This window comes from Diospyros lotus, chromosome 12 (assembly GCF_014633365.1).
Source record: "Diospyros lotus cultivar Yz01 chromosome 12, ASM1463336v1, whole genome shotgun sequence".
NCBI classification, from domain to species: domain Eukaryota; kingdom Viridiplantae; phylum Streptophyta; class Magnoliopsida; order Ericales; family Ebenaceae; genus Diospyros; species Diospyros lotus.
Window position 1 is genome coordinate 20,500,296 of NC_068349.1, and position 72,089 is coordinate 20,572,384.

Genomic DNA, 72,089 nt, shown 5'->3' on the forward strand with positions numbered 1-72,089 from the left:
TTTTCAAAGGAAAGTGTTTTAGAAGAATTTGAATTGAAATCCTCAAATAGTGCACTAAATGAGAAATCTAGTTTAAAAGAGGAGATTACTAATTCATATGATCATGACAAAGGTGTTGAAATCTTTCATAATCTAAGAGCAAAAGTCAAAAGCTCACATTTACACACCTATCATGAAATTAAATGCTTTTATTGTTGCAAATTAGGCCACATTGCATTTTGTTGTCCTTTTAAAAGGAAATCAACTAGTGGTCTTAAAATGAAATGGATTCCTATGGAAACTAAGCCTTCAAATGTTTCTCATGCAAATCCTCAAGAATCCAAGCATGGTTTGATACCTAAAAATTCTCATTTTAAGAGGAATGTGCATAAGGATAAGAAGCAAACAATTTTCACAAAAAGGAAACAAAAATCTTTTGCTTCACATCCTAGCTATTTGTATCATTTTAGAAACAAAGGTTTTGTAAGAAATAACCCACATAAGCTTAAACAAATTTGGGTTCCTAAAGAAGAGCTCTATGCTAACAATGGTGAACCCAAAGTGGTTTGGGCACCAAAAGCTTGTGGATGAGTTATTTTTGCAGGTTGCTTGACATCCAAATGAAATTTAAAGTGAAATCTTTGTGGATGAATCAAGCATAAAAAAAGGGGGGACGAAAAAGAAATTCAACCCCAAATGATGTATTGCCAACCAAGTATAAAAAAGATTTTATTAATTAAAATCTTGGTGGTATCTTTCTTTTCCTAAACTCTCTGTATTTATAAGTTTTGATGATTTTGAATCAAGTATTGCCTTTATGATTTTACTTAAGAATGTATATCCAAATTTTCAATCATATTAGTTTCTAAAATTAAGGGGGAGTTATAGTGATTGAAATGATTCTCAATTTTTATGCTTTGATCAAGGGGGAGAATAAATCTTTTTGATATGTGTTATTAAGGGGGAGTTTGTAAAAATTTATTTTTTCTCAAATGTACTCTTACCCCATTAATGTTTTTGCCCAATTCCTTCCTAATCTTGTGTTAAAATTCTTTGAAATATATTCTTTTTTATTTATGACAAAAAGGGGGAGACTTTTGGGTATTTCATAAAATGTTTTGTCATCATCAAAAAGGAGGAGATTGATGTTTTGCCTTTGATATGTTTTTGATGATGAAATAAAGTTAAGAGAGTTTAATGTTAAAGAATTTTATGATTCAAATATTCTTTTTCATGTTATCATTTATATGTTCAATTTTTATAAGGGGAATAGTCGACTATGTGTTTTAATGCTGTCGACTATGTTTGTCAATAGTCTATGTGTCTGAGGATAGTCGACTATGTATGGCTTATGTCAACTATTTTTCATTTTGTCGACTATCATGTAAGGATAGTCAATTATGGTATTTCTTCTGTCGACTATATTTGTATATGATTTTCAAAATCTTCTTCATATTTTTGTATCTGTCGACTATGTGAATGTATTTGTCGACTATGGGTAATTTGTGTTAGAAGATAGTTGACTATATTTTCTTGTCTGTCGACTATGGCTAGTTTTATTTGAAGAAATAGTCGACTAACCTATTTTGTCTGTCGACTGTTTGTTTCTCAGAAATCAATAATGGCTATTTTTTCAATCTCCAATGGCTAGTTTTTCAAATCCCAAATGTCACAAACGGCTACATTTCTCTTCAATCTTTTGGGATGCTTATATATACATATCAAGGAGATCAAGAGAAGGCCAATGGACGAGAATGAAATAATTTGAGCTTACTATTACTCTCATTTGTATTTACAGTGATTGTGCTTCATTTTTTTTCTCTCTTCAAGGCTTTGATTTTAACTTGTATTAATTCATTCAAGCCTTGTTTTCATTGTGAGAGAACTTGTAACTAAGAGTGTTAACTCTTAGCTTCTCTCTTTCATTTGTATCGTTGTTATTTTTCTAGCTTGTGTAGCTAGAGGGCCCATTTGAGTGAGAGGTTGTAATTCCTAGTCTCGGACTAGAGGACCTACTTGGTTTAAGTAGGGGGTTTTAGTGGATGGTTTGAAAAATCCTTAATGAGGAGTTAAGGTAATGGATTAGGGTTGGGTTAAACTGAACTACTATAAATCCTTTGTGTTCTTCTCTTGTGCTTGTGTTATTTAGTTTGTTTATCATTACTAGCATTTCCATCAAAAGTATTTCAAAATTCTATCAAGTTTTTAAAATAACCAATTCACCCCCCTCTTGGTGTGTGCCATAGCTCCTCCCAGTCCAACATACTTGAGTAGGCTTAAAGGATAGTCGATTAAGCTCAAGCATTATTTGGTTATATGATTTACTTAGTCGATTAATAATTCTTTTTTTAGAGACCCACTCTCTGTCTAATAAATCTTACTCGACTAAGTTACTTAGTTACTCAATTACATAATACATTACTTGAGTACAAAATATATCATAATCAATTAACATTTTTACAATAGATTAGTTACTCAATTAAGCACTTTGATATTCGATTAAAATGTCATTACTCGAGTACGAGATAACTCTTAGTCGATTAACAAATCAGATACACAGACTTACACTACATTCAGTAGATTATACTCGACTAAGACATTTCATTTACTTGTCTAGGATAAGAGTTACTCGATTAAGCCTAACATCTTAGTCGATTAATTGTTAGTACAAAAACTTGACATTTTTCATTTAAATTATTACTCTAGTAAGTTATTTGATTACTCAACTAAAAAATAAGTTACTCAATTATAATTTTCTTTTAGTCGATTAATGACACAAGTACAAAGACTTGTCATTTTGGATTTATTTCTTACTTGATCAATAAGTATGATTACTCGACTAATTTTGACACTGAACTGATTATCATTCACATCACTTGATTAAACCTTTTTATCACAACACTCATATACATCAACCTTATAATCAATTAATTCTTTGAGTGTTCATGTCTTACTCGCTTAAACTGATGAGTTAGTTGAGTATAATTGCTTGTTACTCAACTAATCATTTCTTCACTCGATTAATCTTAAACCCATAAATTGTTTTACTCGATCAATAATATTGGTTATTTAAGTAATGTTTTGAAAGTTGGTTAAAACTAACTTTACCAAACATAGATACTCAATTAACAATGGTCTTTACTCAAGTAGGTGATGTGCTACTCAATTGACACTAGGTTTTACTCAATTAACAATTTATCATTAAAGTTATTAAAATTTTGCATAGATTTCATCATATTTCATCATCAAAACATAACTCAACAATATCAATCCACTACTACTTAGATGATTTATTTTTAAATAATATTATTATTGTTAAAAACTCACCTTTTTGGATGGGAATATTTTACTTATTTGATATACACAGAGATAGGATTAGAGGTTTTTAAATATCAATCCCAATAGAAAAATCAAATCAGACCATAATAAAGTAGCCAATCTAGTCCAAGATTGAGCATACCTAGATCTAGTCTTCAATCCCAAGCATAGTTGTTAAAATCCCAATTCAGTAGAATCCCGAGTTGGACAACAATTTTATCGCTTTCAGTTTTCACGCACAAAAAGGTTGGAGAGACGATTTTTTATTTGGTTCTAACCGGTATAGTATTAATTCTAATTCGAGGGATGTTCTCTACCTCTGCAAACCCTTACCTCTCTCAAACATCTTTGTCACAGCGTTTTGTCGTTCCCCCTTGTCGCACGGTTGCTCGGTGCTCAATGTCGCCATTGATTCACAAGTTTGATTGCTTAGTGCCACTGTTGAATCACAAACACAAACTGCTAACTAAACCACCGTGGATTCATAAACACAAATTAACGTTCTCGTGCTCGCCTGCTTAGTGTCGCGATTTCCATGCAACATAAATCGATTCACAGCTCCGTTTGCTCGGTGCTACCATCAATTCAGCTTAAAGGGGTATACAACTTCATTTGTTTCTTCTTTTTCAATTTCTTTGTTTGATTTGGTGATTCTTGTTTGCCATAGCTCATCCATTTCTTCTTTGTCTGCCTTCATCAATTTGATTATTGTTAGTTTCCTTAATTTGAAATTGAATTATTGTTATTTTCTTAAAGAATTGAATGTTTATTGAAACTTTTATTATAATTATTGCTTGTAATGTAGAAGTTTACCAATGTGTGTTGTTTTTATAATAGGACTAGATCGGATTAAATAGGATCAAACTAATCCAATCTTGTCCTTATTTAGTTTGATCTTCAATTTGAATTTTTTTTTTTGTCAATTTTTCAATTTCATTCCAATCTGGTTCAAACTAATTGAACACACTTTGATAGAGAACCATACAGAGAACACTTCATAGCTGACCCGTGGGTATTACAGTTTAGCATGGAGTTGTCCTCACTTAAACAAAAGAATAAAATTTTATTTATTTATTTACGGGTATTTACATTATGGATGATTTTTTTTTTTTTAATTTTTAGAATTTTTTGTAGTTATTATATATGCTTCGATAAAAATACATTACCCTCTCACCTCTGATTTGATAACTGATTCAATTTTTAAAAACTAATTAATGTTCTTAATGTTGTGAATAATATTTGTTTTATGGCCATGACAAATTGAGTACACTCTCCAGTATGATATTTATAAATATGATTATAATTTGATTTGTTATGGATTGTATTTAAAATAATATTCTAATACCATTTAAAAAATACTATTAATATACTATGAGATATATAATGTAGTTAAAACATCTAAAATACCCCTCATCTAAAGTGATGAAATAAGACAGTGAGGTGCGAAAGGTATTTTTATCATTTATAATACATTGTGTAGCCCATAATATAGTCCATGAAGTACAAATAACATAATCCATATCATTTTAATTATACTAATACATGTACAGATACGAATACGAGTACGGGTACAACACCACATATCATATTCACATGACTCATCTCCAATTCTTGCAAGTGAAGTGTGGCAGAAGAAGATTGTCTCCTCCGTAAGAATGGACAGTTCTCCCGGGCAATCGTTGTTCAACAAGAAAAGGGTGTCTCCTTTCATTTGGAGAGACAAGACTTAGAGGGCTTGAAATAGGCAGACTTGACAGCAAGTGGAGGAACCAACAACTTTGAATAACTAAATATTGTATTGCAATTGATGCATTCGATATTATAACTAACGAGGGGTGCACCCACACAGGTGGTGGAAACTAAAAGGAATTCCTTTCTTCAAATAATAACAATTATAATAAAGTAGAACTTGAACAATTCAAGCAAGAAGTCAGCATGAACAAAAGGGAAAGGATGTTCGGAAGTTCAAGAAGACATCAAGTTGCAGAGATCATCAAATAGTGTCAAGAACATCTTTCCATGAAAAACCCACCTAAGGCACATGCCAAGTTTTTATTTATTTATATCTTTTATGGGATTCAAGCAATAAGTGTTCTTTTGTAAGTGCAATTAGGTCAAATAGTTAGAGACATAGGAAATTATGTTTAATCCCAAAACATACAAAACCTTCCATTTAATACGAAGAAAAAGATAAAAAGAAAGGAAAATATAGCTTCGATCGTTGGCAGCCTGAGCCTAACACAGAGCCCTTGGCAACATTAAAATAATTTCTTCAGCATAATCCCAACAATATTTGCTCCCTGCTAAGCCATCTTGGAGCTGCAGCCTATATGCTAGGACAATAGTAGGGAAACCATCGCATCGGCAGATTCTGGCCCATCATTATTTACACTTGGTATAATCTTTTCTGGAGATATAAATTTGACAAACTCTTTCAACTCACTAAAACTGCAATGCTCACTGTAGGGAACTTCATACCTGGATTCATAAATTATTAATTACATATGGAGAAAAAATAGTTGATGAAAAGTAATAAACTGCCAGTGAACAGTGAAAATGAATCCTAGTTTTTTAGAAATGTAAACTACTATGAAATTCAGAAAATAACTGCATGCTGTTGACCTGCAGCTCTGCAAGGATAATGCTTTTTTATATAGCAAGCAAGTATTCGGGCTTGGAGCCCTGTTGATTGTGAAGGGTTGAAAAGTCCTTACTGATTAACACTTACCTTCTTTCTCTTTTGTGCAGAACCTCTACCTTTCTTCACAATAGATTGACCAATCTACTGTTTTGCCACAAGTGACCCTTTAGTGAACTATTCACCCGTCTACTTTACATGTGCATGTTTCAGTATACAACCAACTTATACAAGAGGAATAAGATGGGACAACTCCAAATATGAACAACGCATAACTTCATCATCATTTTGTATCATATGTTCAACTAGATACATCAATAATTAAACATCTAGATAAGGTGACATGTTTCAAAAGTACTTATGTAGTATTGTCCAAATCTTCCTCATTTATCCCTTGGCCTGATCATCCTCCCTATACTTTGTATGGTCCAGAATGTAAAAGTGCAATGCATGAGAAGATAATATCAATAAGGCAACCTGGCAATGCAATCACACATTTGATGAAGGCAGCCCTCACCCTAACGTTTTGTCATTCATTGGGTGCACCATCTCCCAGGTTCAAGGCTCAATTTTCTTTGTCATCAGTATCATATTATCTGGTCCAAGACGGCCATAGGCTCCATTAGTCAACATCCTCTACCATTGCAGAAGGGACATTACAATACATTCATATAATCGAACCTTCTTTACCAACCCTGTTAGACTTGACACTTTCATGCAACATGGCCACATTATGCACACATATCATGCATATGATGTCACATTGCACAAGAAGTAGCCATAAATTTATTCTGTGCATCTTTGCCCTATGTTAATAACCATAACAACCATGCAGTTCACAACTTCTCTAGCCATACAGCAGAATTTTTCCGCTTTCCTCAGCTTTCCTGCAATATTCCTTCTTTTCTAGCAATTTCTTAGTGTTAACTCTCTAGCCATTCAGGATTCAACAAACCATTATCCAGCGAAGAAATCTAAGCAACAGCTCTTGGCTCATGTTAGGATTACAAAATTTTAGGGATTTGATTATTTTCTTTAATTTTAAATTACAAATCCTAGTTGATTATGATAAAGTTCCTTTATTTTAGGGATTAGATTAGATTAGGTACTCAATTGTTTCCTTTTTTATAGAGATCTTAGTTAATTAAGGAATACAAATCCTAATTAAGGGAAGTCTATATATGTGTCATTGCCTTGGCTTATTTTTCAAGCAATCAAATACAATTCAAAACCTTAGCTAATTTGGAGGTCAATCCCCTCGAAGAGATCCAAATCCATTTCTCTTTTCAATTTTCCCCATAAAACCCTAGGGTTTTATCATTCACCAACCATTGAGCAACCATCCAAGAACAACCTGCAGCAACAAAAGATCAACCATCACAGCATTCATATCAACCATGTCTTCAACCCACCATTGTGATGCTCAGAAAAAAACGAAAAAATGAGCACCACTGGAAGTCTGGAAGCCACCAGCAAAAACAGGAGCCCTTGACCATCGTAAATACACCAGAACAGCTAAGAACCCTTCAGAACCATCTCTGGTATTGATCAACCACCAGCAAACACAGAACTTGAGACCTTTTTCTTTTCCAAGGGGAGAATGATGAAAATTAGAATTATTAAATTTTAATGTTTGATAGTAATATTTAAGTTTTATTTGAAGAATGAAATTTAGATTTAAGATTTTTATGACTTTTACTTATTTTGTTAGGATAATTATAGCTAGGGTAATTATCTTTTAATTAGGATGTCAGCTTATAAATAGGATGATGTAATTAGAGATAAACCTTTTGATTGCTACTGAATTCATATTGGTTATTCTCTCCCTAAAATATCTCTCTCCTCTCCTCTCTCTCAGGCCTTCTCTTCTCAAACTTCTTCTTTATCTTCTTTTCTCCCCCTAGTTATTCTCTTCTTCAATCTTTCAAAATTTTCGGCTGTCCCACATCAGGGTACCTCTACCAACAATTGTTTGAGCAACCAGTTAAAATAAAGTCAAGCTTTAGTTACCTAAAAAAGAGGAACAGCAAATAACTGGACCTATTGACACACGAGAACCAGTGGATTTACTTCAAGCACTCAAAATCATTGCTCAAAGATCAAGATGATACAATCTACAGGAGCAGACAGTGTACAAGCCAAATTAACCAAATATGCCTGTGTTACAAATTCACATGAACATTAGCACCAAAAGTTATTTGATGGTTGTTGCACCATATGCACTAAGGTAATTAAGAAACTAAATATATTTCGTAGCTTAAAAAGTAAAAGAAAAGAATAAGTCTTCACCAGTCGCATCAATAAACAAAAAGGAGCTTCAGCATTCCAATTGATTGGGGAAAGCCAAGTATTTAATTAATTCACCAGTGAGGAAATTAATTTGTATTCTGAATGATGCTGCAAGGATAAGACTGCAGTTTTGACTGTTTTAAGTAATACCGATTTGATGGGTAAGCAAGTAGTATTCATTCATATGATCATATTCACTGCAACCTAAAGCTATTTGTTTCAAATAAACTGGCCAAAGATAAGGGTTTCTGAAGAAATTTAGTCAAGTCTTGGAGAGCCAAAATATCACCTTACTATGGTACCCTGCTGCCATCTCCTTCCTGAAGGCTTCTTTCCTTTACCAAATGTCCAGCCAGTAGGTGAGAAAGCAACTATAAGACTGAACCGATGCTGACAAGAAGGCCACATATCAATTAGTGCAACAGAAGAAAAGAAGGAAAAATAAGCTGAAGTTGATACAAACACGGGGGTATTTCACACACACTTGAAAGTCATTCTAATCCTTCTGCAGACTTTTTTTTTTTTTGCCAAGTAAACTTCCAATCCTACTGCTGACTAATTCCTATCAAAATTGCTCAAATCACCCAGAGGACATCTATAGAACTTTCCAAATTGTTATATATTGTCTACGTCACTGGATCATATACTGTTCAGCTACTTATTACCCATGCCATAATAGGAAGGCGAGAAGTTTTAGCTTCTTGCAACTTGCAAGGAAACCAGTTCAACATAAGTATGTGCGCTCAAGGAAAATAAGAAGGACAAGAGAGCATATAGAAAATGATTTAAAAAAAATGTAATATGGCAGTAATAACAGCAATAAAAATATGGAATCTCTATTAGATCACAGGCATTAGATTAGGTGTGAAAAAGTCTCGAGAATTCTAGGCTTCCACTGCCTTGCCAAGACAGCACAAACATTGAGATGCCTAATACAATGAGCTGCTGACTCATAACCCCCCCAAAAGTTATCAAATCTCATCATATCCTTAAGGTTGAGTTCACAGTCTTGAGAATTCTCAATTTGCATATAGAACTTCACTGCTGGTGTCCCATTTTTTACCCCATCTTGAAATTTATAGTTTTGGCTCTAGCTCAATATTTTATCTTCCAGGGCCAGATTATTATTTTTATTTTTGGAGATTTTTGCAGTCAACTAGTTTCCCAACTCTTTTCAACTATCAAAGATATATTAGCAGACCACTAACACAATGTATTAAATTTGTTTATTACATGTTGATAAACATCTAATAAAATGCTTTCCATCTTGACTACGAGAATTAAACGACAAAAAGAAGCCACCAGTGCTAGGAAATGTCTTTGGTTATTCTTAGAGAAATTAGATTATCTACCCAATTTTCTACTAGAGTTAGATACATAATGACGAAAGACAACGATTTGGATTATTGAACCTTAATTAAATTTAGGATTGTTTTGAAAGGAAAGGAAAAGAGAAATCATTTCAAATTCAAATTAAGGAAACCAATCATGTTTTCTTCTTCTTTTTTTGCTTAGCAACCAATCATATCTTGTTGCCTCCCAAGGCAACTCTCGTAAATCTCCATCCAAATCACTAAATTAAAATTATGGATGCCTACAACACCATCACTATGTAATGTTTCCTTTTCATCTAACCACTTCTTAAACCAATCTTGAAAAACAATATTCCAAATCCACATCCTTCAAAGGACCAGTACATATCTAAGCCTTGTTAGCATGGTTCCCTTGTGGTTCAACTTGTGGACTTATTTGATACCTTCTCATATGAGGAAAAATGATAACCTGTTAGTTCCCGTGATTTATGAAAGAGGAATGGCACGTGTGTGTGAGATTAGAAGCTTCCAAATATGGTTTAGGATATTTGCCTAAATCAAACTTAAGAAACTTTCCTAAAAGATGTACATACGTATCTTTCCTTTTGTGTGTGATTGGTGTTTCCTACATTATATTTTTCCTCCTCTATAAGAGGACTCATCGTGTACATATCATAATAAGAAGGATTTATTCAGTTTTAGTTTCTAACATGGTATTAGAGTCTACAATGCCTTCCTAAGTCCCTAAACCCTAGCATGCCTTCATTATACGATCCTATTCCTTCTCCGCCTATTCTTGTTGACCAAGCCTTCATTCCTACCTTGTTTCTAACCCAATTGCAAAGGTGATCATGCCTGAGATTTCAGAAGTCACCCCATGCAAGACAACTAGAGAATCAACCCCAGTTGATCAGCCAACCAGAGCCGAAGTTGGAGAGCTACCTGGAATCCATCAATCCTATCGTCTAGACAATAGGAACTACTTGCAATGGGCCCAACTGGTAAGGACCTTCCTCAAAGGCCGTGGGAAGATTAGTCATTTGACTGCTCCTCCTAAAGCCGTTAATTCTACCTTCCTGATGTGGGATATTGAAGATTCTCAAATTATGTCATGGTTGTGGAATGCCATGCAACTCGAGGTGAGTAAGAATTATATGTTTTTGGCTTCAGCAAAAGAGATTTGGGAAACTGTAAAACATACTTGCTCTGAGATCCAAGATGCCTTGGTAATTTTTGAAGTTAAAACAAAAATCAGTAGCACTAAACAAGGAGGGTTGAATGTCATAGAATACTATAACCGAATGAATGGTTTGTGGCTAGAGTTAGATCATTATCAAAACATAAAAAATGGTATGCAATGAGGATCCTGCCACTCCTAGCCGAATATTTGAAAGGGATAGGGTTATGGAATTCCTAGCAGGTCTCAACTTAGAGTTTGACCAAGTAAGAGTGCAAATCCTTGGTAAAGAAAGACTCCCTTCCCTTAATGAGATTTAATGAGGTTTTTGCTATGGTTAGAAGTGAAGAGAATCAGAGGGTAGCCATGCTTAGTGAATCCAACTCAAAAGGGTCTACTATGGTGTCAAATAAAGGAAAAGGAGCAAGGCTTAGAGTTGGGAAAGCAAAGGTTCAAACTAGGACCTCCAATAGAGAAGGACTATGGTGTACTTACTGCAAGAAGCTTAGGCACACCCGAGATACTTGTTTTAAGCTTCATGGGAAGGAGGTTGTTCTAAGTCGAATTAGAGGCTTCAAAAACCTAGCAACAAAGAACCAAGCTTATCTATCTAATAAGGGACAAGAGGAAGTAGGACTAGTTGATAAGACATAATCCATCTAAGGTTCTAATCTTACTCAATTGAATTATGACGAAATCAACAAACTCAAGTCTTTCTTAAAGACAATTCAGGATGGGGCCTGCTCAGTTGTTCATCAAGGTAATCCAGGTAGTTGTCTACACTCTACATCCTTTTCTACCTCAAAAACTAATAAGAATGACATTTGGATCCTAGATTCAAGAGCAACCCACCATATGACCCCTAATCCTCATGTTTTTGACACTTATAAACCTCTAAGCAAATCACAATAGCTAATGCAACCTCAGTTCCTATCACCGGACAAGGCAAGGTCATCCTTAGCCCAAATTTTCCTATTAAATAGGTACTTCATGTACCCAATTTGTCAGCTAATCTTGTGTATGTCCAATGTCCATCACCTAACCAAAAAGTTGAATTGACATGCTATTTTCTCCTCTCATATGTGTGAATTTTAGGCCATGAAGACAAGAAAGATGATTGGTGTTGCTAGAGAACAAAATGGGTTGTACTATTTGATGAGGGAGGGACATTATCCTAAAGGAGACCAACTGCAGGTTGCTTGCATCTCAGGCTACCTCAAATCATAGGGATATTTGGCTAAATCACTACCATCTTGGTCATCTTCCTTTTACTCTCTTAAAGAATATGTTCTTACTTAGTTTAGTACCATAGATCCAAGTAGATTTCAATGTGATGTATGTGTTATATCTAAACAACATCGTGTTTCCTATACAATTGTCATGTACCGCATGATATAAGGGGTAGTATAGCAATTAAATGTAATGGAGGAGCTAAATGTAATAAGAAAGGAATCTAGGTGTGAGTTAGTTAGCGGCTGTAGGGGATGGTACAAAATTTGTTGCTATTGTGGCAGCTTGTACATTGCCCAATGATTTAAACGGTTATAGCACGTGAGGGGCTAGTATCCCAGCTATATATGGGTACTCTCTCTCTCTCGGAATTATCCAAGCAATATTACAACTTAATTCTCTGGAATCCTCTCATTTCTCTCTTTCTCCCTCATTTCTCTCTGATTTCCCTCTCCCAACTCAGTCTCGATCAGCTTGTTGACCAAGAATTCCTTAGTCAGATCCTCCGGACCTAACACCAATTAGCAATAAAATATCTTCTAAACCTTTTGCCTTAATTCACTCTAATGTGTGGGGACCCTCTAAAATTCCTAATTGTTCTGGGGCTCGTTGGTTTATCTCATTCATTGACGATTATACTTGAATGACTTGGGTTTTCTTGTTAAAAGATAAAGCTGCTATTGGAACTATTCTACCAATTTTTAGCAAAATGATTTCAACCCAATTTAGTTTCCCTATAAAGAAATTGAGAACTGAAGAGACTATTTCAATCATCACTTGCATCAGTTCTTTCAACAAAAAGGAATTGTCCATGAATTCTCCTATATAGATACTTCACAACAAAATGGAATAGTTGAAAGGAAGATGAGACATCTCCTACATGTTGCTAGATCCCTCCTACATCATCACAATGTCCCTAAAAGGCAAAGCTGTCCTTACAGCATCTTACCTAATTAATTGAATTCCCACAGTATCAGAGTCCATTCCAGTGTCTCTCTACTCATTTTCCTAACCTCAGTTTACATACTTCCCTTCCTCTTAAAGTGTTTGGTTGTGTCTCATTTGTTCACATAACTAAGCATCACCACGATAAGCTTGATCCTAGGGCTATCAAGTGTGTTTTCCTAGGTTACTCACCCACTCAAAAGGGGTACAAGTATTATCATCCCCCTACTAGGAAGTTTTATGTGTCTAAAGATGTCACCTTTGTTGAATCTACCCCATTTTTTGGATCCTTTTAGGTTGGTCACCAAGGGGAGATGATTCATGGTGACCAAAGTAATGGTGACATCTTCTTTCCTAACCTAGAGTCATCTCCTCCTACTCCTATTTGCTCAAGTACTGATCAACAACCATGCTCTATTCCATCTCCTCAGGCTCCTATCTACTCTTCAAGCAGTCATGACCAAAATAATGATCAAGCTGCTCTTGAGCAAGCGACCTCACAGAAGCTACCATCTCCAATAAGGTATAAAGGATCTCCTTATGTATTCAAACGAAGGCAGCCTAATCTGAAAGCTCAGCATGCACCAACATCAGTCCCTAGTCAAGGTATGTACTTTATACAGCCTTCAACCTCAGTTCCAACAAATCTTATTCTTGATGATTTAGACCTACCTATTGCCATTAGAAAGGGGGTCAGAAGTTGTACTCAACACCCTTGGCCAATTTCTTATCCTACCATCGTCTCTCCCAAAACCACAAAGGCTTCCTAGCATCTTTAGATTCAATTGTGATTCCTGAATCAGTTAATGAGGCTCTGAGGGATCAGAACTAAAGGCAAGCTACGTTGGAGGAGATGAGAGCATTAAAAAAGAATCATACATGGGATTTAGTATCCAAACCTAAGGGAGTCACACCAGTAGGTTGCTGATATGTTTTCAATGTGAAATATAAGGCTGATGGGACCCTAGAAAGGTATAAAGCCAGGTTAGTAGCTAAGGGCTACACTCAATCCTATGGTATAGACTATCTTGAGACATTTTCCCCCTGTGGCAAAGATGATTACTATGCGAATTCTTCTTTCACTAGCAGCCTATTTTGGATGGAATCTATAGCACTTGGATGTAAAGAATGCATTCCTACATGGAGACTTGGATGAGGAAGTCTCTATGGAATTGCCACCTAGATTTCAAGAAAGGGATGTAGGGAAAGTCTGCAGGCTCAAGAAGGCTCTCTATGGACTCAAGCAATCCCTAGTTTGGAAAATTTTCAAAGGCCATGGGATATAGCCAAAGTAGGGGTGATCACACCCTCTTCAAAAAACACTCAAGGGAAGAGAAGGTTACTACTCTTTTGGTATATGTGGATGACATAATTGTCACCGAAAATGATGAATAAGAGTAGAGGAGTCTCAAGGAGTGTTTAACCAGGGAATTTGAGATTAAAGACACTAGTATTCTCAAGTATTTTTTGGGAATTGAAGTTGCCTACTCTAAGGATGGAATATTTCTCTCTCTGTCATGATCCACGTAGCAAGGAGGGGGAGATAGAGTAATTAAATGTAATAGGAAGGGAGGAATAGCTATTAGCGTATAGGCAGTAGAGTATGTTGTAAGGGGGGTACATGTTTGTTGCTGCTTAGGCAGGTTGTACATTCCCTTAGCTGTAAGCGGTTAACCGCACATGGGCAAGGAATCCAGTTATATATTCAACTGATCCTTGCCACGGATGGGTATGAAATATTCTAACAAAATTCTGACATTCTCTCTCTCATTCTCTCTCTGTTCTCTCTTCCTCCCTAATTTCTCCCCCTATCTTCATTCCTTCTCCTTCGAACAGTCCACTGGACAAAGGAATTCTAAGTAAGATCCTTGGGAGTTGACATTTTGGTATCAGAGCACGACTTGGGAAACGCTCGAAGCTGTAGTTATCCTCGCCATGGAGATGGAACGAGGATGAAACAAATGGAAAACCAACTACAGCAAGTGGCGACATCCATGGCAGACATGCAGACCAGAATGGGTACACTCGAATCCTCAGTAGGAGCGGGGGTGGATAATCGAATTACCCAAGCAATGGAGAGGTGGCGAGAAGAAAACCGAGAGCAAAGTGCTCTGTTGAGGGGGCAACTGATGGAGCAGATGCAACAATTCGTAAGAATGTTCGCATCTCAACACCCAATGAGACTTTCAACGGAATTTCCTCCCAAGGATAGAATGGAACCAATCCTTCCTGGGCTGGGGTGTCGGAATTTGAATTAGAACCGAAGATGATGGAAGAAAGCCTGATGGGAAGAGGACAAGGAGTTCAAGCTCACCGGAATCAGCCGAACTTCCCTGTGCCGAAATTAGACATTCCACTTTTCGATGGAGAGAACCCGAGATGGTGGACCAAGAGGTGTGAATGAATGTTCACACTATACCAAGTTCAAGAACAGCAAAAGGTCATCCTGGCATCTGCTTACTTGAATGAGGCGAGGGACGCCTGGTTCCAAGGATGGCTTGCGACCAAAGAAAGGAGTCCGTGGAATGTGTTTGCAAGAGACCTCTGTACGAGGTTTGGAGACAAGAGTTTGAGGGACATGATCGAGGAATTTAACAAGCTCAAACAAGAAGGAACGATGCAGGCCTATCAGCTCAAATTTGAGGAGCTGAGGTCCTTAATGGTCATGCACCAACCCCACTTGACGGAAGAGTATTTTGTGTCTAGTTTTATTAGTGGGTTAGGAGATGAGGTGAGACCAATGGTTAAAATGATGCAACTAGGGATAGTGGAACAGGTTACTGACAATGCAAGGCTGCAAGAAATGACGATTGAAGCGCTAATGAAAAAACAAAGGAACGAAGTTAAGGGGGTAATCACCAGAGGATGGCAGGCAGGAAATAGAGACACTGGAAGGGATACGGGACATGAAGGCAAAGGGGTCTTGGCTTTGCCTTCAACAGTTTCCAATCCTGCTAATGGGGGAAGATTGATAGAGCAAAGGCGTCAGGCGGGACTTTGTTACAAGTGCAGAGATAAATATTTTTTTGGGCATAAGTGTAAAAGGCAACTATTAATATTAGAAGCAAAGGAGGATGAAGAAGAAGAGGTAGAAGGGACTCCAGAAGCGGATGAAGAAGACAAAGGGGAGATTTCTCTACACGCCCTTAAAGGGTCAATCAGCAGTAAGATAATTAAGGTGGAGGGAAGAGCCCGCAATGCTCCGGTCATGGTACTTATAGACAGTGGGAGCACCCACAGCTTCTTGGATGAAACTATGGCCCGAAAGTTAGAGTGTGAGATCTCCAGCTCACACCCTCTATCAGTAACCGTAGCTAATGGAAATAAGGTTGTGAGTCAGTCCTCCTGTGTGGGGTTTTGCTAGGAAATGAATGGTGAAGAATTTGTGGCAGACTTGAGGCTATTGAAGCTGGGGGGTTGTGATGTGGTGCTCGGTGTAGATTGGATGAAGGGGGTCAGCCTTATCAGTTTCGATTTCAATAAAATGGAGATAACTTTTGAGAAGGATGGGAAGAAAAAGACCCTAACAGGCAGTCAAGAGTCAGGGGTGTGTAAGATGATTTCCGGAAAGAAGCTGCAAAGGATGTTTAAAAACAAACTTTCCCAGGTGGCCCAGCTTTTCTCTATACATGCCATAGAATTCACACAAGAACAAGGAGTGCAGGACGAGGAGTTGACAATGGCTGTGAACAGCAGCTCACATGAACCCTGGAAGGTACAAGAACTCGACTCTCTTAACATGCTCTTAATTGAATTTAGGGACCTTTTCTCTGAGCCAACTGCTTTGCCACCCAAAAGATCACTTAACCACACCATTAACTTAAACCCAAATGTTGAGCCTGTTAACCTAAGGTCATACCGCTACCCACCTAGACAGAAGACTGAAATAGAAAAACTCATCAAGGATATGTTACAAAGATCCATCATACAACCAAGCCATAGCCCATTTGCATCTCCTGTATTACTTATCAAAGAGAAGGATGGTTCATGGCAGTTTTGTATCGATTACCGCCAGCTCAACGCCATGACCATCAAGGACAAGTTTCCCATACCTATAGTGGAAGATTTGCTTGATGAATTAAAAAATGCTTATGTTTTCACCAAACTCGACTTAAGATCCGGCTATCATCAAATTAGAATGAGGCCGGAAGACATTCCTAAAACAGCTTTCAAAACCCACCAAGGGCATTATGAATTCATAGTAATGCCATTTGGCCTCACCAATGCTCCCGCAACCTTCCAAGCCTTAATGAACCAGATTTTTTAACCTTATTTTTGCAAATTCATATTGGTTTTCTTTGATGACATTTTGATCTACAACCCCACTTTTGCCCAGCACTTAACCCACCTTAAAACTACCCTTGAGGTCCTTAGATTCAATAAATTGTATGTTAAAAGTCGAAGTGTACCTTTGCACAAAAGCAGGTGGAATATCTTGGGCATATTATATCAAAAACAGGTGTGAGTACTGACCCTAGCAAGGTGGCAGCAATGGTTGCTTAGCCCAGGCCTCAAAATGTCAAGGGGCTGAGGGGATTTTTGGGTCTAACCGGCTACTACCGACGGTTTGTAAAGGATTACAGTGTAATCAGCCGGCCGCTCACCAATCTGTTGAAAAAGGATGGATTTCAGTGGGATTCCAAGGCGGAAGAAGCTTTCAGAGAGCTTAAGCAAGCTATGAGTCAAGTACCTACTTTAGGCCTGCCAAATTTTAGCAAGACGTTTGTTCTAGAAACGGATGCGAGCGCTAAGGGAATTAGGGCAGTGCTGGTTCAAGAAGGAAAGTCGATAGCATTCCTAAGCCAAGCTCTAGCTCCTAGGCATCTTGGGCTAAGTATCTACGAGAAGGAGCTACTGGCGGTATTATTGGCAGTGGAGAAATGGCGACGTTACCTGGAGGGAGGGAGATTTGTGATTAAAATAGACCGTGAAAGTTTGAAATTTTTGCTACAACAAAAGCTGCACACCCAGCTACAAAGGAAGGAGATGACAAAGCTAATGAGATTGGATTATGTTATCCAATATAGGAAGGGGAAGGAAAACCTAGCAGCAGATGCGCTATCTAGGTGCTTTGAGAAAGGAAGTCTAGCTGCAATCACCACCCTCGTTCTTGATTGGTGCCAAGAGGTAGTTGACAGTTACGAAAAGGCTGGAAGAACCAAGGAACTTCTTCAGCAGCTAGTAGTAAGTCCATCCTCAAGACCAGGTTACACTTTGAGCAATGGAGTAATCAGGTACCAAGGGAAACTGGTGATAGGAGAGGATGAGGAGTTAAGGAAGAAAATAATAGAGGCATTACATGCCTCCCCCATAGGGGGACATCAGGAATTGAAAACACCTATCACAAGGTCAAACAATTATTCCAGTGGCCAGAAATGAAAAGGTATGTCAAGGATTTTGTACTAAGCTATGATACTTGCAGGAGATGCAAATCCGAGAATATAGCCAAACCAGGGCTACTGCAGCCTTTGAATATACTTGAGGGACCATGGGAGAGTATCTCAATGGATTTTGTTGAAGGGCTCCCCAAATCTGAAGGAAAAGACTGCATCATGGTGATAGTAGACCGGTTCACCAAATATGGCCATTTCATCGGGTTAGTTCACCCCTACACTGCTCAAGAGGTAGCAAAGGTGTTTTTGGACTAGGTAATCAAGCTATATGGCGCACCAAAGGCCATAGTATCTGATCGCGACAAGATCTTCACGAGTTTGCTGTGGAAGGAGCTGATGGGGTTGCTGGGAGTTAAGCTACATATGTCAACTGCTTACCACCCTAAATCCGATGGCCAAACCGAAAGGGTGAATCAGTGTTTGGAGATGTATCTAAGGTGTTCTTGCTTCCTACAGCCAAGAACTTGGCACAAGTGGCTTCCCATGGCTCAATGGTGGTACAACTCTAGCCACCACAGCTCTATAAAAAGGTCTCCTTTCGAAGCACTCTATGGCTATAAACCACCACTACTACCATCCTTGGGAGACTCTTCCACAGTGGCAGCTTTGGATGTTTATCTCCAGCAAAGGCAGCAAGCTTTACAGGTGCTAAAAAGGGAATTAGCTACTTCTCAGAACCGGATGAAGCAATTTACAGATAGGAGAAGGAGTGAAAGAGAATTTCAGGCGGGAGAATGGGTGTATTTGAAGCTTAAACTAGGTCACCTAGGGGCATTACTGCAAAACCCCAGCTCCAAGTTGAATCCAAGATACTACGGCCCATTTCCCATCACTGCAAAGGTGGGAAATGTAGCATACCGGTTGTAACTACCAGAAGGCTCCAACATCCACCCGATATTCCATGTGGCACTCTTTAAAAAATTGGTAGGGACTCAACCAACAAGTCCTACCCTACCCGACCTTCCTAGTGCCAATGACACTATTAAAGAATTGGTGGCTGTGCTAGATAGAAGGGTGATCGACAAGCACGGGGCCCCTATTCCTCAAGTACTCATTAGGTGGTCTCATCTCCACTCGGATAGCAACACATGGGAATACCTTCCGGACATGCTTCGCCAATTTCCGAGAGTAGCCAACCTCCTCCACATTTCTTGAGGACAAGAAAATTTTGAAGAGAGGGGTAATTGTCATGATCCACATAGCAAGGAAGGGGAGATAGAGTAATTAAATGTAATAGGAAGGGAGTAATAGCTATTAGCATATAGGCAATAGAGTATGCTATAAGGGGGGTACATGTTTGTTGCTGCTTAGGCAGGTTGTACATTCCCTTAGCTGTAAGCGGTTAACCGCACATGGGCAAGGAATCCAGCTATATATTCAACTAATCCTTGCCACGGATGGGTATGAAATATTCTAACAAAATTCTGACATTCTCTCTCTCATTCTCTCTCTGTTCTCTCTTCCTCCCTAATTTCTCCCCCTATCTTCATTCCTTCTCCTTCAAACAGTCCACTGGACGAAAGAATTCTAAGTCAGATCCTCGGGAGTTGACACTCTCAAAGGAATTATGTATTGGATTTATTGGTTGAAACAAGATTAATAGGTGAAAAAGGGTCCAATATTCCAATTGACCTAACAAAAAGTTATGGGACAACCTTAGCAACTAGCCAATTGACAAGGGGAGATACTAAAGGCTAGGTTGCCGATTGATATCTCTCTCCCACACTAGGCTAGACATTGTCTTTACTGTCAGTCTAGTGAATCAATTTATGCACTACCTAACCGAGGAGCATATGCAAGCAGTAAGGAAGATTCTAAGCTATCTAAAGGCTACTCTGGGTAAGGGAATCTTATTCAAAACAAGGACTGATCTAGACATTAAGGGATTTACAGATGTTGACTATATTGGATCCATTACTGATAGAAGAACAACAAGTGGATATTGTGTGTTCCTAAGTGAAAATCTGGTGTCTTGGAGGAGCAAGAAATAAAGCATTGTAGCAAGATCAAATGAAGAGGCAGAATTTAGAGCAATGGCTCTTGGCCGATGTGAGGTACTATGGCTAAGGCTCGGATTTAAAGATCAAAGTCAAGGGTTCAATTGGGTAGTTTTGTGATAACCAATCAGCCATTAGCATTGCCCACAATCCTGTCCATCATGACAGGACAAAACACATAGAAATAGACTAGCACTTTATAAAGGAGAAATTGGATGCAGGTCTCATTCATTTACCCTATGTTCCATTAGAGGAACAAGTGGTTGAAGTGTTGACTAAAGGGTTGACAGTTAAGAGGTTTGGAGATTTAATATGCAAGTTGGAAATGATAGATATACATTCTCTAATTTGAGGGGGAGTGTTAGTTCCCGTGATTTATGAGAGAGGAATGGCGTGTGTGTGAGATTAGAAGCTTCCAAATCTGGTTTAGGATACTTGCCTAAATCAGACTTAGGAAACTTTCCTAAAAGATGTACATATGTATCTTTCCTTTTGTGTGTGATTGGTATTTCCTATGTTGTATTTTTCCTCCTCTATAAGAGAACTCATCGTGTACATATCATAATAAGAAGGATTTATTCAGTTTCAGTTTCTAACATAACCCAATGGAGGAGTAGCAGCAGCTACGAGCAGCCGTTACCAGCATATGCCAAGAGAAGCAAGAGATTGGGTAAGAAGCCAGCAAGGCTGCTGGACTAAGAAGCTGAGATGGAGGAAGTCCGTTTGTAGAAATGTAGGAGTGGCATAGGGGATAATTTGGAAGGCATGATGGTTGTTTTGTGAGCATGCACATGATGTAATAAGGATAGTTATTGGAGTGCACATGGGTTTTTGTTAGCCGTGCAACCATTAATGATCTGGGATCAGCATCAACTTTATGTTAAGCTCAGTAAGAGTGCATTTTGTTAAGACGCCATTGAATACCAAGGTCACATAGTATCTAGGAAGGGGGTGGAACCTGATTCAAAGAAGACTGAAACCATGGTGCTACCACCTACACCCTCAAGCCTGAAACAATTTTTTTCTTAGGCCTTACAAGATACTGTGAAGCTTAGGAAATAAACCTAGCTTTTAATATGTATAAAACCACTTAATAAAATCCATAGACTATACACCTATATATATATACAAATACAATGGGCCATGGGCTCTATCATAGGATTAACCCTAGACTATAACCATATAACTCAACACTCCCCCTCAAGCTGGAGCATATATATCATATGTGCCAAGCTTGCTACAAATACACTCAATTCGAGGACCCCTGAGAGACTTAGTGAAGACATTTGCTAACTGGTCATTGAAATTGACAAAATATGTGGTAATACAGCCAGATAAAATCTTCTCTCGAATGAAGTAACAATCTATCTCGATATGTTTGGTTCTCTCATGAAAGACTGGATTGGAAGCAATATGTAATGCAGCTTGATTGTCGCAAATTAATCTCATCTGTGATATCTCCCCAAACTTGAGCTCCTAAAGCAATTGTTTTAACCAGATAAATTCACACGTTGCTAAGGCCATAGCACGATATTCTGCTTCGGCACTCGACCTAGCAACAACCTCCCGCTTCTTACTTTTCCAAGATACTAGATTTCCTCCAACCAGAACACAATATCTTGAAGTAGACCGTCTGTCAGAAGGAGAACCTGCCCAATCAGCATCAGAATATCCGACTACTCGAGTATGACCTCTGTCCTCATACAATAGTCCTCTACCTAGAGCTCCCTTAATGTACATGAGAATCCGGACTACCGCATCCCAGTGGCTATCACAAGGAGACTGTAAAAACTGACTGACAACACTGACTGAGAAAGAAATATTTGGGCAAGTGATAGTGAGATAATTAAGTTTTCCGACTAGCCTGCGGTATCTTCCAGGATCAGCAAGAAGCTCCCCCTGTCCTGGTAAGAGCTTTACATTAGGGTCCATAGGAGAATCTATAAGTTTACAATCAAGCATCTCAATTTCTTCCAGAATATCTAACACATACTTCTGTTGAGAGATAACAATACCAGAACTGGACTGAGCAACTTCTATGCCAAGAAAGTATTTAAGTAACCCCAAGTCCTTAGTCTGAAAATGATGGAAAAGATGTTTCTTCAACTGAATAATACCATTCTGATCATCACCGATAATAACAATATCATCCACATAGACAACCAAATATATACACCTCCCATGTGATGTGTGTTTATAAAAAACCGAATGATCAGACTCACTACGAGTCATACCAAAGTCTTGAATGACAGTACTGAAACGACCAAATCAGGCTCAAGGAGACTGCTTCAACCCATATAGTGAGCAACGGAGTTTACAAACCTACCCAGACTCCCCCTGAGCAACAAACCCAGGAGGTTGCTCCATATAAATCTCTTCCTGAAGCTCACCATGTAAGAAGGCATTCTTAATGTCCAGTTGATACAACGGCCAGTGGCGCATAGCTGCTATAGAGAGAAACAAATGCACAAATGACATCTTAGCAACAGGGGAAAAAGTGTCACTATAGTCAAGGCCATAAACCTGAGCATACCCTTTGGCAACCAAACGAGCCTTGAGGCGATCAACCTGCCCATTAGGACCCACCTTGACAGTATAGATCCACTGATAGCCAACAAGAGATTTCCCTGGGGGTAAAGGAACCAAATCCCAAGTACCATTGGAATGCAAAGCAGTCATCTCATCCACCATTGCTTATCGCCACCCCGGATCAGAAAGTGCCTCACTAACAGTCTTAGGTACTGTAACAGAGGATAAGGAAGACACAAAAGCACAAAAAGGAGACGAGAGACAGTGATAGCTAAGAAAATTATAAATGGGGTAGGGATTGCAAGAAGAACGTGTACCTTTCCGAAGGGCAATAGGAAGCAAATCCTCAGAAGGCAAGACTGCGGCAGGTGGAGAGACTGGAGCAGGATGTGAGGCAGCAAGAGTTGCTGAAGTAGTAGGAGATGCGGGACAAGGTGCAGGAGCAACATCTCCACCGGGAAGAGCCCGAGGCTGATGACGCCGATGATAAACCTGCAATGGGGTAGAAGAAGGAACAGGGAGAATAGGAGCAGGAGGACTCGCGGGAAGAGGGATGGCCTCAGAAATGGGTTGACACTCGGAATGAGGCAAAGAGTAGAAAGGAGACGACTCAAAAAAGGTAACATCTGCCGAAAGAAAATGGAGGCGAGTGTCAGGAGAATAACACCGATAACCTTTCTGAAGGCGAGAATAACCAAGAAAAATGCACTTGATGAACCAAGCAGACAATTTATCATGACTGGGAGACAGATTATGGACAAAACAAATGCAACCAAAGACACGTGGAGGAAGAATATATAATGGTTGATCAAGAAACAAGAGAGAGTGAGGAATCTGGTGCTGAAGAACCAATGAGGGCATCCTGTTAATGAGATAGCAAGCAACAAGGACAGCTTCAGCCCAAAAGCGAAAAGGGACATGATGATGTAGAATAAGAGTGCGAGCAGTTTCAATCAAATGTCTGTTTTTACGTTCAGCAACTCCATTCTGTTGTGGTGTATATGCTTTAGATTCTATCCTTTATCTTCCTCATTGTCCCTTTAATCTTGTCTCTGTTAGTAAACTTACGCGTGCCTTAAATTGTTCTATCACCTTTGATGATCATTCTGTTACTATCCAGGATCGCGGTACGGGACAGATGATTGGCGTCGGATGTGAGTCGCATGGTCTCTATCATCTCAACCTTCTTGCATCGCCTATTGCTTGCTCAGTGACTGAGTCACCTACTCTTCTCCACAATAGATAAAGGTTGATTGTTCTCAGCCAACCACCTGTAACCCAAATAACCTTGTATTGCTGCCTGCCTCAAGCCCTAAACCTATTCACCCATCAACAGAATTAGTGAACACTGATATAGAAGGAGACTTGAGTCCTGAAAAACCTATTAAGGTATATTCAAGGAGACAAAAACAACTGGATCCTCAAATCATCCAATCGTTAGAACCAAGGACAAGTCCATCGAGTGAAGAAAACAGCAATTTGAATCTGTCAATTGCCATCAAGAAATGGGTAAGGTCTTATGCAAAACATCCAATATCAAATTACCTAACCTATTCCAAGTTATCTCCTCACTCTAAAGCTTTCACTACAACCATGGATGGAGTGTCTATCCTAGGCAATATACAAGAAGCTTTGAGAGACCCAAACTGGAAAAAGGCTGTGATGGAGGAGATGAAGGCATTGGAAAGCAATCAAACATGGGAACTGGTTGATCTACCAAAAACCAAGAAGATTATAGACTGCAAATGGGTTTTTACCATCAAATACAAATCAGATGGAAGTATAGACCGCTATAAAGCAAGGTTAGTTTCTCGAGGGTACTCTCAAACCCATGGGATAGATTATGAGGAAACCTTTGCTCCGATGGAAAAACTAAATTCAATTAGGGTGCTTCTATCTATTGCTGTAAATTTAGACTGGGAGTTGTTCCAATTCGACATCAAGAATGCATTCCTAAATGATGAGTTGGAAGAGGAAGTATCTATGAAGATTCCACCCGATTTTGAGGATCAAGGAGCAATTGGCAAGGTATGCAAATTACATAAATCTCTTTATGGTTTGAAACAATCCCCTACAGCATGGTTTAAGAAGTTCAGCTCAACTTTGAAACAATTTGGCTATAAGCAAGGTGAGGCTGGCCATACTCTATTCATTAAAACTGGAGATGGAAAAAGATGCATCTTAATAGTATATGTGGATGACATTATCATTACAGGGGATGATATTAATGAAATGACATCCCTAAAACAGAGACTAAAAGAAGAGTTTGAGGTAAAAGACTTGGGAAAAATGAAATACTTTCTAGGGATGGAAGTAGCAAGGAGCAAAGAAGGCATGATAATATCCCAGAGAAAGTATACACTTGATCTTCTAAAAGAGACAGGAATGCTTGGGTGCAAACCAAGATATACTCCACTAGAAAGAAATTGGAAGTATGAAAGAAGGGATGATGATCCACCAATTGACAAAGGAAAGTATCAACAGCTAGTTGGAAGATTAATTTATCTCTCGTTGACACGGCCAAACATAGCTTATTCAGTGAGCATCATAAGCCAGTTTATGCATGCTCCAACTCAACAACATTTGATGGCAGTTTATCACATTTTGAGATACCTAAAAGGCACACTGAGGAAGGGATTGATGTTCCAAAAGACTAATGAAAGAGGTGCTAAAGGTTTTTCTGATGTAGATTGGGCAAGCTCAGTTATTGACAGTCGATCTACATCAGGCTTCTGTACAAAATTATGGGGAAACTTAGTTACATGGAGAAGTAAGAAGCAAATAGTTGTGGCAAGAAGTAGCGCAGAAGCAAAATTTAGGGCAGTTGCCCAAGGGATTTGTGAACTAATTTGGGTAGTGAGACTAATGGAGGATCTACAAATGCCTCTAACCAAACCAACGAGGCTATATTGTGATAGCAAGTCAGCCATAAGCATTGTTAACAACCCGGTACAACATGATAGGATGAAGCATGTTCAGATTGATCGAAGTTTCATCCAATGAGAGATTGAAGAGGGAGTTATAGTGCTGATATATATTCCCACAGCATATCAAGTAGCAGAGGTTCTCACCAAATCCATGGCAAGACCAGGTTTCGAGACTCTCATTGACAAGCTAGGAATGAGAGATATCTATTCTTAGGCTTGAGGGGGGGGGGGTGTTGGAGAGTCCTAGCTGCTAAGGAGTTATCAGAAAAGAAGAAGCCGTAGCTGATATACAGCAAGAGGAAACTAATCCAGTGAAGATAAGGGATCAAGTGCAGTGAAGATAAAACTCCTAAAAATCAGGATAAATAATAGGAGAAGATAGGAGTAAAAAATAGCAATTACCTTGATTAATTTGTACTCTAAAATCTGTTGTATTTTATCTCCTAAATAGAAGGACTAGATAGCATAGAAACTTGTATAAGTAGAGATTCCTATCTTTGAATGAAAGTATCGAGACTTTTCATCTCATTGCTCGATCCAAATCTTAGGTTCCTGGTTTAGGAACCGATTGTGTTCAAGGATTATAATTCAGGAATTTCATGACTCACCAATTGGTGGGCATGCTGGAATTACTAAGACTTTCAAAAGAATAGCAGTAGTTTTTATTGGCCAAACATAAAAGGGGATGATCACAAGTTCTATTTAAATGAGAGAGTAAGGCTACTTAATCTTACCCTTCCTAGAGTTATAGTGGTGAGAGCCTTTTTTCTCTAAACCCCTAAGTTTTTAACTCAAATAGATTACGTCTCTATGTTTACACCTTGCTTCAAAAGGATATAATTCCTTTCCTAGCCCTTTCACTTGTTGAACACTAACATTTCTCCACATCCAGTTTAGCAAAATAAGTTTACCTACCTCATTCCTTTGGCATAAAAATTGTGAACTTCCACACACTAATTCTTTTTGGATTTGTCAAAGTTTAAGCAAATGCTATATGAAACCGCAGCCTTATAAACTAGCTCTATAAAATAATGTACTAAGTTGCAACCTTACCGCATATTGGTTAGATATACATTTCAGTCTTTTGTAGCTAGCGAGTGTCCACATAGGCACAACATGAATGTGGCTCTCGTGTTCATTTAATGTGAACCACTGCATATCTTCCATAGTAAGCCCCAAGCATTCCAAAACACGCAGCTTGTCTGCAGTGATATAGACTTTCTTGCGCAATACACGAGCGACCTCTACAAAGAGTCTTTCCTTTCCTGTTAAGATGAAAAAAATACCCTTAGAGCGCAGGGGAAAAAGAGAGAAAGTAGTGACATTCAGAAGATACTATCAGAACAAACGGTTTACAAATACAAACCTCCAGAATCTTAAACTACCTTCTCAGTAAAAAAAGCAGTAATATTCTTAAATACAGAGACATCATGTGAAAGGAAGAAAACATATGATTTCCTTTCTACTGTGGGAATATATAAGACTTTGAATAATAGGAAAACTGAACAAAGGACAAGGTTTCATCATATTGGTGTGCTGGGAGGAGAAACAGGCAGGTAGTAAACTTTACCAATTGTGTAACTACCAATCAAAAAAAGAGTTTTTGGGTTGAAAACTTCAGCTTGAATGGCCTCAATGACAAACTGAATTACAACCTCCTGCCTTGGGAAGTCATACTGCAAGAGACAGTGAATACCCGTCAATTTTGGAACCACACATGGAAATTACCCAGTTTTATGTTAATTACAAAATGCAAACAGATTATCAAATTACAAAAATATATTAGAAAAGAAAAAACTTAGTATATGTCAACTTTTCTCATTATGGGTTTGGCAAATTGCTGAATGTGTTCTTGAGCTACTAATACAGATAACTAACATAAAATCCAAGATGATTATGCTACCTGCAAGCAAGATATATCTGAAAATCAGAAAAGGCACTTACTGCATATGATTTGCAAATATTATGACTCAATAATGGCTATGGCATGTCATACAACTTTCTTGAAAAATAATATGCATAGATGGTCCAGCTGAATGAGGGGCTGCACCAAATGCCCATGTCTCACGTAAGGGCATGTTAAATTAAAAAAGATGAACTTTTAAGTTAACTGTCAAGCAATTCAGCTCTTCATTTGCTAGCCAATTTTGTCGGGCCAGCCCCAAGAATTTTTATGGACAGAAATATTACGTAGACCTGGGTATGAAAATGTGGTATGGATCTTGGGATAGTGAGATATACATATACATATATATCAGAAAGTTGGATCATTGTTACAAGAAAAATCTAATATCTTGGCAATTTATCAATTCACGAGGTTATTCCAGAACACAGTACACCATTTCATGCCAAAAATGATGAATTTGAGTGATATGAAGCAATTTCTGCATGTCTAAGATTTTGTTTTATGATGTTATTGATTAGAAATGCACTTAAAATCAAATGTAATTTAAGGAACAAAACAAGATTTTTGACTTACATTCATGTGAACAACTCAAAATTTTCTTTACCATCAAATATGAACTTTGCTTCTTTAAACATCATTAATACTAGGAGAATCCAAGCAAATAATTTAATATAAGCCATGGACACACTTTCAATACTCTTGCCTTCTCATGTCCTATGGACATGAATACAATAGGGCAAAACGAGTCCATGAAACATTGGAAGAAAATAAATTGATACCCATGCAGTAACTATGCATGTGTCATCTTTTCTGGTTAGGTCCGGGCTTATGATTATTAGAGAGAGTTTGAAACAAGTTCGGTCCAATGATGCAAACATGCTTACTAAGCCACAAATGAGCCATGAAAAATCTCTTACAAGCAAGCTTAGCTTGTATGGAGCCACAAGTCCATGTGAAACAGGGCATAAGGGGCATGATGACTTGACATACAGAGCTTCTATCTATTTACTGATTTACCTTAGGGTTACAGTAGGTAGTGTCAAGTATGAGAGTTTGGATGTGACATGTCTGCAACACAGGTGTCTTTGCCATTTCCTCGCAAAATCGAAAATCTCCAGTGTGTAAAACAGCCTATAGGGGTGAGAAAATGTGTGATAATTTAAAAATAACAAATATATGAAAGAAAAACAATTGTACAATTTCTCAAGTGAATGCCACACACCTTACCATTGGGTGGTTCAAATAATACTATGATGGAACCTGGGCAGTGATTTGCATCAAAGCATGTCACATCAATTCCAGCAATACTTATCTTCTTGTTGAGGGGTAAAACTTGTATTTTGTCCCAAGGGATCCCGATTTTCATATTTACAAGTTTTGCTGTGATAAGGGAGCAGTAAACCTTTCCATGAGAAAAGGACCTGGTAAGACCTTGGTAATCTGTGAAAAGAAATAGGCTAAGAGCTTGAGCATTGAAATGATAACCCATGGTATTGTTATAGGCAAAGCAAAGGGTAATAGATACAACAATCTAGAGTTCTAATTCTAGCACTTCAATCATAGGAACTTATTTTGACTGAGAATTACTGCCACAAGTGTTAATTACTAGCGGCCATAGATCTCAAATACATTTTCTACAGAATCTACAACAGATGTTACTCATGCCTAGACCTTAAAAAGCATATTGTCAACTGTAATTATCACAGAAAGTTCAATTCTGCTCCTTTGTCAGTGATCCTAGACTCAGCAGGTTGATTGCAATTGAATACTTAATGAAGAGCATAAGTAGGCTGCTTAGTTTCATCCCTGAAGCTCACCCTATAATTCTAGCCAGAGCCAACCCTGGGCCAGGGCTACAGCCCAGGTCCCACAGCTGAGAGGGGCCCAAATTTTTTTTTTAAACTTATGTATATATGTGTATAAAAAATTAACAAAAGAAGTTGCTGCTTGTACCCTGTCAAAAGAAGATTTCATTGCTATTTTTATTTTGTTGGTACATGTGATGATTGTTTTTGCTTCGATTAATTGTGAAGGATGAAAGTAGGGGTGTCAGCAGTTCGGATTGGTCCGGTTCTATAAGAATCCAGTAACTGAACAATTTTTAATAGTTTAGAAAAAATAAAAACCGTAACCGAACCATTACATATATAAAACCAAACCATGACCAATCCGTCACATCGGACCGATTTCAATTCGATTTCAGTTCTATCCAATTAACATTTAGCTTCTAAACATTTTTGCAAAATATGAAATTACAAACAAATTTGTTAATTAAAATAAACCCATAACTTCATTAATGCTTCAAGTCTTGAAGTAAAAGTAGAACAAAATAATTCATAAACTATCTCATCAAATGAGATTACATTGACCATTTAGTATAGCAATAGTGCATAAGAGCCTAAAAATAAAAGAGTTCATAAATCTCACTAGTTTCTTAAGAAGTGATACTATTTATGCATATGTATATATATATATACCCAAAAAATTATAATATATATAAGTATAATATTGGTTCCAGTTCGGTTCGAACCATGGTTTGAAAAAAAAAAAACCAGTAACCAAACCAAATATATCGATTCTTAATTTTTTAGAACCAGAATCTAACCATAGAACCAATCCAAAAGGCACAATTCGGTCCAATTTGGTCTTGTTCATCGGTTTTCGGATATTTTTTGACAACCCTAGATGAAAGGAAGATTGATCAAATCAAGAAATGCTTACGGAGATTCGGGAGGAAGCATATAGACTCAAATATGTAGTTTTCATTTTTTTATGTAATATTTACAATACAGGGTACTCTTTTTCCTTCGATTGGGGTTTTGTCCTATTGGGTTTTCCCCAAACAAGGTTTTAATTAGGCCCCAAATTATTCTTCCTTATCTTTTGTAAAGTCTTATAATTTTAATAAAATTAATTAATTGATAATTTTTATTTTTTTAATTTAATTTGTATAAAGGGGCACACTTGAAAAAATTTGCCTCGAGCCTCAAAAAACCCAAGATCGGCTCTAATTCTAGCAGCTATGTACTTGAGTGCCTTGAGTGGGCTATTTTTTCAGCTTTAGGTATTTCAGTATAAGGATAAACAAGAAACAAACGAGCTAAGCAAAATTAATGTAAAAGTAAACAAACACTTTCTGTTATTTTAGCAAGAGTTAATGAGGAGCGATGCAGGAGCAGTTTCTTTTTTTTTTTTTTATTAGTGTTTTTATTTTTTTTATTTGTTTAATTATGCCTAGTATTTAGGTTATTAGGTTTTAATACTTTTTTATTTATTAGTTTTAATAAGTAGTCATGTGACTAGCATGTGTTTTTTTTTTAAAAAAAAAAAAAGAGAGATTCCTTAGATTAGATGGATTTGTTGTGATCAAAAACTAAGATTCCTATGTGATCAAGGATTAGTAACCTAATATAAATAGTCTTTTAAGAGACTTTGTGGGAAGCCATTTTATTCATTTTCAACATTGAGGTTTTCTTAAACCCTAATTTTAAGATCTCCATTCCACAATTGCTCATAGCTTTTTGCACAATTTGTGCACTTGTTTTTGCTGATCCTTCCTCCTATATTGCATCAAATTGGTATCAGAGTGACACAATCCTATAGTTGTGTTAGGATTTTCAGCTTTGAGCAATGGTTGAACATGCTAGAGGACTTGGAAGAGAAAACATATAAGGCGAAGAAACAGAATTGGCAGCGATGCAGCCTACGATTGAAGATTTGTCGCAAGCTGTGCATGATTTACAGTGACAGGAATGTGTGGGACAACATATGGAGATTCCAGAAGGTGACCACAACCCTTTTAACATCCCGGAAGGTGGTCTTGAAGGAGAACTTGATGGTGGAGAAGATTAAAACCCCTTTCATGATGCTGGAACCTCAGATTTTGTGGCATGAGGCAGATTGGAAGGGAGGTAGGCACATGCACTTGATTTGTCCGGTGGTGGAATAAAAAAGAAGTCTCTGATTTTTAGGGAAGGATGCCTGCTGAGTGCTGAGGATTATTTAGATTGGGAAGCTAGAGAATTACTTTTAGCGAAAGCCTATGGCCAAAGACAGGAAGGTTCTTTTTGTGAAGCTGAAATTAGAAGGTACTGCTCTTCAATGGTGGAAGAGAGTTCTAGAGCTTAGCACCCAATGGAAGCCAAAATTCAGACTTGGAAGCATGTGAAGGCTAAGATGAAGAAGCAATTTTTTCCTACTGATTATGCATTGGAGTTACATGAGAGATTTCATTCCTTGAAGCAAAAGGCGATGAAGTGGAGGAGTACACAACTGAGTTCAATAATATATCAATTCGTGTTGGGTTAAATGAAACCAATGAACAGATGAGATGGGACTTGTTCACTTGTTTAACCTTGAGATGCTCAACACTATGCTATAATGGTTGAGAATGGGTAGCTTGTTATGGTGCTAGGTGTCCTTTAATGACTTGAGGCTGCTGTGTCAAGTCCCAAGGTTCCACCTTCTGTCCAAGGCTGGAAAAGTGTCCAAACAGCTTCAAGAAAGGACCTAACAAGCAATTGTTTTGGAAGAACAACCTCTAGAGTTGTTGGGGGTTCAAGTCACAATGAGAAAGGAAAGGAAATCATCTGTGCTTTGGAGCTTCAAAAGATGATGGTAGCAACCTTACACAATCGGCTCTTCAATGTTTCAATTGTGATGACTTGGGTCATGCTTCTTATTCTTGCCCTCAACGTCAAGTTAATTTACTAGAAGCAAAAGCTAAGCAAGGAAAAGACATTGACGAACATATTTATGATGAATATGTTGAAGATGAGGAGGAAATTGACTTCTTACTTGTACAAGGTGAAAATCTTGTTGTCCGATGGGTTTTATTTACTCCTAAGGTGGTGGAACAAGAAGATTGGAGAAGACACAACATATGTCACACCAAGGTAACTTGTGGAGGAAAGGTTTGTGATGTTGTTATTGATAATGGTAGTGTGGAGAAAATTGCATCAAAGGAAGCAGTGGAAAAGTTAAAACTTGCCATGGAAAGCATCCCCAACCCTACAAAATCTCATGGATTAAAAAAGGACAATGAGATACCTGTCACTTCAAGATATTTGGTTCAATTTAACATGGCTGTGTTTACAAGGATGAGGTATGGAGTGATATCTTACCAATGGATGCTTGTCATGTTTTATTGGGTTGTCCTTATCTATTTGATCGTGATATGGAACATCGCACCAAGCGGAACACCACTTTCTACATGGGTAATAAGAAACTTACATTGCAAGCCATAAAGGATGAACCTATGAAAGCTACCAAAGGGGACAGGTTAGTTATTTTCTCAAGCCTAACTACTTTGAGAAGGTGAATAGAAGAAGTTTCATATCCACCACAAGTGATAGCATTGCTTGATGAGTTTTGCAGATATTGTGAGCCAAGACTTGCCTAAAAGGTTACCACCAATGAGAAGCATACAACATGCAATTGATCTAATTCCAAGGGTTGCTTTACCTAAACAAGCCACATATCGCATGCCACCAAAGCATAGGGTTGAAATGTGCTGCCAAGTGGAAGACCTAATTACTAGAGGGTTGGTGTGGGAAAGTAAAAGTCCTTGCATCGTGCCTACATTACTTGCTCCAAAGAAGGGTGGGTCATGGAGAATGTGTGTGGACAACCAAGCAATCAATAAAATCACAGTTAAGTATAGATTCCTAATTCCACGGCTAGATGAAATGTTGGACCAACTTGTCAAGTCAATGGTGCTGTCTAAGATTGACTTGAGAAGTGGTTATCATCAAATCCAACTCGAGTGGTGACAAATGGAAGACAACTTTTAAAACTCCAAATGGCTTATTTGAATGGCTAGTAACGTCTTTTGGCATTTCCAATGCCTCAAGCACTTTCATGCACGTAATAACTGAGGTATTAAGACCTTTCCTAGGTTCTTTCAGCGTGTTTTTTGATATTATATTAATCTATAGTTGCAATGAGTATGAGCACCTACATCATGTTAGAAAGGTCATGGTAGTTCTTAGATGTGAAAGGTGTTCTTTTGTGCGACCATGTAGTGTTCTTGGGTTTTACTGTTTCAGCTTTACGTTTGAAGCTAGATCTCAAAAAAAAATTAAAGCCATAACTAAGTGGCCTACACCTCAATCCATTGAAGATGTCCGTAGTTTTCATGGTTTGGCTTCTTTTTACCAAAGGTTTTTTCATAACTTCAATGCTACCATGAGTCCTATCATCAATGCTAACATGAGCCTTATCACATAATGCCTTAAAGGGGAGACATTTACATGGACTAAGAAGGCAAAAGAAGCTTTCAAACATATCAAGAAAACCATGACTCAAGCTCTTTGTGGTGGAGTGTGATGCATCACAAGTAGGGTTAGGAGTCGTTCTTAGCCAAGAGGGTAGACTTGTTGCTTTCTTTAGTGATAACTTGTCCTATACAAAACACTGATATTTGACCTATGACTTGGAGTTTTATGCTTTGATTTGTGCTCTTCATCATTGGCAAAATTATTTGTTATATGGGGATTTTGTGATGTATTCAGGTCATGAGGCACTTCGGTATTTGAATTCCCAAAAGAAACTCAATCCAAAACATGAAAGGTGGCATGCTTTTCTACAACAATTCTCTGTCACGGCTATGGCCAATTTTACATTTAGCTTCAGTCTCATTTCTGTTTGTTTTAATATGTTCTGTTGTATTTTCATTATTGCATTTATATTCCAGCTAATAGTTATATTCTAGCTAACAGATTTTGTTAGCTATAGAAGGCCACGTGTAAAGGCCTTAGGAAAAGACAAAACATTCCGTTGTAACCGCTGGGGAGGGAAGGATCCGCTACATCTACTCCCACCTGGTGCGCCTATATGTACTACTCCCATTCCACAGGAGGTGGTTATGAAAAGATTGAATACTAAAATCATTCTGTTTCTCTCTATCTCTCCCTCGCATCCTCCAATTCTCTCTCTAATCCTCTATTCTTTCTACCTTCTCACTCGACTCCCTACTGTCATTTCCTTTCTAAACCACCGAGCCTAGGTTAGCTCATTGCCACGGTTGCCTAGAACCGTGACAATTTGGTATCAAAGCATCGATTCTGGCCGAAACTTGTAGAAGCTTATGGCAGACAGTACCCGCATGAAGAATATGGAATCACAGTTGCAACAAGCCAACTCGTCCATGATCGAGGTCCAGAGACGCGTCGACCAGCTGGAGCTGGGGAATGGTCGCAACCATGAGGCGATCATAGCAATGGACCACAAGCTGGAAGGAGCGATAGACGGCGTGGAAAGAAGGCTGGATGGAACGCTAGTCCAGATGTGAGAAGAAATGGCACAAATGCGAGAGGAACTCGGGACGCAACTTCAGCAATTCATGCTGATGTTCACTCGCCTAAATTCGGTGAGCATGGCCCCGGAATTCCCTCCTAGAGATAGAACCGAACCCCTCTTAAGGAATGATAGAACAGAACACCGACCAAAGACCCCAGATATAGGAGGGGAACAAGATGGAGAGGGGGCGACGATGCTGCACAGGGGTCGCATGGAGCAGGCACCTCGACAACAGCCGAGATTTCCTATGCCCCGATTGGAGATACCCATATTTGAAGGGGATAACCTGTGTTGGTGGGTGAGAAAATGCGAAAGTGTTCGAATGGTATGACATTCCGGAGGGTAGAAGGGTGACCTTAGCTGCCGCTTACTTCAATGATGTAGTAGATGCATGGTATCAAGGGTGGACTAGCGTAAGGAACCATCCTACATAGGGTGAATTCACTGAGAAATTATGTGAGAGATTCGGGGAAAGAAGTTTGTCTGATATTGTTGAAGAATTCAACAAACTCAGACAGGTGGGGGAGTTAAACGCTTACTTGAAAAGGTTTGAGGAGCTTAGATCTATTATGAGCAGCCATGACCCACATCTCTCGGAGGCCTACTTCGTGTCCAATTTCTTAAGTGGACTAAGTGAGGACCTCAAGCATATGGTCAAAATGATCAGACCCCGAACAGTGGAGCAAGCGGTGGAGTGCGCGAGGCTGCAAGAGATGGTGGTGGAGGCCTTGATGAAGAAGCAAAGGCAGCAAAGTAAGGCTATGACAGCAGGGACCTCTCATCAGGGAGGCAGAGGATCTAACCGAGAGTGGACAGTCAGTAATCTCGGAGCTAAACTGCCGGGTGTACCCCAGGCCATGGGGAGGTTTAACGAACAAAGGAGGCAACTAGGTTTGTGTTTCAAGTGTGGGGATAAGTACTTCCCAGGGCACCAATGTAGGAGACAAATTCTCCTACTGGAAAGAGATCCAGGAGAGACAATAGAAGAGGTAGAAGATGTTGCTGAGAGTGAAGAGTTGGGGGAGGAAGGCAACGGAGAAATATCACTCCACGTGTTAAAAGGAGTGACCAACAACAAGATAATTAAAGTCGAGGGAAAAGTGAAGGATAAGAACCTGATGATCTTGATAGATAGTGGAAGCACTCATAGCTTCCTGGATGAAGGCACCGCAAGGAGATTGAGAAGCCCACTCTAGGATACTCCACCCCTTAGTGTGACAGTGGCTAATGGGGGTAGAGTGATTAGCAACTCAACTTGCCCAAGATTTATTTGGGAGATGCAAGGGGAAGAGTTCGAAGCTGACCTCAGGCTTCTACAACTGGGGGGCTGTGATGTGGTTTTAGGGGTTGACTAGATGAAGGAAGTCAGCCCCATCAGTTTCGACTTTAACCATATGGAAGTATCTTTTGAAAAATGAGGGAAAAAGATGACACTCAAAGGAGGGCGAGAAACGGGAGCCTGCAAGATGATGACAGGAAGGAGCCTACAACGAGTCCTTCGGCACAACTGGAGTAAACTGACTCAATTGTTTTCGATTGTAGCGGTGGAGGAGGGGCAGGAGACAATGAGGACCGGGGAGCTCACCCTATCCATCAGCAGCCTGCACAGAGAAGTTGGTCAGGTACACTCTAACCACCTTATTAATGAGTTGTTGGTAGAATTTGGGGACTTATTTGTTGAGCCTAATACCTTACCACCCAACCGAGACTTAGACCACTCCATCCACCTCAAACCAGACTCCGAACCAGTAAATATCAAGGCTTACCGGTATTCACCCATACAGAAAACAAAGATCGAAAAGATGGTAAAAGAAACGCTAAACCAATCCTTTATAAGGCCTAGCCACAACCCCTTTGTCAGTCCTTCTAGTCAAGAAGAAAGACGGAACTTGGCGTTTTTGTGTAGACTACAGACAATTGAATGCCCTCACCATAAAAGATAAGTTCCCCATACCCCTGATAGAAGACCTAATGAATGAACTGCATAATGCCACCATTTTCTCCAAGCTCGATCTTAGATCGGGCTATCACCAAATCAAAATGAAAGCTGAAGATATCCACAAAACTGCCTTCAGAACTCACCATAGACATTTTGAGTTTCGGGTGATGCCTTTTGGGCTCACCAATGCACCAGCTACCTTCCAATCCCTCATGAACCAAATATTTGAACCTTATTTGAGAAAATTTGTATTAGTCTTCTTTGATGACATTCTCGTTTATAGCCCAAACCTCGAACAGCAACCAACTTTTCATAAAAAGGTCTAAGTGTTGTTTCGGCCAAGATTAGATGGAATACTTGGGCCATATAATATCAGGGGAAGGAGTAAGGACAGACCCAAAGAAAGTAAAGGCCATGATCAACTAGCCCAAACCCGCGAACTTGAAGGCTCTAAGAGGGTTCCTCGGCCTCACGGGATATTATCGACTGTTTGTTAAAAGGTATGGCATCATCAGCCGCCCCCTAACTGATTTGCTGAAGAAGGGGAATTTCAAATGGGGAGAGGAGGCTGAAGCAGCCTTCGAGAAGCTTAAGAAGGCAGTGAGCACAGTGCCGGCTTTAGGGTTACCAGATTTTAATGAACCCTTTGTACTGGAGACAGATGCTTGTGGAGTTGGTGTAGGGGCAATCCTAATGCAGAAAGGTAGGCCTCTGGCATTCTTAAGCCAAGCTTTGAGCGCCAGGAACTTGGGATTGAGCATATATGAGAAGGAATTCCTAGCAGTCTTGATGGCAGTTGAGAGGTGGAGACACTACTTAGAAGGGGGTAAATTCATCATCAAAACAGATCATGAAAGCCTAAAATTTTTACTATAGCAGAAGCTACAAACTCAACTACAAAAGAGAGGCATGGCCAAGCTGATGGGGCACGACTATTCCATACAGTTCAGGCGAGGAAAGGAAAATATAGCTACAGATGCACTATCAAGGTGCCAAGAGGAAGGCAGCTTGGCAACTATTACTACAATAGTTCCCGAATGGTTTCAGGAGGTGGTTGACAGCTATGTCGACGATGAGCAGATTGTGGAGCTAATGGAGAGGCTGGTGATGGAACCTAATGGGGCTGGAAACTATACTCTAAAGGAAGGGATGTTGTGGTTTAAAGGCAAGTTGGTCATAGGGAGCAAGGGAGACCTTAAGCAGAAGATTTTACAGTCATTGCATGACTCACCTGTGGGAGGGCATTCGGGGATCCAAAATACCTACCTCCGAGTTAAGCAGTTGTTTTATTCGCCCAAGATGAAGGCAGACGTAAAGAACTTTGTGTTGGCATGCGATATATGCAAGAGATATAAACTGGAGAGCGTAGCCTACCCGGGCCTCTTACAACCTCTTCCAGTGCCGGATCGAGCTTGGGTTAGTGTCTCTATGGACTTCATCGAGGGGCTACCTAAATCAGAAGAGAGGGATAGTATTTTGGTTGTAGTGGATCGGTTCACGAAGTTCACACAGTTTATAGGGCTTGCTCACCCTTACACAGCCAAGGAAGTGGCTAGAATGTTTATGGACAGAGTAGTATCACAGCATGGAGTGCCAAGCACCATCATATCAGACCACGACAAAGTGTTCACAAGCCATTTCTGGCAAGAATTGATGAGATCTATAGGGATTAAGCTCAATATGTCAACAGCATATCATCCCCAATCAGATGGGCAGACTGAGAGAGTCAACCAGGTGCTGGAAACCTACCTAAGGTGCACATGTATACAGCAGCCCAAACACTGGCATAGGTGGTTGGCATTGGCATAATGGTGGTATAATACCACCCACCATACATCTTTAAAAATGTCCCCCTTCGAGGCACTGTATGGATGTCCACTGCTGCTATTACCGGCCACTGGAGGGCATGCAATAGAGAAATCGGTGGAAGAATACCTACAACAAAGGAGGATAGTCTTGCAACAACTAAAGCAAGAATTGGCATCGGCCCGGAATAGGATGAAACAGTATGCTGACAAAAGAAGAAGTGACCCTCACCTAAAGGCCCTTAGCCAAGAGGCAGTAACCAAGTTGAGCCCTCGATACTTTGGACCATTCAATATAGCAAAAAAAATAGGTAAGGTGGCCTACAGACTCCAACTACCCGAAGGCTCTCACATACACCCTGTCTTCCATGTATCCTTACCGAAGCGATCAACCGGGGTGGAGTTGGTAGACACGGTCTTACCAGCACCGTGTGGGGATAAAGAAGGTCCTATGGAACCAGAAGCTATTATAGACAAAAGGGTGATCCACAACCAAGGGGCCCCTCTAATTGAAGTGTTAGTGAAGTGGAACCAGGGAAGTAACAAGGACAACTCGTGGGAATATCTACCAGGCTTACTCCAACGTTTTCCAAGGACAGCAAGCCTACTCAGCATTTCTTGAGGACAAGAAATGTTCCGGGGGGGGGGGGGGAAATTGTCACGGCTATGGCCAATTTTACATTTAGCTTCAGTCTCATTTCTATTTGTTTTAATATGTTCTGTTGTATTTTCATTATTGCATTTATATTCTAGCTAATAGTTATATTCTTGCTAACAGATTCTGTTAGCTATAGGAGGCCAGGTGTAAAGGCCTTAGGAAAAGACAAAACATTCCGTTGTAACTGCTGGGGAGGGAAGGATCCGCTGCATCTACTCCCACCTGGTGCGCCTATATGTACTACTCCCATTCCACGGGAGGTGGCTATGAAAAGATTGAATACTAAAATCATTCTGTTTCTCTCTATCTCTCCCTCGCATCCTCCAATTCTCTCTCTAATCCTCTGTTCTTTCTACCTTCTCACTCGACTCCCTACTATCATTTCCTTTCTAAACCACCGAGCCCAGATTAGCTCATTGCCACGATTGCCTAGAACCGTGACATTCTCTTTCACTTTAAAGGTTAAATCTAGGGAATCTAATAGAGTGGTTAATGCACTTAGCAAACATGGTTTCTTGTTGGCTACTATGCATGCTCAAGTCATTGGCTTTGAGGAGCTGAAAAATCAAAACCAAGAAGATTCTAATTTCAGCCAAGTAATGAGAAATTTGCAAGGGCCAACCTTGGAGTCATCCAATCCTTTTGTTGTGCAAGACGGACACTTATTTTGAGATAATCAGTTATGCATTTCAGAAGGTTCTTTACATGAACAAATCATTCGAGAACTTCATGAACATCTTGGGCAAGATAAAACTTTGGCAATGCTGAGTGAACGTTTCTATTGGCCAGAGATGAACTAGGATGTTGAGAGATTGGTGAAGCAATGCAGTGGTTTGCATACACCCTTATCACTTGCTACTTTCCCTTAGATTCATCTTAACATGGACTTTGTTCTTGGGTTGCCTAAAACTACTAGAGGGCATAATTCTATCTTTGTGGTGATTGATCGATTTTCAAAAATGACTCGCTTCATTCCTTGTTCAAGAACTATCGATGCATCACGTGTGGCTGAATTGTTCTTCAAAGAAATAGTGCATTTACATGGGATTCCCACTGCTAATGTGTCAAACAAAGATGTGAAATTTATGGGGCACTTTTGGTATTCTTTGCAGAGGAAGTTGGGGGAACTCAATTGCATTATTCAAGCACTTGTCATCCACTAACAAATGGGCAAACTGAAGTGGTGAATAGGCGTCTTGGTAATTTGTTGAGATGTCTAGTCAATGATTATGAAAAAGTTTGGGATACAATCCTTCCCCTTGCTGAATTCGCTTATAACAATTCAGTGAACAGCACTACTAAGAAGACTTCCTTTGAAGTTGCTTATGGTCACAAGCCTAGACATGTGTTAGATCTTGTATTGTAACCACAAGAAGTTCGTATTAGTAAAGATGCAAAAGCTTTTGATAATCATATTTGAAGAATCCATGAACAGGTACATGTTGCCCTTAAATCTAGCAATGAACTTTATAAGGAAAACACTTATCAATGTCAGAGATTCAAAGAATTCTTCAAATGTGATCCAAGTTTTGGTGCATCTTAGAAAAGAAGGGTTTCCCAAAGGAACTTATCATAAGCTCAAGTCTAGAAAAATTGAACAATGCAAGAGTTTGAAAAATATTAGCTCCAATGCTTATATGGTAGAGCTTCTAGATGATCTTCAAAGCCATCCCATTTTTAATGTTGTTGATTTATTTGATTTCTATGGATTTGATGCAGAGAATGCAAAGCTACCACCAAGGAATGGGTTAATCAATTGCTGAAGAAACCAAGAGAAGTTATATAATAGTGCTTGACATGAAATAGGCTCGTTGTCAATGAGGCAATCTTTGTTGTCGATTTCTTGTAAAGTGGTTGGGCAAACCTCCAATAGAAAGCACTTGAATATCTGAAGAAGAATGCAGAAAATTGATCCTCGCATTTATGATCAATACATCCAAGTTTTCTCATTAGAGCAAAGTCTCTTTCCAGAAGATTAATGCAAGAGAATTTTTTTTCTTTTGTTATTAGTGTTTCTATTTTATTTTTATTTATTTAATTATGCATAGTATTTAGTTATTAGGTTTTAAATACTTTTTTACTTATTAGTTTTAATAACTAGTCATGTGACTAGCATGTGACTTATTAACAAAAGGAAAAAAGATACATTCATTAAATTAGGTGGATTCCTTGTGATCTAGGACTAGGATTCCTATGTGATCAAGGATTAGTAACCTAGTATAAATAGTCTTTTAAGAGACTTTGTAAGCATCCATTTTATTATATTTCAATTTTGAGGTTTTCTTAAACCCCAATTTTAAGATATCCATTCTGGAATTGATCTTACACTATTTTTGCCCAATTTTTTGACTTGTTTTTGTTAACCCTTCCTCCCATACTACATCAAGGAGATAGAAGTGAAAAAACAAGGGGAAGAGAATAGGGATGAAATAGAATGACTATTCCATTCCATTGTTATGTTTTGTACGCCTTGATTTTGATGGAATGGAATGGTAGAAATAATAAATTGACAATAATGCCCTTTTATATTATAAAAATTAACAAATCTTATAAAAATGATATTTAATTTGAAAAAATCATATAAGTACCAAATATATGTTAAAAAAATTATTTTTGGCTAAATCTATTGGGGAGGAGGTGAAAGGTCACGATGTTTTTTGGTGATCCACGATAGCAAAAAAGAAAGGGGTTGGTGTTGGTGATAGAGAGGGGTGGTGTCAGTGGTGGCAGACAGCAACAGACAACAAGAAGTGAAGGCGGCAAGGCAAACGACAATAGGCAACAACAAATGGATCTACTTTGGAGGGATTCTTCACACCAAATTTAAGGGTAAAATTGTAATTGTAACACCCATTCCATGGAATGGGAAGGCTTTCCACCCATTTTGTGATGGAAAACCTTTCCATCAATTTGAGGGAATAGTCATTCACTAGGAATGAATCATTCCATTCCTTTGTAGGAACCAAACAACATTTTGTGGGAATCCTATTCCCTCACCCTCCATTTCGTCCAACCAAACATGACCTAAGTATAAATGCACTTTGTGAAGGGTAGGCAAAATCTAAATTCTAAGCATTGTGCTTGTGGCTAACAAGTGCCTGGGCTCGAGATTGTCTAGTAATATTCCTAGCGTCATGTGCAAGTTAGATGTTGAAAAAGTTTTAATGTTTATGCTTTTTAGGCCTTTTTGAGTTGTGTTGGAAAGGATGGTTTTGGATATTAATGAAAAGCTTGGGTGCATTATACTGTTCCTCTCTAAAATTCTTAGTTTTGGTGACAAGGTACCCAAAAGTCCTTTTTAAACCTTTAGATGTCTAGACCAAGAGGATTCTTTTTCCCCTTATTTGCTTGTCCTAGTTATGGAGTATCCCCACATATCCAATCTCTCTTTTCATAATCCTAGTGGAATTGATGATAGATTATAGAAGCTATACGGAGACTTCTTATGGATTGGCCAAGGAGACAAGTCCAAGTTTCACCTAGGTAGTTGGAATAAGGTTTGTAAGCTTTTATTCAAGGGTGTCCTTGGTATTTAGAAGCTTGAACTCTTCAATAAAGTCTTGATTGGTAAATATGAGAGTAGAAAGTAATGGCAAATGAATATGGGTGAACATGGGAGAGAGGTATTGCAACCACAAGGCATAGTACAATCCCTTACAATGTGGGGGTTTGGAAAGACATAAGCCACCTTTAGTTCTCCTATAAAGTCAGAATCAGCTGGATCTACTTAAATTCTGCCATTGTAGTTGGTTTGGGCACAAAACTCTCCAAGAGGTTTGTGGATCTCTTTGAGTTGGCCAAGGATAAAAATGCTTCTATCAAGGACTATTACATCTAATCTTAAGAAGATATTGTATGGTCACTGCAATTTAGGCTCAAGTTAGGGAAATGGACTTCGTGACTGATTTTACTTCATGATTGCTTTTTATGTATGCTCTAGGATAAGCTCATTAATGAGGAGGTAGAGAACAGATAGGCATGAGACCATTGTGGTCAAAAGAGGATCCCTCTTTTTGTCTTTCCCTTTACCTTTCTTTTAGATGAGTTGATATTGTAGATAGATAGCCTCAAAGGTCCTTCTTACCAATCAAAATATAAATAACAAAGGTTTCCTGGTTTCTAGTTCCACTCCGACGTAGTTTATATACACACCTCACCAAAGAGAATGCATAATACAATGAATTAAATTGTTCACGGCAGCAGCCATCTAGTAGATAATCCAGGTTGCAAACACTAAGCCTACTACTGAAACCAGTTAACTTGTAAGCTTTACGAAGAACTCAACAGGCCAATATTATAGAAATGCATTTGGCAATGAAAGAGTGAGCTGAATGTTACTACAGCATTTGAGGTACAGCACATAAGGTTTTAAGCTTGATAAGTTCATATAAGAATTAAGGAAAGGATAAGGGAAACCCATGGAAATGGAGAAACAAGATCAACAGAAAAATAAACAAAGTGAAATCTATCCAACATTCTGGTGAAGACTCAAAGACATTCCACCCAGGTGGACTAACAAATATAAATTGTTGAGCAAATCATGTCATGTACTGGTATATGCCCCTATTACAGGAATATCTGTTAAAGGAAACTACTATTTTAGCCTTAACCAAAGTTGAATTGGACTCACGGTCTACATGAAAGTGAGTGAGAAACCAATGCGAACAATCTCTTCTAAGATATTTGAATGCGTCCTGCAAAAAGGTAACAATAAACATGAAGAATAGTTAAAATTGAAATGATAGTATGTAAATTAAAAATAAAAAGGAGAAAAGTAAAACAGAGCCTTTGGATATTTAGTGGCCAAAGCTCAAAATTTTATTTGAAATTATGGATTGAACTCGAAAGAATTCAATATATGCATCAATAGTATACATCTCCAGGAAGCCAAATAAATTTATTAAGAGTCTGACTTACAATAAACAAATATGGCAACCAAAGGAATATATTGAAATTATGAATTCATCCCATTAGTGATCATAATTCTGGTAACCTCAATCGGAGAAATTATGAACTCAAAAGATAATAGAGTGGGGAGCTAGGAAACCATGAAGAAAGCAACATCATCACAGACCAATGTAACATTTTCACTGAGGCCCTTTTCAGGTATAAAACACCCCTATTACCAATGGGTGGGGACCACAACCTCATGGCCACAGTGGACAACTATTTGAGTCAGAGGCAGTAGATGGTGCAAACCCCTAAAGAAGGAGTTGGCTAACGCGTAGGACTAGATGAAACAGTATGCTAATAGGAAACGAAGTGAGAGGTCCTTCTCAATGGGGGATAAGGTGTATTTGAAGCTGAGACAAGTCCAATTGAATACTTTATCCCCAAATTCAGTGACTAAGCTCAGTCCTAAATTCTGTGGCCCCTATGAAGTAATAGCTCAAGTGGGAAAGGCTACCAACAGACTACATCTTCCAGAAAGATCCAACATCCACCTTGTGTTCCATGTCACTTCTTCAGCATTCTATCAGCAACAACCCTATAAGTCCTACTCTACCACCAACAATTCAAGAAGTCCAACAAGATGTTGAACCCATGGCCAACGTGAGCAAACGGATCATCTACAAGCAAAGGGCACCAATCACACAAGTGCTAGTGCATTGGTCCAACTTACACCCAAAAAATAACATGTGAGAGTACCTACCTAATCTCTTAAAGCAGTTTCCCAAGGCAGCAGGACTGCTTTAACCTTCTTGAGGACAAGTAAGGTTTCAAGCGGGGGGGGGGGGGGGGGGGGGGAATTGTCAAGTGACCGGAGGGAATTCCTAAGGCGGGAAGCGTGTTATGTATGTATTAGGGGTATTATTGTAATAAGGGAAGAGGGCAATTATGTAGAAGGGTGTAGAAGATGTAATTTGAATGTTTTGGTGCCAATCCACAAAGTATCAGTATATAAGCCAATTCCGGCGGCCCATAAAGGCATGGAAGAATACATTTGATTCAATTCTCATCTCTCTCTCTCTCTCTCTCTCTCTCTCTCTCTCTCTCTCTCTCTCTCTCTCTCTCTGTGTTCTCTCTATTTTCTTCCCCCTTTCTTATTATCTTCTCTAATCAAACCCAATTTCCCCATTGAATTGAGGGAGAATTCCCTTGTCATAATCCAATTCTAACATCTTCTCTTCTTATCCTCTCATTTATAACTTGAATTTTCTCCATTATCTTTTCCAACAAAATTAATAAACAAAAATAATGTTGAGATTACAATTTAAATTTCAAGATTGAAACATATGAACTAACAAAATGGTTGGTTGAAAGTTTATTTAAATTTTTGTAAACAAATAAAAAAATGTTTGAATATTTTTATTTATATTTTCTAAATACTTCTAAAATATTTTCTAAAAAAATGATTTTTTTTTAAATGGTCAACCTATTTGGCCCAAACCCTAGCCCAGTAGGACCTTGACTGGCAAGGCCCATTGGCCCGCAACCCAGCCTAGCACAACCCTTTTATCAACGATTAGGGGTCGTGCCAAGCCCCCCCCCCGGTAGTATGAGTCAGGCTGGCAGTGCCTGTTTTAAAAAAGGGTCGACCTCAACCCAGCCCACAAAAATAAAAAGTCCATTGGGAAGCTGGCTGGCCTGGCCTGCCCGTTTGACACCTCTAGCTACAAATAGTCAAGTGAAAGTGGAAGTGCATATATTCATTGAGAAAGGAAAATGTCTGAGCATTGATGATTACTAAAACCACTAATTCAAGAAAATAAATGGCAGATACTTTAATGGATGGAAGACCATTACCACTCGAAAAGGTGTTCCTGGTATGCAGCACCATTGCGGAATATCCCTGAGTTTTTGACTAATGACATTTCTTTTCTTCACAATCTGCTTACGCCCAGTATTCAAGTTAACTTTTTTAGTCTCACATCTTCCACTAGACAAATTGCCACCTTTTTTCATGTGACCAACAGAACCAGGAAAATAATCTGTAATTAACTTGTTCACAGCTGGTCTACTAGACCCATCAACTAAATCTCTATGAGCATCTGATCCTCTCTCTGTATTAGTGCTTTCTTTTCTAAGTTCACTAAGAGCAGTAACAATCTTTCTTCTTGGACCAAGTGCAGTAATACCCATACGCAATAGATCCTGCAAAGGAAAAAATATTCTAATGGGTAAAACCTGCCGAGTAAAAAACATTGAAATAGAATAGGAAAAAAAGAATGCAAGATCAATTAAAAAATATATCAACAATTGGGTTGAAACGTGTATAGATGTGATCACATCAGTTCCAAGTTAATTCGAAACTTAAAACTAAAGTAAGCTGTATTAAGTGAACCCTAAACCCAAATACCACTCAGGTAACAAAAGCAATGATAGCAACAAGCAAGAGATCTGCAATAGCACAACAAAAGGGCATCCCCAGTGCACAAGAAAATATGTAACAGGAATGGATTAACATCAGCAGAATTAATCAGTTTGACTGCCAGAGCCAAGCCAGACCAAAGACTGAAACAAGCAACCCAACACTACCTTCAGTTGGATATCCTTAATCCAAGCATTAGACAGGTCTTGGTAGGTTAAGTTGCAAAGTTGAGGAGGAAACTGTTGCATTTTCGAACTATCCACTTGTCAGTGATACATTAAAAGATGATTTATCCCTATATTAATTAATGTTGGGTACATGAAACAACTTGCAAGATAAAATAAAGGGGAAAAGTACTTTTCAAACTGCTAATAGTAACCAAGATAAGAAAAAAAAAACCCACCTACATATGAAATCTGCTAGATCATGTTAGCCTATATGAGGTTAGTTGTATGGAAGGCTTTATGCTAAGCCAGGTTGAACTCATATGAGTTGGAATTATTCATGTCAAAACCAAATTTCTTCACTTACAGCTTCTACTAATGCCAATAAAAATTTCAGAGAATTACTCATTTCAAAACCTAACTTCTCCAGATACAGCTTGAACCAAAGCTAGTAACGAGTTCAGATAACATTTCAGCATGTAGGCACAGATTCACAGAAACTGTCTCAATTCCGCAATACCTGTCATGCAGGCACATAAATGCATTCATAAACCAACCTAGTCGAAGAATTTCCTAGTTTATGGTCCAGGTAAACCCATACATTAGTGAAAAGTAAGCTTTCTGGAAGTTTAATGAATGGAATAACTTCCCTGAATTTCATTGATCTGTGTTATGTAAATATATACACAAAGTTTCCTAAGAAATCTCCTAGAATATAGGACTAGATTACACTCCTAATATTTAGGTATAGATTACAACAACATACTTCAAATTAATATCAATATAAACCAGGATTTCCTTATCTGATTTTAAGGAATATCCTTATCCTTCCAGCTAGTTATCTCTTTCATCTTTATCTTTAGCATCTTCTCTTCTTATCCTCTCAGTTATAGTTAGTGTTCAAAAAGGCAGCCGCCAAGGCGTTAGGCGGCCCCTGGCCACCACGAATACATGCAAATTGGCACCTAGCCACCTGGGTCACCCAGACATGCGTGTTTGGATTTGTGTTGTTCAATATTTCCCCTTTCCCTTTTATATCCTCCGTAAGTGACCATGGTTTGGGTTCGTCTCTCGTGAACTCGTCGCTTTCTCTCTCTCGTCACCACCACCGCAGCCAATCATCTCTTTGATTTTTAGATTACAGATCCAAGACCTATCTCACTGTCAGTTCTCGCTAGTCTTCCTTCGGTACGTATCGCCATCATCTGGGTTTGCAGCTCTTCTTCCTCCAATACATATCGCTCTTCAATTTTCAGTTCTCGCCCTAGAAATTTTGCGTTTTAATAGGATTCTAGGGTTTGCAACTAGTTTTCCTAGGCCGCGCCCAGGCGTTAGGCCCTAGTCTGGTGCCCAACTAGTGCCTAGCGCGTTTTAGAACACTAATTATAGCTTAAATTTTCTCCTTTATCTTCTCCAACAATTAGACTATTGGAACATTCTAGTTGATATTTTCAGTTGTATTTATTTACTTTCCATTTTCTATTTTCTGGGCTTTCAGATATATATAAAGAATAAAAAGCTTGACAGGAACATAGTTTGATAATGTTTTTATTTTCTAGGAAAAAATTCAAACTTGTTTCCCACAAATGGTATGTTTTCAAGAAATTACTTTTTAAGAGAGTTTCAGCAAACACTTCCACCAAAATGAAATTATTTATCATTTAATTTTATTCTATTTCAAGAACAGAAACAGTCAAGAATGCCCTTGTTCTTATGAATTAAATTCCTTATACAAGCATACACCCAACAAGAAAGAAAGATGTATAATGGTCATATAACATTAGGTTATATATTTTCAATGAACTACACACACACCTTACAAAAATGGAAAACATATTACATGCTTACAATATTTAGGTTATAGAATTTCAACAAACTACAATGTGAGGAACTTATTATAGCATATCAGAAGAGAATATACAAAAATAATTGGAAAAAATAAAAAGGAAAAATAAATTTCTTGTGTTGAATGTCTGCAATGTGAAGAAGCGATTATGGCATATCAGAAGCTAATATATAAAAATAATTGGAAAAAAAATAAAGAAGGAATAAAAAAGAAAAGAAATCATTTTTTATGTTGATAACATAACTCTGGCACTGTGTTAACTCACAGATCTAGGGATACATCAAAGAGGAACACGTACATGACATGACATATTCTAGATTGTGATAAAGATTTAGTACGGTACATTATCAGAATTTAAAATCCTTCTAAACTAAACTTTAGAGGATGCTGCAACGTAGTCTGTCTTTCTTTAGATTAGTAAGAGTCGAGACAAAGTAGTTGAGTGTGTGCAGATACTTCCATTTTAGCAAAACACCATTATCCGGGATTGTAGTTCATTATATTTCAAATTTTCCTTTCTAAAAGGATAGAGGGGAGAAACTTTCAGATCACTTTGAGCAGCTAAATGCACAATTTTGGATCAAAAAGAGAATCATATCCATAACATGCATTCCAATATGTAATCCAAAAGATGTGTTAGGTTACACTGTAATTGCCATCTAAAATTTCATGAAGCATACCTCCTCTGTCAACCACTTTAAACTGTCCCATTCTATCTCTTCCTTGACAAAAATCTCTTCATATCTAGCTAGACCCAGACTGTGGATCCATTGTAGAACAGGAGAGACATCAACAAATGGCTGATCAAATTTTATAGAAGAGCCATCAATTAATTTCTCAGGGCACCGGGTTTCCGTATCACCATTGGAGCAAGCTACCTGCAATAAAAAACGAAGAACTTGAGTACAGATAGATTTAAGTACATTTTAAAATTCTCTAGGAATATCCAAAGAAGCATTTTCTTTTCTTTTCAGAACACAGCAAATAACATGTACATATATCCACAGGGAGTGAAAAGTAACTCCAAAATCATACACAACACATCAAAGGCTTAACTTCTTGGTTAAATGATAGAGATTAGAGCTCACTTGTGTTGAACACAAGTACAGCAATTTAGACCATAAATATCGTCTCCAAAATCCTAATTGAAATATTAAAGTTGAGTTAGAAAGGAAGAACTCAAGGAAGGTTTGTTTGTGTTGCATCTGAATTGTTTAGAAAATTATACAATGTTGCTGCTTGGAGTTAAAATTCCAGCACATGCACCAGCAAAGACATCAGTATTTATAAATATCTGGTTGATGCAATTGCAAGGTTGGTTTGAAACTTTGAAACACAAGAAACATGACAAATCAGAAAGGTGTTATCCCATTATATGCTAGATTGATTTATCCAAGAAATGCAATAAGATAACAAATTCTGGAGCAAACATTCAATTTAAACCTTCAAGAAGTCAGCAAAAACATCATGAAAGGAAATATTGATTTCCTAACAAAAATACTAGAAAAAACAAAATAAGACTTTCATATGAATATATGAGTAGGAAGTCTAGAGGGAAATGCTAAGCCCTCTGAGCAACAGCAACGCCATATCACTTTTTTGAGATGTATGACCACTTGCTTTTACTGAACCTAGTGAATTGTCTAATCACTTAAATGCACAAATTCCATGAACATACAAGCTATGCATTTACGAGAATAGTTATATTTTTTCACATAAAGCTGTATATTAGGAAAAAAAAAATTCCATGAAGGAGAAAACCCTATACAAAAGAAACTATTGGAAACTAGAAGTTCACACAATCCAAAACCAGATACCAAAAGATCATCTATGAATTGCACAACAGATAACAAATAAAATATAGATTCCACCTTGAACAACATATAAAGATGAGAAATAATGTAACTTCACCTTGAACTACATAAAAAGAGAAGTAACCCATCTTCAAACAAAAGATAGAACTCAGCCCTCAAAAGCTCTCCCATTTCTTTTGCACCCTATAACACCATAAAAAAAGAACAACAAAAGGATGTGTTAGATTTATTTCCTTCCATGTATTTAGACATGTATAGAATGTGTATATAGCCAATTGGTAACTAGCTGATAATTAAGGTAATTAGTCTCCATAATTTAGGCTGTAATTAGCTCCATTATTAAGGACTCATTTATTGTAATTAGCCTATAAATAATAGAATTGAGAGACTAATCTCTCACATTTTCTCTCCCACTCACTCTCACATGGTATCAGAGCATGTGTTGAGAAAACCCTAAAGTCTCGCCTGTGTCTCTATCTCCAGTGACACTCAAACCTTATTATTTCTCTCTACCCGCTGCTAGCTAAGCCTGTTGGCACTTTTCTGGTGCCTTTTCCGAAAAACCAACCACACCATCACCCTCAGACACTTCCAATCAGCCTACCCCCGGTGTCGTGCCGCCATCGATGAAGACACATGCCCCGATGCACCACCGCACAGTCTACTTCCGCCTCCATGCGTCAACCTGTGTAGGCACGTCCGTTATCATCCTGCCTCCAGCCACTCTAAATCAAACCTCTGGCACCCCCTAAGCCTATTTCCTTTGTCAAACTCGCCATGTCTAACCTCAATGACACCATGTCTGCCTCTAATGCTCATGTTTCAACATCTAATGCCTCCACTGCCTTTCAAACCTTTGTTGTCTCCAATCTTGAGGCACCCAACATCACCACTATCAAGTTAATAAAGTCTACCAACTATCTCTCATGGGCAGCCTCTATCAAAATGTGGTTCAAAGGACAAGGCCAACCCGATCATCTTACCACAAAGGTTGAAAGTGTGCCAGCAGCCAACCAAGCTAAATGGGAACAAGTTGATGCCCATCTATACAGTATCCTATTGCAATCCATTGATCCATCAATCTTGCAGCTCTTTTACCCCTTTGAAACTTATGCTAACGTATGGAAAGAAATTGAACAATATTATACTAAGGATATCCAACGTTTGTATATCGTGGTCTCCAATATCAAGAATCTCAAGCAAGAGATCCATGGAATCTTATATGGAGCAGGTTCGAGCACTCATGCAAGAATTTGATACTCTTCTCCCTCTTACTACAACCCACACTGAACAGATTGCACAAAGTGAGAAGTTTTTCATGGTTATTGCTCTCTCTGAACTGAAACCTAAATTTGACACCTCAAATATCAAATCCTGACCAGCTCTACTAATCCTACCATGAAGGATTTTTTCAAAAGGTTGCTAAACATGATAGGTGCGTACGGTGTGTCCTCTTCATCTACTATTGTTCCTCCATCTGAATCTTCTACTCTTGTATCTCAAGCCTCCAGCTTAGGAGGAAATAGGAGATGTAATAGTAGTCATCCACGTCCATAGTGCACCTTTTGCAAGAAAATAGGTCATCTTGAGGAAAAATGTTGGAAGAAACATGGTCACCCAGTTGCTCCGCCTGCATCTTCTACCAATGCAGCTAATGTGTTTCAGAGTAATCCTAGTCCTGCCTCGTCTCCATCGGGTTCACAATTGATACCTATGTCTGCAGCCGAGTATGCTGTTTTCCTAAAATTCCAGGCTGCACAGCAATCTCACCTTGGTAACCCTGTTGCTTGCATTGCTAAAGGTCCATCTCTTGGTCCTTGGATTATAGATTCTAGCACCACTGATCACACGTGTGGTAATAAACTTCTTTTCTCCTCACTTACCTATTCTAAAACTTTGCCCACTGTTAACCTTGTTGATAGCACCAAAACTGCAGTTAAAGGGATAGACCAAACCACACCCAACTCATCTTTATCTTTGAATTCTATTTTATATGTTCCTGGTAGTCCTTTTAATTTAATTTATGTTAGCCAACTCACTAAAACCCTTAACTGTTTAGTCACCTTCACTCATAACTCTGTTTGTGTACAAGATCAGGGTAAGAAGCAGACAATTGGCATCAAGCATGAGTCACAGGATCACTACCATCTTGTTGCGCCTAGTTCACTAGTAGCCTGCACCAATATCACCTCTCCCAAACTCCTCCATCATTACCTTGGTCACCTGAATATCTCTAAACTCTAGAATTGGTTCCAAGTCTATCCTCTTTATCTGTTTTAAATTGTGAGTCATGTCAACCTGGAAAACACACTCGTAGTTATTTTCCCCATAGAGTCCCCAATCAAGTTGAGTCCCCTTTCTCTCTTATTCACATGGATGTATGGGGTCCTGGCCGTGTTAACTCTACTTTGGGCTTTTCTTATTTTGTTACCTTTATTGATGACTATTCTCGTTGTACTTGGCCATTTTTATTGAAAAATTGTTCAAAGTTGTTTTCCATAGTTCAAACATTTTGTGCTAAAATAAAGACTCAGTTTGGCAAAACTATTTGTGCCTTGCATAGTGATAATGCTCTAGAATATTTCTCATCTAAATTTACAACATTTATGGCTACTTAGGGCATTTTACACCAATCTTCTTGTCCATATACTCCACAACAGAATGGAGTAGCTGAAGGGAAAAATTGTCATTTGATTAAGACTGTTGAACTCTATTATTGCATGCTAAACTTCCTTCTAAATTCTGGAGTGACGCAACTCTTACTGCCTGTTATCTTATTAATCACATGCCCTTTTCTGTTCTGTAGGATCAAATCCCTCATACTATTTTGTTTCCTACTCAGCCACTCTATTTCCTTTCTCTCCATGCCTTTGATTGTGTTTGTTTTGTGCATTGTCTAACTCCTAGACAGGACAAGCTCGCTACTAAAGCTCTTAAATGCATTGTCCTGGCCTATTCTCGATTACAAAAAGGCTAAAAATGCTATTCTCCTGAGTTAAACCAATACATCATGTCTGCTGATGTCACTTTCTTTGAACAATAGTCTTTCTTTTCAGTTGCTCAGCTCGACTAGCAAAGCATTTATCAGGTTTTGCCCATTCCCTTTTATTCTCCTTCCTTGCCTTTAAAGGATTTGCCTATCTCTTCTCCCGCAGATCCTCCTCTTCTCACTTACCATCGTCGTCAACCTACTATCGAAGCCAGCCAACCAACTAAGCCGACCCGTGTTAATTCACTCTCTCTGCCAAACGTCCCTCCCACCACAAATCTAGACCCAAACAATCTCCCTATTTCCCAATGCAAAGGTAAACAGTCTACTCCCAATCCTTACCCCATTTATCATTTTTTGAAATATAACCCTATCACCTACCTATTGTGCCTTTGTTTTGAGTCTTTCTTCTATCCCTATTCCTAAAAATACAAGTGAAACTTTATCCCATCCTAGTTGGCATCAGGTTATGATTGATGAGATGGAAGCCTTGCACTCCAATGCAACGTGGGACCTGGTTCCTCTCCTACAAGGAAAGACCACAATTGGTTGTCTATGGATTTTTACTCCCAAGATTAGCCTTGATGGAACCATTGATCGTCTCAAAGCGCGTTTGGTCGCTAAAGGGTATACTCAAATCTATAGGCTGCATTACAGTAATACATTCTCTCTAGTGGCCAAGATGGCCTCTGTTCGTCTATTCCTCTCTTTGGCTACTATGCATCATTGACCACTCCATCAGCTTGATATTAAAAATGCGTTCGTGGTGACTTGCAGGAAAAAGTGTACATGGAGCAACCACCTAGGTAAGTTGCTTAAGGGGAGTCTAAGTTAGTTTGCAAACTCCGTAAGTCTCTCTATGGATTGAAACAATCTCCTCGAGCGTGGTTTGGCTAATTTAGTACTGTGGTTCAAGCATTTGGAATGACTCGAACTCTATCTTTTATCGACACTCACCATCACAATAATGTATCTACCTTGTGGTTCATGTAGATGACATTGTCATCACTGGGAGTGATCAAGTAGGCACACAACAATTGAAAGAACACATTTTCAGACAAAAGATATGGAGCAGCTCAAATACTTCTTGGGCAATGAGGTGGCATAGTTGAGAGATGGTGTTTTTATATCACAGAGAGTACGCATTGGATATCCTAGAAGAAACTCATCTATTAGATTCCAAACTAGTCGACACTCCAATGGATCTAACATCAAACTCTTCCCAAGTCAAGGGGAGCCATTATCAAACCCTAGGAGATATCAAAGACTAATGGGAAAGCTGAATTACCTCACAATAACGATACCAAAGATCTCTTTCACTGTGAGTGTGGTCAATGAGTTTCTCAACTCCCCATGCGACTCTCACTAGGATGTTGTTCTCCATATTCTAAAGTATATCAAGAGTGCACCACAGAAAGGATCGCTCTATGAGGATAGGGGACACTCAGAGATTTAGTGCCATTCAAATGCAGACTGGACAGGATCTCCTTCTGATCAGAGTTCTACTTCAAGATACTGTGTTCTAATTGGAGGTAATTTGGTTTCTTGGAAAAGCAAAAAACAGAATGTGGTAGCAACGTCATGTACTAAAGCAAAGTACCAAGCCATGGCTACTACAACATGTCAGCTTATATGGTATGGCTCAAGAAAATCCTACAAGAACTAAAGTTGTGTGAAGTGCATCCTATGAAGCGTGTGTGTGATAACCAGGCTACACTCTATATCGCCTCAAATCCAGTATCTCATGAAAGGACCAAGCATATTGAGATTGTCTTTCACTTTATCAGAAAAAAAACTAGTTGAAGGTGTTATTGTCACCAAGTTTGTTAACTTCAATAATCAACTAGCAAATGCCTTCACAAAGTCACTCAGGGGTTCTCGAATAAATTACATTTGTAATAACCTTAGCGCATATGATATATATGCCCCCGCTTGAGGAGGAGTGTTAGATTTATTTCTTTCCATATATTTAGACATGTATAGAATCTATATATAGTCAACTAGTAATTAGCTGATAGTTAGGGTAATTAGTCTCCATAATTTAGGTTGTAATTAGCTCCATTATTTAGGACTCATTTATTGTAATTAGCCTATAAATAATAGAATTGAGAGACTAATCTCTCACGTTTTCTCTCCCACTCACTCTCACAGGATGCCCAAATAGTATGTTGGCAACTTCACCTCCAAGAGCAATAAAAACCCAACTTGGAGATCAACAATTGTATAAATAAAGCTCCATACCTCTCTAGCAACAGAACAACAAAAAAAAGTTGGTCTACCAACTAGCAATGTTTTTTTTAACATAGGACACTAGTTAAGGATAACTTGGCTACATTTCGTCAAGGTGTCAAAAGTAAGAATACATCAAGGGCAATTCTACAAACAAAGAAGGCAACTCTTGGAGGTATATCTTTCCTAGGAAAGTGAAAGTCTGCCTTCATTACAAAGAGCATCATTACAGGAGCAGGCATTAAAGTTTTCTCCCTTAATAGGCACCATACCTATCTGCCCTCTCTATGGACCATGACTAGTAAAGAGGTATTCATTAAGGAAGGGTTAAAAGCCTCCATGGAGTGAATTTTGCAGTCCCAAAGATTATGTCTAAAATGTGGGGACCACACAACACAACACTCTTTGTAGAAAGAAAGAAGCACTCACTTGTTGATGCATCCTTATCAAAAGCCAAATAAAACAAATCCCAAAGGACCTCTCACTGCACCAATATGAGTGTTTATTTCTCTTTCCTATCTAGAAAGGTCATCTAACCCCCTCAATTCAGACAAAATTTTCATGGCTTAAGAAATTGATCAAGCTCTAGGTTTTCTTGATTTTCTTTACATTCGTTCTAAGGTGTGACATAGAGAAATGGGCATGGAAGCTGTTAAAATGATGGAACCTTTATGCTCATTCACTCTATGAGGCTCTTAGTAAAAAAGGTAGATTGAGTTCCCTTCCCAAGTAATTGTGGAAGTCTCAAGTGACTCCCAAGATGACCTTTCTTGTTTGGATAAACTCACTTAAAGACATTTTAATGGTTGATAATATGAGAAAATGGGGTCAAGTTGTAACAAGTTGGTGTTATCCATGTAAAGATTGAGAGTAACCGAATCATTTACTCCTTTCTTGCATTATTGCTCATGATACTTTGAGCTTTTTCTTTTCCTTTTATGATGCTTAGAGGGTGATGCTAGTTCTTTTGATGGATTTTTTTTATAGTAATCAGGCTTAACTTATCCACATAGGAGACAAACTTTTGGAGCATGATTCATTTTTGAGTGTGAGGTCACAAATTTGGCAAGAGAAAAAATGGGAGAGCTTAAGTGTTGGGAGTCAATTTTGCCTTAAGGGAACCATACTCGTTCCCCTTTCATGTGGACGATAGCCTTGCCTCTCTTCTGAGGCTTTCATGCAATTTCTTGATGATATAATTTTTTGGGGTTTCTGTACAAGGTCCACCCCTATAAGGTAGCACTTTCAATGGACGTTTGTTATTTATCACACAAACAAACACACAAAGTAGAGCAAAGGAAGAGAGAGGGAGATAGAGAAGGAAAGAGGATCATCCTGTCTTAGACCCCTATATCTATCAAAAAAATCCTCTAGGAACCACATTCACAAGATCAAGAAACTAAGCATTGAGAGATAAAAAATGAATCCACTTACTCCATTTAGGACCGAACCCCATTCTAGCCAACTTGAACAAAAGAAAGTTCCAATTTAAATGGTCGCATGCATTTTGAATTTCAAGCTTACAAGTGAGATTTTTAGAACTGCTTTTCAATTTAGAGTCTAAATACTTTTTTTAGCCACTAAGAGCACAAGAATTTGGTAGCTACCAACAAAAGCATTTTGCCACTCAAAAAATCAAAATCCCAATCACTCCTTAAATCTAATTTAAAAATCTAAGAAACATTATATGACACATAGGATTAACAAGTCTAAAACTTCTAGGATCCACCCCTTCATTTTCTAAGGAATAATGATGACAATAGAACCATTCAAACTTTTCTAAAACACGCATATTCAAAGAAATCATTAAAAATAACCATGACATCACTCCCTACAAAACTTTAGGACCCTCATCCTCATTCATGCTCCTCAAAGCCCCCAAAACTTATTCCACCAAAAAAGGATGCTTAATTCTCAAAAGCAAACTTAAAACTCCAAAACAAGAAGAGTAGGTTCCTAGCTTTGTTCTTTAACATACAAATTGGAATAATAATCCAAGTAACCTGAGGGACAGCCTCCTCTCCACTAACCTCCTTCCCATCCAAGACAAGTTTACTAATGAAATTCTTCCTTTTATTAGCATTTGACAAATGGAAAAACAAGGGGGGGAAAAATTTAAAAAAACATCACTGTATCTCAGTCTTTGAAATAGAAAAGGGAAAAAAAAAAGAAAGAAAAAACTAAACATAGATTTCTACTTCCAGAAAATTTCTACCAACACAACCAATCTCCACACCTCAATCTTACACTACACTCTAGGATGCAAGTCATTCTTGAAGAGAGTTTAGAGTCTTTAGACCCTCTTTCTCATCAAGGTTTCAATATTTTTCTAACAACCTCCTTGTCTTAAAACTAACATTCACAAAAATCTTTCTATTGCACCTACATAAATCCTTTTTTTAAAAGCTTAAGCTCCTTTTCAAAACAAAAAAATCAGAGGACCCTCCAACCACATAAGAGGACTGCCAACTCCTAAATAAATCAATGAAGTCAGATGCCTTCCTCTTTCAAATTTCCTATCACATGTTCTCAAATCAGAAAGGAGTCAATCCAAGACTAAAACCCCTGCACACAAGTAAAACAGGGACATAATGGATAAAGCACAAGAAAGACATGATTGTCCAATGTCTAAATAATGATCCTTCCAATCTACAATCACTAAAAACCTATTGAGTCTGGACAAAACACAATTGTATCCCACCTTTTCCTTTATGGGAATTCTCTCCCACCTAGCCATAGCAAATGACCACCCAGCAAAGGTAAATCCATCAGCTCTTCAAACACAATAAAATATACAAAACCCCCCTCATAGCCCTTTTGACTGAACCACAATAGATCTCTCATGTGAGAACCAACATTAAACTCCCCTCCAACACACCAGGAACACCTCCACCTATTATTAAGCAAAAACAACTTACCCACTATTTATCTTTCTTGCTATAGCCTTGCAGCCCGTAACCCCTAACTATACCCACTTAAAATCTGGCTTCAATAACTTTAACAAAAAAACAAAAAGTCAGCAACTGAAACAAACAGGCATTTGTCCCACATCACTAAAATACTTCTCTTAGTGTTTGAGGCCCCTAGGTCTACCCAATCCATCTAGCAACTGCACACAAGCTTCTAACCAAGTCCACCAACATAACATGTCCTCTATTTTAGTCTCTTCAAAACACAGTACCACACTAGATCACAGATCCACTTTCTAACAGAGCACAAATCAACAAACATTACTAGGTTCATTCAACCCTCTCACATTCCAAGAGCACTCTCCTCCCTACCCAAGAGCTATTTTAATACCACGAGAAATGGAAAGAATGGATCAGAATTCAAGACAAACATATATTTTCTTTTCTTTTCTTTTTTCTTTCCTTCCGAAAATGAAAAAATTCAGACGATGCTGTTAACAAAATCTTGAAATAAGAATCCAAGAAAAATGACTTTGGGGACTCTATGCTGTGTAGAGATTTATTCGTACAGTAAGACTCACATGAAAAAGGTCTGGCACTTTGGAAAATTACAACTGTGTTTGTGTGTGAGTGTGCATTAGTGCGCCAAGTATTTCAAATGAACCGTAGATGAAGAACAGGGAGAGACTGCATTACACTTGTGGAGTCCTTGTCAAGGCAGCCGTTAGTGTGAACCTGTCTTAACTCCTCAGACAACTCTGAAATGTCAGCTCCACAAAGGGGACAGTCAATGAGATTAGTACTCCTACTAGAAAAAGTATCATCACCGCCATTACTGGAACTGGATGCTTGAGGTTGGTGATGAGCAAGTTCGTGAGTCCCAATTGCGGATGAAAGGTCATCGTAATTGTTGTTATTGTTCTTGTTGTCGTCAAAAATACCATCATGTTGCTCGGAAGAACATAACTGGATCAAAACATCAAGTTGTGTGCAACGCTCATCGTCATCGTCATCCACCACGAGAGTATTGGGGGAATTGTTGCCCTTAGCCGCAGATGCAGAATCCAACGACTCTTCCTCCCCCTCCTCGCCTTTTAGGGGTTCGGCTTTGGGTCTCTTGGATGGATGAGGATGGCAACTCAAGGGTTTCGGGGGAGGTTGGGATCGCGATTTCTGTTGGTAAATGCTGCGAGGGATTTGGCTGAAATGAGGCGCCGGGAAGGCGGACTCTTGGAAATCGTCGTCGTCATTGTCATCAAGCTGATGAAACAGCCCGTGCTTCTGCTGCTTCTGCAAAAGAGATTTCTGCATGGATTTGGGCGCCATTTATGAATGAATTGTAGTTATACAAACGATGATATATATATATATATGCAGACAGAGAGAGAGAGAGAGAGAGAGAGATATCAAGGTTGAACAGTAAGTAGCCGCTAGCGAATGTTCCGAGCGGGCGGTAGGGTTTCTCTTTCTTCCCGAAATTTGAAACGACTGGCAGCAGCAGAAGGCGGGCGAGTTGGAAAACGGGGGAAGTGCATTTCTATTAAACTAGCTAGGGGTTGCGTGGTTACTTTTTAGATTTTAAAAGATAAATATATTTGTTATAATACAGAGGTGGTCAATATTATATTATACACGTGTAAAAAAATAAAAATTTTAGATAAAAGTTTCTTATGTTACATATTTAAATAAAATGAGTTTTTGGTATAATGATAAAATTATTTCAAAAGTTACTTATTATTTTGAGGTTATATGTTCAAATTTTTTTATTTTTTATTTTTTAAGCAAGATAATATTTTAAAAAATACTTTATTAACAAAGTTGCTTAACACCAATATCTTATTTACTTATTTTATAATACTAAAATCAATGTAAATTTTTTTACCAAAAATAGTTTACGATGTTTAACTAATTTAATGGCTAGTTATTTTTTGAATTATCTCCTATCACGTTTCATATTTTGCTCATTATTATATTATAAATAATTCACTTCTTATTCTTTTTTTACCTCAAAATTTGTACTTGTTCCAATCACACTCATTATTTTCTTATCTATTTGACTCCTTATTTTATTTATTTATTAATAAACTTCAATTTTATTTATTTTGCATTATCTATAATGTTTACTACTATAAAAATTTAATATTTATTTTATCATTTAATAATAAATATTACGGTAATAAAATTTGATAATATTTAATATATTTTTAAATCAATTTACTAATATTTCTTAAATACAATTTATTGTTGTCAAACTACAACAATTAAATTTATTTATCTTGGAATCAACCAAAACAGAGTCCTTCAATGAGACCCGGGGGTCTAAGATGCCATTAACGATGTCAACTAGGTCGAAGCTTGATTGACTGCCTTGGGAGGCAACTGCTTTAGGGACTCGGAAGGGGTTTTCAAGGTCCTTAATGTTGTTGGCCCTGAGAAAGTCTTTAGGGGCCCAAGGGCAAAATGGACCCGAAAGATCTCCAGGGGAAGTTGTTGGTGGGTCTTCAGGGATTGACACCCTAATTGAGTATGCAATCACAAAGGACATCAAAAAGGCACATAGGGAACTCCCCCACGCAAGCCCTCCAATGTCTAAGTCTAACAATGTAGTCTGAGATAATCATGCAAAAATATGCAAATGTGTATATGTTATGTCTCAGGGAGTCTTTCGATGTCCTGACGGATAGTGTAAGGAAAAGGTCTTCCAAGTGAGTCTTAGAATGAGATAGAGTAAGGGTCTGGAAAGGTCTAAGAGGTCCAAGAATATTTATTTGCCATAGAGAATGCAAGTATTTATAAACGCTTGGTGGGGTCCATAGATGAGTCCTCAAACTCTTCTGGGAGATACATTTGGAGAGGCTGGAGGACCTAGAGAAATCTTAAGGGCCAAAGTGCCTTGATGAATGTCTCCAAGTGGTCTTGAAGAGCTCTTCGGGCCACCAGGTAACTTGTGCCTGAGAGACTCTAAGTCTTTGGGCTATGCAGATGAAAAAGCCAAACCATCCTAGGGATTATTTGCCTTAGAGACTCTCCGGGGTCTTTAGACTTAGTGGGATATTTCTTAAAAGTTAAGAAATTTTTACAACACCCCACAACACAATTATATTAACAAAATTGTTTGAAATAGTTCCATAAAAATAAATTTAAAATTTTGATAAGTTAAAAGTAAAATTTCAACAATGATTATATTCCAACAGTTATATTTCAATAGTCATATTCCAATGGCCATGTTCTAACAATTTATAAATAAATGATACATTTGGTCAGAAAAATTACAACCCACAACTCAAAAACACCAACTAACATCACTAATCTTTAATAATCTCACATTAGCCACCATGTCCAACAACATTCGTATGTTCCTCCGAATGATCCATGAAGAATTTGAAGACGATGAATATGGGGAGGCTATTGCTATAGCTTTAGTTGAACACTATTTTTAGTTTACAAATCATAGCTCTGTATCACATTGTAGTGGATCTGTGATGAACCACCGTGTCATTAATCGCAATAGAGTTGAAGGTTATGAAAGGATTTATCGTGATTATTTTGCTGATTCCCCTACATATCCACCACAATTATTTCGTAAAAGGTTTCGTACGCATCAATCTTTATTTCTACGACTAGTGAAGCTATTTTCGTACATGTTGTATTAGTGAGCAGAGCAACAACATCTAGTGAAGCTTGCAGCTAACAGCATTTTCTAGCAACTGCATCCATAAGTGTTATTGACAAACTTTTCTGATGGGCGATAGCAAAACTCTTAATTTCTCCATATTGTTTGTAATGGCCCGTTTATCTATGATTTAAAGTAAATTTGGGTGTAGGGTATTAGCTATAAGAAATTAAAATTAATGTATTTTTTAAATAAGGGGATATTAGCAAATATTCACAAATTTTGAGGTTTAAGTGGAATTAATAGAGACTTATGGCTAGATTATCTTAAATATAAAATGTGCGCAATATTAAGTGAGGGAATTGGTAAAACAAGTGGCACATGCGTACAAGGAGAAGAGGTTGATTGCAGGATCGAGTCCAGGGGTAAACATGCGGTTAGGAGAAGAATTTCAGCATTTTTTTTAACAAGAATGACCCCAAAACATCGTCGTTTTAGGGGAGCGCCAGACGCATGGCCGCTCTCTGCGACTACCACATGTCGTCTCCAATAGCTGCCACGTGGCCAAAATGCCACCCAACCATTTTTCTTGCCTATATAAACCCCTTGGGATTTGTTTTAGCCTATGAAATGGTGTGGAGCAAATGGGAAAAACGAGAAAGAATAGTAAAGAGCTTTTTAACACTCTATTACCCTTGCTTCAACGATGTCTTGATTTCTTGAGTTTGGGTTGAGTAAACCATTGGTTGTGGAAAGATTGACTTGCAAATAGCTTATGCAACTATTTTGGTAATTCTTTTATGGTTTTATTGAATCTCAAATAGGGTTTTGAATCACCCTATCTTCCTTTGGGAAATGATGTTTTATTTGGTAGGATTGAGGACATGAAAGGGGTTGATGTTGTCTTACATGGGTTATGCTCTCTTGTGTATGTTGCCTTGGGTAATCGTATGCCAGTTATATATGATAAGTCATTATAATATGCGAAATTATGATGATGCATAGAGCATGTGCTTGAAAAGGGTTTTTAAAATGTCTAAACGTTTCATGATGAGCGCGACGGATGCAATCCGTAGGATATGGGTGAGCATGAATGCATGTTTTATCTTGTTATGATTTAGAGTAATGTGAAGAGGTATGGTGTGAGTGCTTTAAATATTATTCATGATTCTTATTGCTTCTAAATACCCATGATTCTCATGCTCACTTTCTTTCAGTTATACTTGTTGGGCCTTATGGCTCATATTTATTTGAATCATTTTAGGTAAGAGTAAGACCAAAGAAATAGGCGAGTCAAGTGAAATTTGAGCTATGGGTTATAAGTGTATACAGAGTTGTCTCAACCGAAAGGTCCTTAGGGGTGTTTTGAGATGTGTAATATTAAGTTACATTTTGTGTTTAGTCTAGGTTATACCCCTGATAGGATATGGTGGGTATGTTGACCCTAATATATTTATGTCTATAAGTGATGATGTATGAATATGGGTTCCATTATCAATAGCAAGGAATATGCATGATGCTTCTATTTGAGTTTTGTGTATGTGTCTTTCTTTCTGACGTTTCCTTCTCGGTTTCCTCAGTTGTGGGGTCTCCGATGATAGGGATGTTATAATTATCAAAGCTTGTGTAGAGAAACAAAAATGAAATTGAGGAAATTTAAGGGTGTTACATTGTTTGATATAAATGAATTGTTAATTGGAATTGGTTTTTGAATCTATGTTGATTTTTTAATCTTTATTTAAATTTAATTTCAATAGTTATGGAGAGATATTTCAAAAGGATAACTCTATTTTCTATTGAAGAGAAAAATGTTAATAGAAAGCAATCTAATATTGCTCGGGATCAAAGTGAAACTGATGTTGTTCGGCAAGAAAGTGATATTTGAGTGGAAAGTAATATTGCTCGAGATTAAAATGAAATTCATGATAAAAGGAGATATTCATATTGAAATGCATGTTTGGGATAAAGATATTTAGAATAGAATTGATGTTACTAACTTCCTACAAATCCTAGACTACGAATTCCAATTATGGAATATGATGTTAATGTCCAAGATGAAATTCGAAAAGCATACATGCAATTTGGTTCTTGTCAACCTCATAAGCATAAATTTTCATAGATAAAAATTGAAAAATCATCATTGAGATGTTTCTAAGTTTCTTGGTTTAATGGATTTCCTCATTGGTTGGAATATAATATAAAGAAATATGAGAATTTTGCTTCTATTGTTATATTTTCCAACAAGTGTGGAATAAAAAGGTAGTGCTACTTTTGTTGAGAGAGAGTTCTCAAATTGAAAAAGGAAAGAAAAACTTTAGGAGCATGTTAGAAGTCACAATAGTCCACAAATTAAAGCTCAAATTAAATTCAAAAATCATTATGAATTAAGAGAAAAATATTCTGACAATTTTTTTTGAAGAAATCACAACAAACACGAAATTGTTGGTCCCTTAAGGTATGGTCACTCAAGAGGGGGGTGAATTGAGTATTTAAACTTTTTCTCCCTTTTATTGAATATTCTTGATTAATAATTATTTAAGAATATATATTTGATAAATATAATAAATTATATTTTAGATTAATAATTAATGCAAGTCACAAAATATAATAAGAATAAATAATATGAGGGACAACATAATTTATAATGGTTTAGTGTTTTCACACATACCTAATCCACTCTCCCAATATCTAACCACCCTTGGGATTCCACTAAATCAAAATCACAAAGGTTTCCACACTAACTCATTTTGGAAACTAGATAAATACCTAGATTATTTTTTCTAGTTTATCTTGAAAATTAGATTCACCTAGATTTTAATGGTCTAGGAAACATATATAATCCACAATGATAATTTAAATGTTACAAATAATTTGTCTATACTTGGACACAAATAAGTAATTAAGAACAAATTATATAAGGTAATAATATTTAAATAAATAAATAAATTTGTAACCTCAAATGGAAAACTTTGGATTTGTCGTAGAAGACTTGAAGAACTTTTCTCCTCTTGTCTTGTGGCTCTTCGGTGGATGTACAATAATTTTTCGAGAACCTCAGATTGCTTGGACGCTTTATTTGAGAGCGTTTAAGAGCTTTCAGGTGCTTTGAATATGCAATAGAAGCACTTGGATACTTAAAAAATGAGTTTGGGGAGTATTTATAGGCATTTTAGCCACTTTTCGGTTAAAAATATGACCGTTATAACAGAAAAACTTAGTATAATTTAAAATTAATATGTACACTCAAATACTCAAGAGGACTTATAGATTAGTTGATAAGGGAAGGCTTGGAACTTGCTGGAGGTCTAGGGTTTAAGACATGGGAGGTGCAACTAGTTTGTTATATTCTTTTTGAGTTATACATGCTATAAAAAATATTATATAAATTAATCTAAAATATATTTAATAGAAATAATGTTTTTGATAATAATATGACATAAAAAAATTTTAAAAATTAATTTTAAAAATATTTTTAATAGAAAATAATATTTTTGGTAATACATATGCTATGAAAGAAATATTTTATAAATTAATAAAAAATAATTCGGTACTACAATTAATATATTTAAGAAAAATACTCTTTTTATTAATCACCAAAAATACTATAATTTGTATATTAAAAATTCTATTTTTTGTTAATCATCAAAACTTAATTAATATGAACAAGTTGGTTCAACAAAAATGACTACCGAATTAGTTTGGGTGCATCAATAGATTGTGTTTGATTTCTTTTATGACAAGAACTTACATTTTGTGGACATGACGAATCTAAAGATTCAAATAATTAAAAGAATTTTCTCGAACTATTGTACTTTTTGGCAGATCATAATGATGAGATTAAGGCTGTTACTTTCAATAATGCTTCTGAAAATCTCAAACTAATATCACCTGACATTCAAAAAGATATTGTAAATGTTGTTACTTTTGAAACAATAAATGTCATTATCAACGAGATTGGTGATAGGTTATTTTCTATTCTAATTGATGAATTTCGTGACATCTCAGTTAAAGAACAAATGTCTATTGTTTTGTGTTACGTGAACAAGAATGGATGTTTAGTTAAACATTTTGTAGGTATCAAGCATGTTTCGAGTACCATAACTCTCACTTAAGGATGTTATTGATCATTTGTTCTCTAGATACAAACTGAGTATATCTAATTTGAAATGTCAAGGTTATAATGAAGCTAGCAATATGCAAGGTGAGTTTAGTGGTCTCAAAGCACTTATTTTAAAGGAAAACCCAAGTGTTTTTTATATTCATTGCTTTGCTCATCAACTTCAACTAGCTCTTACAACCGTGGCAAACAAGCATGTAGAGATTGAAACATTCTTTGATTTGGTTGATAGGATTGGGAATGTTATTGGAGGATCAGCTAAACGGTGTGATTTTCTTAGAGAAAAAAAATGACTCCAAATTCTTAAAGCACTCAATCATGGGAAAATATTAAGCAGACGGGGTCTTAATCAACAATTGATGGGTATCCATTAGTTATTTATTAAACTTGATTAATATGTTTTCACCTACAATTGATGTCCTTAAAATGAATGCTAATGATGTTCCAAGTTCTAGAAAAAGAGATGAAGCACATAATTTATTGAGCTTGACACTAACATTTGACTTTGCATTTAGTTTACATTTCATGAAAGATTTTAAGAATGTTAAATGAATTGTCAAAGACACTACAAAAGAAAGATTAAGATATTGCCAATCCCATGAGATTGGTGAAAATTTGTAAAGAACAGCTTCAAGCAACGAGGGATAATGAATGAGATTCTTTTTTGGAAGCAGTTTATTCTTTATATCAAAAGCACAGTATTGATATTTCTAACATGGATGATATGTATATACCTCTAGGTCATTCACGGCATAACACTCCAAAAATGACAAATTTGCATCACTTGCCGGTGTATTTCTTCTATACAGTTATTGATATGAAACTTCGGGAGTTGAATGATCATTTTTCTGGGGTAAATAGTGACTTTTGGCTTTGTGTAGCATGCTTGTGTCTAGATGATTCATTCTCTACTTTTGATAAGAATAAATTAATTCGACTTGGTGAGTATTATCCTGAAGATTTTTCACCAACAAATCTCTTGATGCTTGATTATATACTTGAAACATATATTATTGATGTGTGTACTGACAATAATTTTGAAGGACTACAGAGTCTTAGTGATCTTGCATAAAAGTTGGTAGCGACGAAGAAAAATGACGTGTATCCATTAGTTTACAGACTTGTGACACTAACATTAATTCATGTTGCTACTGCTACAGTAGAAAGAGTATTTTCTGCCATGAAACTTGTCAAAACCCGGCTACGCAATTGAATTTGAGATCAATGGTTGAATGACAGTTTAGTTGTGTATATTGAAAATGATATATTTAATGAAATTGATAATGATGTCGTTATACGATGTTATCAAAATATGAAAACGCATCGAAAACAATTGTGGTAATTTATCAATATACTAGCGTATACCCGTGTCTAAAGACACAGTGTAAATAATAAACAAAAATAATTATAATTTATATGTATTAAACGCTCTACAAAACTCAAATAATAAACAAACATATAAGATTTACAAATCAAAATATAAGAGTAACTAAAAAAAAATTGTAAACACTGAATAAAAAACAAAAATTAAAGTTATTGTATATTTGTTAATGTTTTATAATAAAAATAAAAAGTACCAACCTATACTTTGCATACCAGCTTGTATTCTACAATTAAATACCGACATGTATTATACAATTCCAAACAAATCAAATATATTGTGCATTATTTTATATTTAATTTTTTTATATTTGATTTGCTTGGAATTGTATAATACAGGCAGTACTCTGCAATCTAAAAGAAATTAAAATTAAAAAGCACACCAGTTAGTGCTACTGACATCAAATTATAACTACATAAGAAAAATAAATATTATAATGTTATGCACCAAAAGAGTAGGTTAAAACTTTACAAAAAGTGGGTTAAAGCTTTTCAAAATATATATGCTTTACAAAAGATGTGTCAATAACATGTTTTCAAACATGTGTTTGCCCAAACTTCCTTCTTATTACTTTTCGAAATGAGAATCTTCAGTTATTGTTTCACACTCCAAGCTAGTGCAATCGCGACAAATTGGTGTTAAAGAATGTTGTCTTAGTTGAACACATTCTTCTAATCCCTCTTGTTCTCGTTGCAAGTATTGAAATTCAAACTATGACTTTGATTTTTTTCACGCTTTCGCCATGCACGTTGGGCCAATGCAGCTTTTGATATTACATTATCATTTTGTGCCTAAAATGAAAATATTTTATCATTGGTGCTATGGGGGGAGAATTTGTAACGACCATTTAATTGTAATTTATTTTATTTCAATTAATTAGGATGCTAAGGTAAAGGAAATATTAAATAATTTTAATTTGGAAAATCGGGAAAAATTATTTGGAAGAATTAGGGTTTAAGTGTTATTATTAAGTGGGGTGTTTATGGCAATTTCTGAAAATTAATGGGTGTAGGTGTAGTTACTAAAACTTGCTTGGGGAGTCTCTTTAAATTTAATGAAATGGCTATTATTATTTGATTTTTAAATTAAATATGAGACTCATTGAGATTTTATTTGTTATGTGCTTACGGGGTATTGTATCACCCATATTTCTTTGGGAATGATGTTGAATCTGTTTCGGGGCTAGGTTCCTAGAGATCGGTTGGATTTGGTTGTGGTTATGGTTTCCCGCAAGTGTGTGAGTCTTGGTAATGGGAGGCATGAGCTGTTGACTAGTGAGGTGGCGTGTTGACCATTTAGTGATACTGGAGCGAACCATCAATTAAGCCGAGGACAGTTGTCAACTGGTTGTCCCTAGTCACAGATGGTCGACCGGTACCTGGTCACTGTTTACCGACTTTGTTAATATGTGACATATTGCATGGCATGATATTGCATGAGATTGGGTTTACATCATTGGGGGAATGCATAAGCTAAGTATGCTTGGACACAATCATATTAGACTGCCTAGGTGCACAGGCACTGCATTGTATGTGTATTCCTATGTGGGCGGAGCATGGCTTGATGCCTAGCTTATAGGGGCCGATGTATCACGTTAGTGCTCACTATGCCATTGCATCTATTACTTATTGCATTGCATCGCTTCGATACTATATATATATATATATCTTTGTTAGCTAGGGCCGTGGGCTCATATATCTTTGCTAGCCAGGGCCGTGGGCTCATATATCTTTGCTAGCTAGGGCCTCGAGCTCATATGATTTATATTAGGGCTTCAGGCCCATATGATGAATGCTAGCCAGTCCATGGCTGCGACAGGTTTGTATGCGAACTTGAGTGTCAGGTTATGCACGTAACACCCCACTTTCTGAGGCGTGTTATGACTTGGGACAATTCTGGGACAATAAAATTTTTCCTTTCAAACTTAAAGCTAAATCATATTATTCCTCATATTTATCCCAAAATTTCCATTCATTTATCTCAAAAGAGAATCATTACACACATCAAATGCGGAAGCAAGAATCAAACCTAACATCTTAATATTGATCATAAATCAATTCTTACATCCTCATTAAGCATAAGGTTATACATTATCATTTCTCAAAACGTTCAGAATTCAAAGTAGCAGAACTTAAATACATGGACTACATAACATAAATTCCATTCATCATGCACTTTGCTAAGTTCCATTTCATGCCTCATTTATCTTTGTTTCTGTTACAATCTCAATTTGGAACGTTGGAATATTCTAAGGGCAAAACCCAAGTTAGATGATGAATCATCTAAGTAAGAGAACAATAAACATATTTCATGCATGAATGAAAAATGCAAAATATCATTCCATATCATTTCGGTTTGAGTCGACCGCACCTAACTACTGCTCCCCATTTTTACAGCCTCCTTACCATGATGAGGTGTATGGGTGCACCCTTGGTGGAACAGTGGTGCCAGTCCATAATCCCAAACCCTTATGCGATGCATGATTAATAATATCATCGTGAACATATGCACATTTCATCATCAATACATGTAAATGTAATCTACATGATATATTCACATCAAGGCATGACAGTATGATAAAATCATTTACTTAAAATCAGATTTTGGATTGAACCACTTACAAACCAAGCATTTTCCATAAAACTAAATCTAGTTGGGAAGTACCATTTACCTTCTCAAACTTATTGGGCCACCTCGATATTCGTGCATTGTCTCGAAATTCATGCATTATCTCGATTTGCGTGCCAACCTCAAAATTCGCACAAGTCACTTCAACTTAAGCCTTAATGCATCATAATCACCATATTTATTGAAATAAGCATTAAAATCTATTTTTTCATAATTTCTTGCATTTTCTTTATTTTTCTCTCTATTTCTTCCTATTTTTCCTCAATAAATCAAACTAAATATTTTCTCAAATATTTCGCTATGATAATACATAAAATAATATTCCTGAATTTCTGAAATTTTTTAGAGAATTTTACTTACCTTAACTTAGCCTCTTAGACTTTCTCAGTATGCGTGTCATATCCTCGAAATGAGTGCCCGAATAATTTTTCTCACCAAAATCTCTAGAATATTAATAAATATCCATTTCCTCTTTTTTGGGATTTCTCCGAGAATTTTTCTTATCTTCTTTTCCTTTTTTTATTTTTCTTTCTTTTCTTTTCTTTTCTTTTTTTTTTCTCCTTCATCTTTAACCTCCAGCTCCTCTGCTCTTGCACAAGCCTTGCTCCTGGGCGTGCACCAGCTCTATCGGCCCTCCTTCGCACTTCCACCGGCCACTATCGCGGCCATCCTCGACCTCACCGGTCCCCGCATGACCCCACCATCGGCTGCAACATAATAAATTCTCATTATTACAAACCTCACCAAATCACTAACTAGGATCTTTAAAGTTAGGACACGTCTCTGTACACCACTATCCCTTGGCAGCAGTCCTATTGGACTCGCCCCCAATAACCGTCTTTCTTTTACCTAGATTGGCAAAGAAGATCAAGTGAGCCACAAGGCTCAGCGACTTCGAGAAACAATGAACAACATATAGGATCCAAGAATATGATGACACCAAGAAGAGTAATCAAGGACTCCACAGTTATATACAAGATTCAAAATTCATGAATTCATCAATTCAACTCAATATATCATGTCACCATGTATCACTATGCAAATGCACATAAAATTTCAATGCCATTATTAATTCTCACAGGCTCGTAATCCATCAATCAATACATGCAAGAGTGCATCATTTCAATACCAATATCAATTTCCCCGGCTCGCAAGCCATCAATCAATACATGCAAGAGTGCATCATTTCAATACCAATATCAATTTCCCCGGATCTCAAGCCATAAATCAATGCATGCAAAAGTGCATAAATTTCATAAAACCTCACAAATAAATATGGAGCCAACCTGCCGGGCTATGGCCACCTCGTCTCGTGCCAAGTGCTCTAGGGTACCCTTTCTCCCTCCGCGCAAAATAGTAGGCATGCAAAACATATATAGATGTAACATGTACATGTATGCATCATGTATGCATTTGCCAACCTCATGTATTTAAATTCTTGTTTTCGCGATATTCATACCTTCAACATTACTTACCCATACCGGGTATTTTTCCATCATCAGATAAATTCAACATATCTTACTTCATAACGTTGACCACATTCAAGATGTAATTTATGACACAAAAATGCTTGATGTAATTTAGAACACAAGAATACTTCTATGAGAGATGCTATTTAATATTAAATATCGATTCACCAACTGAGGAATATTATAAATTTAATAACTATTTTTCCCACCATATGATTGTTGTGATTTCATTTAACTAGTGATAGTATGCATTTACTTGCATTCGTGCTCATAGCT

The 72,089-nt window shown here is 37.5% G+C and overlaps 1 protein-coding gene across 5 annotated transcripts; it reads right to left on the reverse strand.

Annotated features, from left to right (window-relative positions):
- Positions 1-5,318: 5,318 nt before the first annotated feature.
- On the reverse strand, positions 5,319-60,133 carry LOC127813912 (DNA cross-link repair protein SNM1). Of its 5 annotated transcripts, XR_008026248.1 has the most exons (11): positions 59,302-60,133; positions 49,345-49,542; positions 46,090-46,437; positions 43,973-44,036; positions 28,864-29,081; positions 28,659-28,772; positions 27,306-27,411; positions 26,789-27,000; positions 8,514-8,614; positions 6,453-6,531; positions 5,638-5,775 (listed from the first exon to the last, which is right to left on the reverse strand). XR_008026248.1 is itself a non-coding variant. In XM_052355041.1 (10 exons), the coding sequence occupies exons 1-10, from the start codon at positions 59,929-59,931 to the stop codon at positions 5,631-5,633; spliced, it is 2,136 nt and encodes a 711-aa protein (XP_052211001.1). In that variant the 5' UTR covers positions 59,932-60,133; the 3' UTR covers positions 5,319-5,630. The 5 variants fall into 5 exon arrangements, 4 of the variants coding, with proteins under 4 accessions (XP_052211001.1, XP_052211004.1, XP_052211005.1 ...); XM_052355041.1 differs by lacking the exon at positions 6,453-6,531 and having other exon boundaries at positions 5,319-5,775; XM_052355044.1 differs by lacking the exon at positions 6,453-6,531 and having other exon boundaries at positions 5,639-5,775; positions 8,514-8,603.
- Positions 60,134-72,089: the final 11,956 nt, after the last annotated feature.

Excerpts from the sequence above, each read along its gene's own strand:
- LOC127813912 (XM_052355041.1), bottom strand. The coding sequence starts at position 59,931 with ATGGCGCCCAAATCCATGCAGAAATCTCTTTTGCAGAAGCAGCAGAAG. Across the intron at positions 28,773-28,863 it reads TTGAACCACCCAATGGTAAG|GCTGTTTTACACACTGGAGA; the intron begins GTGTGTGGCATT and ends TCACCCCTATAG. Across the intron at positions 8,615-26,788 it reads GTATATCTAACCAATATGCG|CATCGGTTCAGTCTTATAGT; the intron begins GTAAGGTTGCAA and ends CCTTCTTGTCAG.